Source organism: Gastrolobium bilobum, unplaced genomic scaffold (genome assembly GCF_033153095.1).
Source record: "Gastrolobium bilobum isolate Gb01-03AN ecotype WA unplaced genomic scaffold, APGP_CSIRO_Gbil_v1 utg11543, whole genome shotgun sequence".
NCBI classification, from domain to species: domain Eukaryota; kingdom Viridiplantae; phylum Streptophyta; class Magnoliopsida; order Fabales; family Fabaceae; genus Gastrolobium; species Gastrolobium bilobum.
In genome coordinates, this window is record NW_026896187.1 from 491 (window position 1) to 72,579 (window position 72,089).

At 33.9% G+C, this 72,089-nt stretch overlaps 3 protein-coding genes and 1 long non-coding RNA gene across 5 annotated transcripts in view; 3 read left to right on the forward strand and 1 right to left on the reverse strand.

Moving 5' to 3' along the window:
• Positions 1–1,853: 1,853 nt before the first annotated feature.
• LOC133298176 (uncharacterized) lies at positions 1,854–22,237 on the forward strand. Of its 2 annotated transcripts, XR_009749749.1 has the most exons (4): positions 1,854–2,426; positions 2,507–2,547; positions 2,970–3,082; positions 21,997–22,237. It is a non-coding gene; the product is annotated as an uncharacterized LOC133298176 (long non-coding RNA). The 2 variants fall into 2 exon arrangements; XR_009749748.1 differs by lacking the exon at positions 21,997–22,237 and having other exon boundaries at positions 2,970–3,279.
• Positions 22,238–39,488: 17,251 nt separating this feature from the next.
• On the reverse strand, positions 39,489–48,520 carry LOC133298175 (probable U3 small nucleolar RNA-associated protein 7). The gene is made up of 8 exons (XM_061497439.1): positions 48,333–48,520; positions 48,051–48,116; positions 47,874–47,963; positions 45,842–45,974; positions 42,071–42,189; positions 41,723–41,790; positions 41,294–41,342; positions 39,489–40,766 (listed from the first exon to the last, which is right to left on the reverse strand). Exons 1-8 carry the CDS (start codon positions 48,387–48,389, stop codon positions 39,735–39,737), a joined length of 1,614 nt encoding a protein of 537 aa, XP_061353423.1. The 5' UTR covers positions 48,390–48,520; the 3' UTR covers positions 39,489–39,734.
• A 6,426-nt stretch (positions 48,521–54,946) lies between these two features.
• On the forward strand, positions 54,947–60,798 carry LOC133298174 (SEC12-like protein 1). The gene is made up of 10 exons (XM_061497438.1): positions 54,947–55,371; positions 55,756–55,856; positions 56,238–56,370; positions 56,484–56,575; positions 56,872–56,971; positions 57,063–57,135; positions 57,246–57,366; positions 58,900–59,019; positions 60,121–60,191; positions 60,324–60,798. Exons 1-10 carry the CDS (start codon positions 55,195–55,197, stop codon positions 60,506–60,508), a joined length of 1,173 nt encoding a protein of 390 aa, XP_061353422.1. The 5' UTR covers positions 54,947–55,194; the 3' UTR covers positions 60,509–60,798.
• A 4,210-nt stretch (positions 60,799–65,008) lies between these two features.
• The window catches only part of LOC133298173 (phosphoglucan phosphatase DSP4, amyloplastic), a 10,188-nt gene continuing 3,107 nt past the window's right edge, over positions 65,009–72,089 (forward strand). Inside the window, exons 1-10 of the mRNA XM_061497437.1 lie at positions 65,009–65,141; positions 65,245–65,317; positions 65,427–65,471; positions 66,066–66,168; positions 66,727–66,803; positions 66,895–66,971; positions 67,076–67,156; positions 68,979–69,111; positions 70,015–70,074; positions 70,725–70,781. Of these exons, the coding sequence (XP_061353421.1) occupies positions 65,116–65,141; positions 65,245–65,317; positions 65,427–65,471; positions 66,066–66,168; positions 66,727–66,803; positions 66,895–66,971; positions 67,076–67,156; positions 68,979–69,111; positions 70,015–70,074; positions 70,725–70,781 (732 nt within the window). The 5' untranslated portion in view covers positions 65,009–65,115. The remainder of the gene's footprint in view (positions 65,142–65,244; positions 65,318–65,426; positions 65,472–66,065; positions 66,169–66,726; positions 66,804–66,894; positions 66,972–67,075; positions 67,157–68,978; positions 69,112–70,014; positions 70,075–70,724; positions 70,782–72,089) is intronic.

Here is a 72,089-nt window from a genome sequence, read left to right on the forward strand (position 1 = left end):
TTTTTTAGGACAAATGTGCCCTTCCTCTCCAGAAACGTGTCTGCATTTTGGTGCTCCCCCTTCACTCTACTTTTGGGAGATCTATAGATGAAAAAGTGTAAAAATTCACACAGGTAAAAGAGAAAATCCATGAGCAGACCGGCAACGAAGGCAAGAGCATCGACAGCGGCAAGACAACCAGAAACGAAGGAGCGATGAGGGCGGCAAGACAAACCGCCATGTATGGTTCTCTCTCTCTTGGGAGATCCATTGTTTCTCTGTGAAAAAAAAACTTTCATTATATTTTTTCAAAAATAAAGTGAAGCTAGAGCCAATTAGCAGAGCAAGAGGATCGATAAAAAAAGTCGTAGCTTGCCTTCAAGGTTGGCGCAAACAAAACGTGATTCTCTGTATATTAAAAAAAATAAAAAAATAAGTGAAAGTGAGGTGATTTTTGTAAAATAACCTCACATTTCCATTAATATTTCACAATCAACCAAACAAAAACTCAGTAAAATTTACAAAAAATCCCAGTAATATTTTTGCATACCAAACAAATTTTTTATAATATTCCTGGGTAATTCACTTTCCTATCATATTCCTGGTAGTTATGATTCCCAGACACCAAAAAATTTCTCCTGTACCAAACGCCCCCTAATAATCTCCAACATTTTCCCGATAGTTATCGAACAACGTTCCCGACGAAATGAAAATTGGCGTCACCGATGGAGACAACCTATGATGCACGGACACAGACACGAGACACGGGACACGAGACACGACACGACACGACGACACGTTAATTCTAAAAAATGTCATATTTGGACACGTTGGGACACGTTTTGATATTAAATAAAAATTTTAATATAAATAATATGATTTATATTTAATACATATAAGAGTCCATAATAAGTCATATAACCAATTAAATATTTAAATTTCATAACATAAATATAAATATAAATAATTTTTCGTAGTTTGTTAATTTTCAATGTCAAATTTTATAACAAAAAAAATTAATTTATGAATTATTTCTTTTATATTTAGTTAACAAAATAAAATTAAGATTTAAAAAAAATAAAAAAAATAAAAAAACGTGTCCGAGCGTATCCCCAAATGTTGACCGCGTGTCCCCAAATATTAACCGCGAGTCAGAATGTGTTGGAGAGTCGACCGCGTGTCCGAGCGTGTCGGACGCGTGTCCGTGTCGGACACGTGTCCGACACGTAGAATTGCCCGTGATTATTAGGCCCGTCTCAAATTGGCCCAGGGAAATTTTCAACTGAGTCTTCATTTCTGCTAGGAATTCGGCACTCACCAAGAATCCCAAAAGATGGATATTTTTGCCATCTGGCATTTGGTACACGTCATTTTTTCGGATTTCCGGGGAATTGAATTTTTCTAAATTTTTAATTTTTGAATATTATCGTAAACTGAATATTTTCATCATATTTATGAAAATCGAGATTCTCGGATAATTTTTTTTTTCCTCTACCAAACCCTGGTCCACGTTTGGTACTGGAGATTTTTAAGTTACCGAAATTCACGATTATCAGAAATATGATAGATATAAAAAGTATCCGGAAATATTACAAAAATGATGTTTGGTAGGCAAAAATATTGCTGAAAATATTGGTTAAATTTTCTGAAAGGCTGTATGGATGATGACAAAATATTGTTGAAAATATGATGAAATTTTACGAACCACGTAAAACATAACTTTAAACACGATTTAGATAAATAAAATAAAACAACAGGCTAAGAAGTGGTCATTGATCTTGTGAACCACACAAAACTTTTTCAACAAATGATAAGGTAAGCTCGTGAGGGTAATTTAGTCTCAGAAATTTGTAAATGATTTGCCAAGAAGTGGGAATTCTGAATTAGACCAGCCAGCTAGCCAGCTAGCTAGCTTACTTACGACGCAGTGTGCGATACTGAAACCCTAACCACTCTTTATCTCTCTGATTTCAATTTTTTGTTCTTTTCTATCTGATTTTCTCCTTCTCACACACACTTGATCCCCATTCTCAAATCCAATTTTTCCCTAGTTCCATTCATTAAACCTCTCTTTTCATTTTCTTCTCTCTGTCTTTTGGTCTTTTAGTTTTTCTGTTTGTTTTCGATTGGTGAAATTTTCTTTGTAGAATTTATTCGGTATTGTGTTTTCTTTTATTTGTTCGTGTTGATGGATCGATACCAGAAGATGGAGAAGCCAAGAGCAGAAATTTCAATCGATGAAAACGAAATCTTGAGTTCGAGGGTTTGAGGCTCTAAAATTGTTTGAAATGTCTCACACTACGAAATTGATGCCGAATCTGGATCAGCAGACCACGAAGGTGCTCAATCTCACAATGCTTCAGCGAATGGGTCCATTCATCGACGAGATTCTCTACACCGCCGCGCATGTCTCTTTCTACGACTTCAACATCGAAAGCAACCAATGGGTTCGTTCTTTCTCATTCTACTCTTTTTTTTTTTTTACTTCGTTGCACATTCATATCTCATTTTCTGAATTGTTTTATAGAGTCACAAGGATGTTGAAGGATCTCTCTTTGTTGTCAAGAGGTAATCAACAATACTGTCTCTTCCCCTCTCTCTCTCTCTCTGTCTCTCTTGTTTATTTTCTCTATGTTGTCGCTTGTATTCATATAGACTTAGATTGTTAATCAATTTTCCTACTTTAAATTATACTATGCCTCTAGAACTTGGGATATTTGGGGTTGTTGTTGTGTACTGATATTTACCGATTTGTTGTTGGATAAGAAATTGGATTATATTCTCCATATTTTAGTCATCTCTGTTTCGCTGTGCAGGTCCAGGACACTTGCTTGTTAAAATATTATGCACATAATATAGAAAAAAATTCATATAAGTAGTTCCTATTTTAGTTTGATTGTTCGTATTTCTTGCGAGATCAAGGTTTCTATCCTGCTACACGGATAATTTATAAAGTTGCATTAATTGAACTGATTTGTATAAAATTTCAGACGGTGACATGAACACATAAGCTAATAGCAACATTGAGGAGGATAGGTCAATACACCAGATCAGTTGTGAGTAAGATTGCAGAAAGGCAGACATTGTCGTCTCTTTTAAACAGGTGATTTTCACTGAAATAGGAATCTCCCATATTTGGTTCTTGTGAGTTTTTGGTATTTCTTTTCTCTTCTGGGTTGCTTTTGGGGATGTTGTGTGCTTGCTTGCTTATCTGAAATGTCCTTAAAGAGAGAATACCTGATGCAATCTATACATCGCTATTGGAAATTAAAATAATATACTATTTACTAAATGTTTAAATCTGTTCGCTATTGAGTTATTTTTTTTTTATAAATTAATTTGAATGATTAAAATAAATATTGTCTATAAATACATTTGTGGACATACATGTGATCCATAAATTCATGTTTATTTCATGTTACGTGTGACTAATTAATATAAAAAACATTTAAAATACTAATTTCCTTATTTAAAAAAAATAGAAAGTATAAAAAAAAAACAATTAACTGAATAAAGAATTTCAAACTTTTTTTAAAGATATTATACGAACAAATCAAACATTATCACGGATTAACAAATAAGTGTAAATTAAAATTATATGATTTCCATTTAGCTTGTCAACAGAAGGATATGTTTACTAGTTTGTTCGTGTTAAAATTAAAATATAATTATGGCAACTAGTTGAAAGAGTTTTTGATTTACCCTTATTAATTATTATTATATTAGATCACTTGTAGCTAGACTTATATATATATATATATGTTCTTTTAAGGAGGAGATAGGACGCAAACCTATTATATACAAGTTCAACTTGCAGAAAACTATAAACAGCTCCATTTTAATTTAACTATTATTTTTTTTTTCTTTTTTAAGTTGCTTTTGAATAAAGGGATAACTGTAACATGTCTTGAGCAATATTTTTGGCATGTCTGTCTACATGTGGCAGCAATAGCAAGGTCTTGCACGATTCCCTGAAATTTGAAACTCGTCACCTACTTATATCATCCTTTCTTCAAAAGATGCAGTATGTACTCCTACGAACTCCTCTATCAAATATTATCTATTGATTTTGTGAAGAAAGCTGGCAATTAAGATTTCAAGAATTGAAGCAATTGGGTTGCAACAAAACTTGATGCAATGAATACGTAAAGCACGTAAAGGGATCATGTTTTTTCAATGGGTTGAGGCAATATGAGTGTTGCATTTCTTTTTTCTCAAACATTGAAACCTTTATTGCAAGCTTTATTCACAGTATTGGTGTTGGTAAATAATATCGTCAAACTCCATACCACGCGCTTATTATTGATCGAACCACTTCTAAACTTGTATAATCGAATACCGGTAAAAGATGAAGAAGTGTAAAAATTCACACAGGTAAAAGAGAAAATCCATGAGCATACCGGCAACGAAGGCAAGAGCATCGACAGCGGCAAGACAACCAGAAACGAAGGAGCGGCGAGGGCGGCAAGACAGACCGCCATGTATGGTTCTCTCTCTTGGGAGATCCATTGTTTCTCTGTGAAAAAAAAAACTTTCATTATATTTTTTCAAAAATAAAGTGAAGCTAAAGCCAATTAGCAGAGCAAGAGGATCGATAAAAAAAGTCACAGCTTGCCTTCAAGGTTGGCGAAAACAAAACGATGATTCTCTGTATATTAAAAAAATAAAAAAAATAGGTGAAAGTGAGGTTATTTTTGTAAAATAACCTCACATTCCCCTTAATATTTCACAATCAACCAAACAAAGACTCAGTAAAATTTACAAAAAATCCCAGTAATATTTTTGTATACCAAACAGCTTTTTTATAACATTCCTGGGTAATTCACTTTCCTATCATATTCCTGGTAGTCATGATTCTCATACACCAAAAAAATTTTCCTGTACCAAACGCCCCCTAATAATCTCCAACATTTGCCCGATAGTTACCGAACAACGTTCCTGATGAAATGAAAATTGGCATCACCAATGGAGACAACATCAAAAGAAGTAGAATTGCCCGTGATTATTAGGCCTGTCTCATTTTCTGAATTGTTTTATAAAGTCACAAGGATGTTGAAGGATCTCTCTTTGTTGTCCAGAGGTAATCAACAATACTTGGATGCAATGAATACGTCCTGAAGGGATTATTTTTTTTAGTGGGTTGAGGCAATATAAGTGTTGCATCCCTTTTTCTTCAGACTTTGAAACCCTTATTGCAAGCTTTATTCACAGTATTGGTAAATAATGTCGTCAAACCCCATACCACGCGCCTATTATTCATCGAACCACTTCTCGACTTGTATAATCGAATACCTCCTTCAATAGTGAACGTAAATGAATTATTTGACCCATTTCCCATCTATCGACACATCGCCTTATGTTGCATTGCTATATATGTATTGGAAGTTTGCAATTCCTTCTCAGTTAGTGAAAGTGTCATAGCCCAATACTATTAGTCCTTTCACGAGTTAAATTTGGAATCCCTATCCCCAACCTTCCAAATTTTTTCTCCAATACTTGTTTATTTGAAAGCGGTGGACTCTATGCCACCAACCCTTTCAAATACTTCTACGAACTTATCTACCAAACATTATCTACTGATTCTGTAAAGAAAGCTGGCAATTAGGGTTTCAAGAATTGAAGTAATAGGGTCGCAACCCTAGTTTGATGCAATTAATACGTAAAGAACCTGAAGGGATCATGTTTTTTTTCAGTGGGTTGAGGCAATACGAGTGTTGCAACCCTTTATCTTCCAACATTGAAACTCTTATTGCAAGGTTTATTCACAGTACTGGTAAATATTGTTGTCAAACCCCATACCATGTGCCTATTATTTATGGAACCACTTCTCAACTTGTCTAATCATATACCTACAATAGGGATCATACATGAATTAATTGACCTATTTCCCATCGATCGTGACATTGCCTTACGCTGCCCTGCTATGTAGGTATTGGGAGTTTGCAATCCCTCTTTGTTATTGCAAGTGTCGTAGCCCGAATATTATTAGTCAGTCCATGATTTTAATTTAGAATATCTAACCCATATTACTCCAATACCTGTTCATTTGAAAGTGGTGGAATCTGTTCCATCAACCCTTCAAATACTCCGACAAACTCATCAACTAAAAACTATCTACTGATTTTGTGAAGAAAGCTGGCAATTAAGGTTTCAAGAATTGATGCAATATGGTTGCAACACAACATGGATGCAATGGATACGTAAAACACATGAAGGGATCATGTTTTTTAATGGGTTGAGGCAATATGAGTGTTGCATCCCTTTTTCTTTAAACCTTGAAACCCTTATTGCAAGCTTTATTCACAGTACTGGTAAATAATGTCGTCAAACCCCATACCACGCGCCTATTATTCATTGAACCACTTCTGGACATGTATAATCGAATACTTCATTCAATAGTGAACATACATGAATTATTCGACCCATTTTCCATCTATTGACACACCGCCTTATGCTGCACTGCTATATATGTATTGAGAGTTTGGAATCCCCCTCCGTTACTACAATTGTCATAGCCCGAATATTATTAGTCGGCCAATGAGTTAAATTGTGAATCTCTAACCCCAATCTTCCCAAAAATTACTGCAATACTTGTTCAATTGAAAGTGGTCGAATCTCTGCCACCAACCTTTCAAATACTTGGTCGAACTCATCAACCAAACATTATTTACTGGTTCTGTGAAGAAAACTGGCAATTAGGATTTAAAGAATTGAAGCAATAGGGGTGCAACACTATTGGATGCAATGAATACGTAAAGCACCTGTAGGGATCATGGTTTTTAGTGGGTTGAGGCAATATAAGTGTTGCATCCCTTTTTCTTCAAACTTTGAAACCCTTATTGCAAGCTTTATTCACAGTACTGGTAAATAATGTCGTCAAACCCCGTAGCATGTGCCTATTATTCATCGAACCATTTCTCAACTTGTCTGCCTTACGCTGCCCCGCTATGTAGGTATTGGGAGTTTGCAATCCCTCTTTGTTATTGCAAGTGTCATAGCCCGAATATTATTAGTCAGTCCATGATTTTAATTTAGAATATCTACCCCTAACCTTCCGAAATATTACTCCAATACTTGTTCATTTGAGAGTGGTGGAATCTGTTCCATTAACCCTTCAAATACTCTGACGAACTCATCAACTAAAAACTATCTACTGATTTTGTGAAGAAATGTGGCAATTAAGGTTTCAAGAATTGATGCAATATGGTTGCAACACAACATGGATGCAATGGATACGTAAAATACTTGAAGGGATCATGTTTTTTAATGGGTTGAGGCAATATGAGTGTTGCATCCCTTTTTCTTTAAACCTTGAAACCCTTATTGCAAGCTTTACTTATAGTACTGGTAAATAATGTCGTGAAACCCCATATCCCGCGCCTATTATTTATTGAACCACTTCTGGACATGTATAATCAAATACCTCACTCATTCAATAGTGAACATACATAAATTATTCAACCCATTTTCCATCTATTGACACACCACCGCCTTATTCTGCGCTGCTATATATGTATTGAGAGTTTGGAATACCCCTCCGTTACTACAATTGTCATAGCCTGAATATTATTAGTTGGCCAATGAGTTAAATTGCGAATCTCTAACTCTAATCTTCCTAAAAATTACTGCAATACTTTTTCAATTGAAAGTGGTCGAATCTCTGCCACCAACCTTTGAAATACTTGGACGAACTCATCAACCAAACATTATTTACTGGTTCTGTGAAGAAAACTGGCAATTAGGATTAAAGAATTGAAGCAATAGGGGTGCAACACTATTGGATGCAATGAATACGTAAAGCACCTGTAGGGATCATGGTTTTTTAGTGGGTTGAGGCAATATAAGTGTTGCATCCCTTTTTCTTCAAACTTTGAAACCCTTATTGCAAGCTTTATTCACAGTGCTGGTAAATAATGTCGTCAAACCCCGTAGCATGTGCCTATTATTCATCGAACCACTTCTCGACTTGTATGCCTTACGCTGCCCCGCTATGTAGGTATTGGGAGTTTGCAATCCCTCTTTGTTATTGCAAGTGTCATAGCCCGAATATTATTAGTCAGTCCATGATTTTAATTTAGAATATCTACCCCAACCTTCCGAAATATTACTCCAATACTTGTTCATTTGAAAGTGGTGGAATCTGTTCCATTAACCCTTCAAATACTCTGACGAACTCATCAACTAAAAACTATCTACTGATTTTGTGAAGAAATGTGGCAATTAAGATTTCAAGAATTGATGCAATATGGTTGCAACACAACATGGATGCAATGGATACGTAAAACACTTGAAGGGATCATGTTTTTTAATGGGTTGAGGCAATATGAGTGTTGCATCCCTTTTTCTTTAAACCTTGAAACCCTTATTGCAAGCTTTATTCACAGTACTGGTAAATAATGTCGTCAAACCCCATACCACGCGCCTATTATTCATTGAACCACTTCTGGACATGTATAATCAAATACCTCATTCAATAGTGAACATACATGAATTATTCGACCCATTTTCCATCTATTGACACACCGCCTTATGCTGCACTGCTATATTTGTATTGAGAGTTTGGAATCCCCCTCCGTTACTACAATTGTCATAGCCAGAATATTATTAGTCGGCCAATGAGTTAAATTGCGAATCTCTAACTCTAATCTTCCTAAAAATTACTGCAATACTTTTTCAATTGAAAGTGGTCGAATCTCTGCCACCAACCTTTGAAATACTTGGACGAACTCATCAACCAAACATTATTTACTGGTTCTGTGAAGAAAACTGGCAATTAGGATTAAAGAATTGAAGCAATAGGGGTGCAACACTATTGGATGCAATGAATACGTAAAGCACCTGTAGGGATCATGGTTTTTTAGTGGGTTGAGGCAATATAAGTGTTGCATCCCTTTTTCTTCAAACTTTGAAACCCTTATTGCAAGCTTTATTCACAGTGCTGGTAAATAATGTCGTCAAACCCCGTAGCATGTGCCTATTATTCATCGAACCACTTCTCGACTTGTCTGCCTTACGCTACCCCGCTATGTAGGTATTGGGAGTTTGCAATCCCTCTTTGTTATTGCAAGTGTCATAGCCCGAATATTATTAGTCAGTCCATGATTTTAATTTAGAATATCTACCCCAACCTTCCGAAATATTACTCCAATACTTGTTCATTTGAAAGTGGTGGAATCTGTTCCATTAACCCTTCAAATACTCTGACGAACTCATCAACTAAAAACTATCTACTGATTTTGTGAAGAAATGTGGCAATTAAGATTTCAAGAATTGATGCAATATGGTTGCAACACAACATGGATGCAATGGATACGTAAAACACTTGAAGGGATCATGTTTTTTAATGGGTTGAGGCAATATGAGTGTTGCATCCCTTTTTCTTTAAACCTTGAAACCCTTATTGCAAGCTTTATTCACAGTACTGGTAAATAATGTCGTCAAACCCCATACCACGCGCCTATTATTCATTGAACCACTTCTAGACATGTATAATCAAATACCTCATTCAATAGTGAACATACATGAATTATTCGACCCATTTTCCATCTATTGACACACCGCATTATGCTGCACTGCTATATATGTATTGAGAGTTTGGAATCCCCCTCCGTTACTACAATTGTCATAGCTAGAATATTATTAGTCGGCCAATGAGTTAAATTGCGAATCACTAACCCCAATCTTCCCAAAAATTACTGCAATACTTGTTCAATTGAAAGTGGTCGAATCTCTGCCACCAACCTTTCAAATACTTGGACGAACTCATCAACCAAACATTGTTTACTGGTTCTGTGAAGAAAACTGGCAATTAGGATTTAAAGAATTGAAGCAATAGGGGTGCAACACTATTGGATGCAATGAATACGTAAAGCACCTGTAGGGATCATGGTTTTTTAGTGGGTTGAGGCAATATAAGTGTTGCATGCCTTTTTCTTCAAACTTTGAAACCCTTATTGCAAGCTTTATTCACAGTACTGGTAAATAATGCCGTCAAACCTCGTAGCATGTGCCTATTATTCATCGAACCACTTCTCGAATTGTCTGCCTTACGCTGCCCCGATATGTAGGTATTGGGAGTTTGCAATCCCTCTTTGTTATTGCAAGTGTCATAGCCCGAATATTATTAGTCAGTCCACGATTTTAAATTAGAATATCTATCCCCAACCTTCCGAAATATTACTCCAATACTTGTTCATTTGAAAGTGGTGGAATCTGTTCCATCAACCCTTCAAATACTCTGGCGAACTCATCAACTAAAAACTATCTACTGATTTTGTGAAGAAATGTGGAAATTAAGGTTTCAAGAATTGATGCAATATGGTATCAACACAACATGGATGCAATGGATACGTAAAACACATGAAGGGATCATGTTTTTTAATGGGTTGAGGCAATATGAGTGTTGCATCCCTTTTTCTTTAAACCTTGAAACCCTTATTGCAAGCTTTATTCACAGTACTGGTAAATAATGTCGTCAAACCCCATACCACGCGCCTATTATTCATTGAACCACTTCTGGACATGTATAATCAAATACCTCATTCAATAGTGAACATACATGAATTATTCGACCCATTTTCCATCTATTGACACACCGCCTTATGCTGCACTGCTATATATGTATTGAGAGTTTGGAATCCCCCTCCGTTACTACAATTGTCATAGCCAAAATATTATTAGTCGGCCAATGAGTTAAATTGCGAATCACTAACCCCAATCTTCCCAAAAATTACTGCAATACTTGTTCAATTGAAAGTGGTCGAATCTCTGCCACCAACCTTTCAAATACTTGGACGAACTCATCAACCAAACATTGTTTACCGGTTCTGTGAAGAAAACTGGCAATTAGGATTTAAAGAATTGAAGCAATAGGGGTGCAACACTATTGGATGCAATGAATACGTAAAGCACCTGTAGGGATCATGGTTTTTTAGTGGGTTGAGGCAATATAAGTGTTGCATCCCTTTTTCTTCAAACTTTGAAACCCTTATTGCAAGCTTTATTCACAGTACTGGTAAATAATGCCGTCAAACCCTGTAGCATGTGCCTATTATTCATCGAACCACTTCTCGAATATTCTGCCTTACGCTGCCCCGATATGTAGGTATTGGGAGTTTGCAATCCCTCTTTGTTATTGCAAGTGTCATAGCCCGAATATTATTAGTCAGTCCACGATTTTAAATTAGAATATCTAACCCCAACCTTCCGAAATATTACTCCAATACTTGTTCATTTGAAAGTGGTGGAATCTGTTCCATCAACCCTTCAAATACTCTGACGAACTCATCAACTAAAAACTATCTACTGATTTTGTGAAGAAATGTGGAAATTAAGGTTTCAAGAATTGATGCAATATGGTTGCAACACAACATGGATGCAATGGATACGTAAAACACCTGAAGGGATCATGTTTTTTAATGGGTTGAGGCAATATGAGTGTTGCATCCCTTTTTCTTTAAACCTTGAAACCCTTATTGCAAGCTTTATTCACAGTACTGGTAAATAATGTCGTCAAACCCCATACCACGCGCCTATTATTCATTGAACCACTTCTGGACATGTATAATCAAATACCTCATTCAATAGTGAACATACATGAATTATTCGACCCATTTTCCATCTATTGACACACCGCCTTATGCTGCACTGCTATATATGTATTGAGAGTTTGGAATCCCCCTCCGTTACTACAATTGTCATAGCCAGAATATTATTAGTCGGCCAATGAGTTAAATTGCGAATCACTAACCCCAATCTTCCCAAAAATTACTGCAATACTTGTTCAATTGAAAGTGGTCGAATCTCTGCCACCAACCTTTCAAATACTTGGACGAACTCATCAACCAAACATTGTTTACTGGTTCTGTGAAGAAAACTGGCAATTAGGATTTAAAGAATTGAAGCAATAGGGGTGCAACACTATTGGATGCAATGAATACGTAAAGCACCTGTAGGGATTATGGTTTTTTAGTGGGTTGAGGCAATATAAGTGTTGCATCCCTTTTTCTTCAAACTTTGAAACCCTTATTGCAAGCTTTATTCACAGTACTGGTAAATAATGCCGTCAAACCCCGTAGCATGTGCCTATTATTCCTCGAACCACTTCTCGAATTGTCTGCCTTACGCTTCCCCGATATGTAGGTATTGGGAGTTTGCAATCCCTCTTTGTTATTGCAAGTGTCATAGCCCGAATATTATTAGTCAGTCCACGATTTTAAATTAGAATATCTAACCCCAACCTTCCGAAATATTACTCCAATACTTGTTCATTTGAAAGTGGTGGAATCTGTTCCATCAACCCTTCAAATACTCTGACGAACTCATCAACTAAAAACTATCTACTGATTTTGTGAAGAAATGTGGAAATTAAGGTTTCAAGAATTGATGCAATATGGTTGCAACACAACATGGATGCAATGGATACGTAAAACACCTGAAGGGATCATGTTTTTTAATGGGTTGAGGCAATATGAGTGTTGCATCCCTTTTTCTTTAAACCTTGAAACCCTTATTGCAAGCTTTATTCACAGTACTGGTAAATAATGTCGTCAAACCCCATACCACGGGACTATTATTCATTGAACCACTTCTGGACATGTATAATCGAATACCTCATTCAATAGTGAACATACATGAATTATTCGACCCGTTTTCCATCTATTGACACACCGCCTTATGCTGCACTTCTATATATGTATTGAGAGTTTGGAATCCCCCTCCGTTACTATAATTGTCATAGCCCGAATATTATTAGTCGGCCAATGAGTTAAATTGCGAATTTCTAACCCTAATCTTCCCAAAAATTACTGCAATACTTGTTCAATTGAAAGTGGTCGAATCTTGTTGCTACTCACGGCAAGTGCACCGATCGTACAAGTAATATACTGATTAAGTAAGAGATCGTTCCCACGAGGATTACGGTTCAAGCACCAATTCACTATCGCAACTTAAGTTGGACAATCAAAGTTGTATTCGGAAACAGGATTTGGATTGTAAAATTGAAGTTATTAAATATCAAAGCTAACTACTCGCAAGAATTAATAACGTGAAATTAAAGATGTGATTTAAGAATGTAAAAGAACGTAGCTAGGGGTTCGATTTCATTTAATCTCCTTATTGTGATTCGAAGTCCTTCTTTACGTTAACCGTCCTTAATATCAATCTAACCAATTCTTTCGCGTGTTATCAGGGCTCAATCCCTTGTTACCCTAAAACCTTTACAAACTTGAAAGAACCCTAGTTCCCCGGTTATTCCCCAAGAATGCAAGCATTAAGTTCAAGAATCTTAAGGTTACGCAAATTCTATGTCTATCCCTAGAATCATAGCGTTTACGATGAAGTTATCAGATATGGATCACACACCAGCATCCCTATTGTCATGCATTTACCGATGATCATTATATAAGATTCAAGCCTATATAAAGCATTAAAAACAGATAACTTCATTCATGATAAAAAGGAAAATTAACGTACGAATTGTTCAAAGCATAATAAATCGACTAAAATCCATCTAACCCTAACTACTTAAAGAACTAGCCGGACATGGCAAAATCAAGAACAAAAGAAAATAGAAAAGCTCCCCCAAACTCCATAACTGATTGGTGGATCTTCAATATCTCCAGTGAACACTTGACGTTGATCCGTCTCCGCCGCTCACGAACATGAATCTGATGTCCTCCGCGTTCCTTCAGCCTCCGAGCACCCAAGAGTTGTTTAGCAATGTAAAAGTTATTCTTCTGGTTCCCAATGGTGTTTTTTTATAGGTCAAGAGTTCGTATCTTGATGAAACACCTTGAATGGGCCTAAGTTGGGTTTCTGGGGCGCTTAAGCTTGCTTCATCGCGCTTAAGCCCCCTAGAACGGTGATTGAAGAATTCGCGTTGCGCGCTTAAGCGCGCTGTAGGGCGCTTAAGCGCGATCTTCCAGTCAGAATTTTCTTCTTCCAGCGCGCTTAAGCCCTGAGTTAGGGGCTTAAGCGCCCATAGGCCGAGACTTTTTGCGTATTTTGGAGGCTTAAGCTTCCTTATTGGGGCTTAAGCTTCCATTGGCAGAGGCTATTTGCTTGTTTAGGAGGCTTAAGCTTCATGATGGAGGCTTAAGCTTCCTCTCTAACAACTTGATAAGATCTCAAATCTATCTTGTTTTTGATCTTCCTCTATCATCTCTTGATCTCATCTTTTCTAGTTGTGATCTCTATCTATCCAATCTTCATCTTTTGACTCTTTTTGTCAACAAATCCCTAAAAAATAGCAAGGATGATTCAATTAAACAAAAATTCAGATAATGTTCATGATTATCCTATTAAAACCCTAGTTTTTGACTTGTTTAATTAGATAATTCATATTATTTTAGTCCATAAAACAAGATAAACTAAAGGTTTATCAAATCTCTGCCACCAACCTTTCAAATACTTGGACGAACTCATCAACCAAACATTATTTACTGATTCTGTGAAGAAAACTTGCAATTAGGATTTCAAGAATTGAAGCAATAGCTGTGCAACACTATTGGATGCAATGAATACGTAAAGCACCTGAAGGGATCATGGTTTTTTAGTGGGTGGAGGCAATATAAGTGTTGCATCCTTTTTTCTTCAAACTTTGAAACCCTTATTGCAAGCTTTATTTACAGTACTGGTAAATAATGTCGTCAAACCCTATACTACGCGCATGTTATTCAATGAACCACTTCTCGACTTGTATAATCGAATACCTTCTTCAATAGTGAACATACATGAATTATTCGACCGATTTCCCTTCTATCGACACATTGCCTTATCCTTCTTTGCTATATATGTATTGGAAGTTTGCAATTCTCCCTCTGTTATTGCAAGTGTTATAGCCCGAATATTATTAGTCAGTCCACGAGTTAAATTGGGAATCGTTATCCCCAATCTTTCGAAAAATTTCTCTAATACTTTTTCATGTTAAAGCGGTCGAATCTTTGCCACCAACCCTTTAATTTAGAATCTCTAACCCCAACCTTCCGAAATATTACTCCAATACTTGTTCATTTGAAAGTGGTGGAATCTGTTCCATCAACCCTTCAAATACTCTGACGAACTCATCAACTAAAAACTATCTACTGATTTTGTGAAGAAATGTGGCAATTAAGGTTTCAAGAATTGATGCAATATGGTTGCAACACAACATGGATGCAATGGATACGTAAAACACCTGAAGGGATCATGTTTTTTAATGGGTTGAGGCAATATGAGTGTTGCATCCCTTTTTCTTTAAACCTTGAAACCCTTATTGCAAGCTTTATTCACAGTACTGGTAAATAATGTCGTCAAACCCCATACCACGGGACTATTATTCATTGAACCACTTCTGGACATGTATAATCGAATACCTCATTCAATAGTGAACATACATGAATTATTCGACCCGTTTTCCATCTATTGACACACCGCCTTATGCTGCACTTCTATATATGTATTGAGAGTTTGGAATCCCCCTCCGTTACTATAATTGTCATAGCCCGAATATTATTAGTCGGCCAATGAGTTAAATTGCGAATCTCTAACCCTAATCTTCCCAAAAATTACTGCAATACTTGTTCAATTGAAAGTGGTCGAATCTTGTTGCTACTCACGGCAAGTGCACCGATCGTACAAGTAATATACTGATTAAGTAAGAGATCGTTCCCACGAGGATTACGGTTCAAGCCCTAATTCACTATCGCAACTTAAGTTGGACAATCAAAGTTGTATTCGGAAACAGGATTTGGATTGTAAAATTGAAGTTATTAAATATCAAAGCTAACTACTCGCAAGAATTAAAAACGTGAAATTAAAGATGTGATTTAAGAATGTAAAAGAACGTAGCTAGGGGTTCGATTTCATTTAATCTCCTTATTATGATTCGAAGTCCTTCCTTACGTTAACCGTCCTTAATATCAATCTAACCAATTCTTTCGCGTGTTATTAGGGCTCAATCTCTTGTTACCCTAAAACCTTTACAAACTTGAAAGAACCCTAGTTCCCCGGTTATTCCCCAAGAATGCAAGCATTAAGTTCAAGAATCTTAAGGTTACGCAAATTCTATGTCTATCCCTAGAATCATAGCGTTTACGATGAAGTTATCAGATATGGATCACACACCAACATCCCTATTGTCATGCATTTACCGATGATCATTATATAAGATTCAAGCCTATATAAAGCATTAAAAACAGATAACTTCATTCATGATAAAAAGGAAAATTAACGTACAAATTGTTCAATGCATAATAAATCGACTAAAATTCATCTAACCCTAACTACTTAAAGAACTAGCCGGACATGGCAAAATCAAGAACAAAAGAAAATAGAAAAGCTCCCCCAAACTCCATAAGTGATTGGTGGATCTTCAATATCTCCAGTGAACACTTGACGTTGATCCGTCTCCGCCGCTCACGAACATGAATCTGATGTCCTCCGCGTTCCTTCAGCCTCCGAGCACCCAAGAGTTGTTTAGCAATGTAAAAGTTATTCTTCTGGTTCCCAATGGTGTTTTTTTATAGGTCAAGAGTTCGTATCTTGATGAAACACCTTGAATGGGCCTAAGTTGGGTTTCTGGGGCGCTTAAGCTTGCTTCATCGCGCTTAAGCCCCCTAGAACGGTGATTGAAGAATTCGCGTTGCGCGCTTAAGCGCGCTGTAGGGCGCTTAAGCGCGATCTTCCAGTCAGAATTTTCTTCTTCCAGCGCGCTTAAGCCCTGAGTTAGGGGCTTAAGCGCCCATAGGCCGAGACTTTTTGCGTATTTTGGAGGCTTAAGCTTCCTTATTGGGGCTTAAGCTTCCATTGGCAGAGGCTATTTGCTTGTTTAGGAGGCTTAAGCTTCATGATGGAGGCTTAAGCTTCCTCTCTAACAACTTGATAAGATCTCAAATCTATCTTGTTTTTTATCTTCCTCTATCATCTCTTGATCTCATCTTTTCTAGTTGTGATCTCTATCTATCCAATCTTCATCTTTTGACTCTTTTTGTCAACAAATCCCTAAAAAATAGCAAGGATGATTCAATTAAACAAAAATTCAGATAATGTTCATGATTATCCTATTAAAACCCTAGTTTTTGACTTGTTTAATTAGATAATTCATATTATTTTAGTCCATAAAACAAAATAAACTAAAGGTTTATCAAATCTCTGCCACCAACCTTTCAAATACTTGGACGAACTCATCAACCAAACATTATTTACTGATTCTGTGAAGAAAACTTGCAATTAGGATTTCAAGAATTGAAGCAATAGCTGTGCAACACTATTGGATGCAATGAATACGTAAAGCACCTGAAGGGATCATGGGTTTTTAGTGGGTGGAGGCAATATAAGTGTTGCATCCTTTTTTCTTCAAACTTTGAAACCCTTATTGCAAGCTTTATTTACAGTACTGGTAAATAATGTCGTCAAACCCTATACTACGCGCATGTTATTCAATGAACCACTTCTCGACTTGTATAATCGAATACCTTCTTCAATAGTGAACATACATGAATTATTCGACCCATTTCCCTTCTATCGACACATTGCCTTATCCTTCTTTGCTATATATGTATTAGAAGTTTGCAATTCTCCCTCTGTTATTGCAAGTGTTATAGCCCGAATATTATTAGTCAGTCCACGAGTTAAATTGGGAATCGTTATCCCCAATCTTTCGAAAAATTTCTCTAATACTTTTTCATGTTAAAGCGGTCGAATCTGTGCCACCAACCCTTTAATTTAGAATCTCTAACCCCAACCTTCCGAAATATTACTCCAATACTTGTTCATTTGAAAGTGGTGGAATCTGTTCCATCAACCCTTCAAATACTCTGACGAACTCATCAACTAAAAACTATCTACTGATTTTGTGAAGAAAGCTCGCATTTAAGGTTTCAAGAATTGATGCAATATGGTTGCAACACAACATGGATGCAATGGATACGTAAAACACCTGAAGGGATCATGTTTTTTAATGGGTTGAGGCAATATGAGTGTTGCATCCCTTTTTCTTTAAACCTTGAAACCCTTATTGCAAGCTTTATTCACAGTACTGGTAAATAATGTCGTCAAACCCCATACCATGCGCCTATTATTCATTGAACCACTTATGGACATGTATAATCGAATACCTCATTCAATAGTGAACATACCTGAATTATTCGACCCATTTTCCATCTAATGACACACTGCCTTATGCCACACTGCTATATATGTATTGAGAGTTTGGAATCCCCCTCCGTTACTACAATTGTCATAGCCCGAATATTATTAGTCGGCCAATGAGTTAAATTGCGAATCTCTAACCCTAATCTTCCCAAAAATTATTGCAATACTTGTTCAATTGAAAGTGGTCGAATCTCTGCCACCAACCTTTCAAATACTTGGACGAACTCATCAACCAAACATTGCAAAAGGGGTGCAACACTATTGGATGCAATGAATACGTAAAGCACCTGAAGGGATCATGGTTTTTTAGTGGGTTGAGGCAATATAAGTGTTGCATCCTTTTTTCTTCAAACTTTGAAACCCTTATTGCAAGCTTTATTTACAGTACTGGTAAATAATGTCGTCAAACCCTATACTACGCGTATGTTATTCAATGAACCACTTCTTGACTTGTATAATCGAATACCTTCTTCAATAGTGAACATACATGAATTATTCGACCCATTTCCCATCTATCGACACATTGCCTTATCCTTCATTGCTATATATGTATTGGAAGTTTGCAATTCTCCCTCTGTTATTGCAAGTGTTATAGCCCGAATATTATTAGTCAGTCCACGAGTTAAATTGGGAATCGCTATCCCCAATCTTTCGTAAAATTTCTCCAATACTTATTCATTTTAAAGCGGTCGAATCTGTGCCACCAACCCTTTAATTACTCCTACGAACTCATCTAACAAACATTATCTACTGATTCTATGAAGAAAGCTGGCAATTAAGATTTCAAGAATTGAAGCAAAAGGGGTGCAACACTACTTGGATGCAATGAATACGTAAAGCACCTGAATAGATTATTTTCTTTTAGTGGGTTGAGGCAATATAAGTGTTGCATCCCTTTTTCTTCAGACTTTGAAACCCTTATTGCAAGCTTTATGGAACCACTTCAATAGTGGACGTACATGAATTATTTGAACCATTTTCAATCTATCGACACACCGCCTTATGCTGCACTGCTATATATGTATTGGAAGTTTGCAATTCCCCTTTTGTTACTGCAAGTGTCATAGCCTAAATATTATTAGTCGGTCCATGAGTTAAATTGCAAATCCCTAACCACAATCTTTCGAAAAATTGCTCCAATACTTGTTCATTCAAAAGCGATTGAATCCGTGCCATGAACCTTTCAAATACTCCTTTGAACTCATCTACCAAACATTATCTACCGATTCTTTGAAGAAAGCTGGCATTTTAGGGTTTTAAGAATTGAAGTAATAGGGGTGCAACACTAGTTGGATGCAATGAATACGTAAAGCACCTGAAGGGATATTGTTTTTTCAGTGGGTTGTGGCAATACGAGTGTTGCAACCCTTTTTCTCCAAACGTTGAAAACCTCATTGCAAGCTTTATTCAAGTACTAGTAAATAATGTCATCAAACCTCGTACCACGTGCCTATTATTCATCGAACCACTTCTCAACTTTTTATAATCACATACCTCCTACAATAGTGAACAAACATGAATTAATCGACCCATTTCCCATCGATCGAGACACCGCTTTACGCTGCATCTGTATATAGGTATTGGAAGTTTGCAGTTCTCTCTTTTACTGCAAGTGTCATAGCCCGAATATTATTAGTCGATCTATGAGTTAAATTAGGAATCCCTAACCCCAATCTTCCGAAAATCTTCTCCAATGCTTGTTCATTTGAAAGTGGTGGAATCTGTTCCACCAACTCTTCAAATACTCCTACGATCTCATCTACCAGACATTATCTACTGATTATGTGAAGAAAGCTGCCAATTAGGATTTCAAGAATTGAAGCAATAAGGGTGCAACACAACTTGGATGCAATGAATACGTAAAGCACCTGATGGGATCATGTTTTTTCAGTGGGTTGAGGCAATAAGAGTGGTGCAACCCTTTTTCTTCAAACATTAAAACTCGTATTGCAAGCTTTATTCACAGTACTGGTAAATAATGTCGTCAAACCCCCATACCACGCACCTAATATTCATCAAATCTTTTCTTGACATTATAATCGCATTTCTTATACAATAGTGAACATACATGAATTAATCGACCCATTTCCCATCGATCGAGACACTACCTTACGCTAAACCGCTATATAGGTATTGAAAGTTTGCAATTCCCCCTCTATTGCTACAAGTGCCATAGCCTAAATATTATTAGTCGATCCACGAGTTAAATTGCGAATCTCTAACTCCAACTTTCCCAAAAATTATTGAAATACTTGTTGATTTTGAAGACCTCCTAATCATTATGGAATACATATTTTGATAATGACAAAGGGTTTACAAGAAGTCTCAAATTGAAGATAGAATTTGAAGACACAAGTGGTTAGATTTTTAGAATTTTGTTACACACTATATTATATCATAGAATATCTCCCTAAGCTCCAATGCATATTATTGCCTTACATGCATTTAACTCCATCCATTTCATATTAATAGTAATAATTAATTTGATGTTGTTATGGGTTAAGTTTAAATAAATAAATAAGTCAATTAAAAAAATTAGTTTAGTTAAAATAAAAAATATACAACGTTTTATATGTTTTAAAACATTAGTAAGTCATTTACAAATTGGTTTCAACATCAGCATATGAATTCTAAAATATCACGTAGCAAAAATTAAATATAATAATAATAATAAACAATAAACAATAAACAAATATTAAAAAGGTTACTTTACCAATAAAAGAAAAGAAGAAAGCATCACTTTTCACCAATCCTTTTCTTCGTCAGATACACATTTTTGTAGTGCTCATTTTTCTTTCTTCTTCAGATAACTGTTTGCAAACATTCTCTTTCAGAAAGTTCAAGAAAAAAGTTATGTGAGATAATGATAGTAGTGAGTGGCGAGCATTTTCAAGAAAATCTTCTCTCACATTTTTCTTACGATCACTGTGCTCATTGTTTTTATCGGTTGAAAAGCAAAAGAAAGGCAATCTCTCCTTTATAATCTCTGCATCATTTTCTTGGAAAAAAAAATTCGAGTTTCTTTCACAAAAATTTAGGGCTTCATTATGATATTTTCTGACCAACTAAATTCCTTTGTGAATAGCTGATTTGAAGCATTTTATCCGAAATTTCCATATCTATTTGTTTATATGCTTTAGGGATTTTGAGTGGTGTAATGTGTCGTCGGCACAAAGGCCGTGCGATCCGACGAGTTATCATGAATCATCAAAGCGCAACAGGCAGAGCCTGCGTCGACCTTTTATCTAATAAATGCATTCCTTCCGGAAGTCGGGGTTTGTTGCACATATGAAAATTAAGTATCTTCATTTGTTCATCAGTTTAGATATTTTGAAAGAATTTCAAATCTGATTTTTCTGTTTATATTGTGATAAATTCTATTTAAATCAGATTTCTTTGTGTCCATTAATTAGAAATTTAATCTTGATATACCCAAGTTCCAAGTTGCTGAAATTTTAGGGATTTTGATTGATATATCCTTGATGTGATTTTCTGCATATTGCATAAATTTCTTGGAGCTTAGTTTGATATTACTGTGATATATTTGGTGTGATAAGACACTGTATATTTGATTAATTTCACTAGTTACAAATCTGGAAAATTCTGTATTGTGTGTTTAAAGTTAAATGCGTGTGTATGAAAAATATGTCCTAGGTGTGTGGATGCAATCGTGTGGGTTGACGACCTTGTGCTTGGCTTGAGAGTGTGTCTTAAGGCCTAGAGCTTCAAGAATCCACTAGGGAGAGTGGAGGTCTTGTGTGAGAGGAGTTGGTGAACTCCGTAGGTTCGGCTTGTGAGTATTCTTAGAGCTTGGAGTAGTGTAGGTACTAAGAATATTTTTGCTATTTTGTTTGATTGCTTTTATGACGTGTGTTTTTAAAACAGGTACACTTGGGATAAATAAAATATATGCAGCGACTTCAGTTTGGATGTAGCACCCAATTTAGGCTTAGTGGGTGTGAATCAGGATATATCGTATGTCTTTTGTCGCGCTGATTTAATTTTTGAATATTCCGTTTTGAGACTAAAAGTAACATTGTTTCTGGTTTATTATTGTTTCTGCTGTAGCAGTTTTCTGTTATATTTTTAGAATGCTGTAGCACCTTACTGGTTCTGATATAATTATTGTAGCACTTTCTCTATTTTCTAATATTTGGAAGTTAGTCGTTTTCTCGTTTTTGTAAGTAAGCTTATTGTTGCGTTTGCTCTGTAAAATAAAAGGTCAGGTACATTTTCTGTTGATATACTTCATACAGAAATTATTTTGGGCATATAGGGACCTAAGGTAAAATTAGTAAAGTTGTTATAGCTGTGTGACTGTTATCTGAACTAAACTTGCAAAATAAATTGATAACTGTCAATCTTGTTGAGTTGGTGTGGTGATTGAACTTGTTAGTTCAATTTTGTCTAGACTTTACAGATTTAAAAATTTTATTAAGAAAAATTTTTAAAAAAATTTGAAAACACCTATTCACCCCCTTTAGGTGTTCTTCCGCATCCTAGTAAAGAAGCCACTTTCCTAACACATTTGAATGTGGTGGAATCTATGCTACCAACCTTCAAATACTCCGACAAACTCATCGACCAAAACTTATCTACTGATTATGTGAGAAAACTGGCAATTAGGGTTTTAAGAATTGATGCAATGAATACGTAAAGCGCCTGAAGAGTTTTTTTTTTAGTGCCTTGAGGCAATTGGATTGTTGCATCCTTTTTCCTTCAAACATTGAAATCCTTATTGCAAGCTTTATTCACAATACTGGTAAATAATGTCGTCAAACCCCATACCATGCTCTTATTATTCATCGAACCACTTCTCGACTTGTATAATCGCATACCTCCTACAATAGTGAACTTACATGAATTAATCGACCTATTTCCCATCGATGGAGAAACCTCCTTACGTTGCATTGCTATATAGGTAGTGGTAGTTTGCAATACCCACTATGTTACTGCAAATGTTATAGCTCGAATATTATTAGTCGGTCCACGAGTTAAATTATGAATCTCCAACCCCAACTTTCCCAAAGATTACTACAATACTTGTTCATTTGAAAGCGGTGGAATCTTTGCCAACAACCCTTCAAATACTTGATTAACTTATCAACCAAACACTATCTACTAATTTTGTGAAGAAAGCTGACAAATAAGGTTTCAAGAATTGAAGCAATTGGGGTGCAACATAACTCGGATGCAATGAATATGTAAAGCATCTGATGAGATCATGTTTTTTCAGTGGGTTGAGGCAATAGGAGTGTTACAACCCCTTTTCATGAAACATTGAAACCTTTATTCACAATACTGGTAAATATGTCGCCAAACCTCATACCACGCATCTATTATTCATCGAACAACTTCTCAACTTGTATAATTGCATACCTCTTACAATAGTGAACATACATGAATTAATTAACCCATTTCATATCGATCGAGACATCGCCTTACGCTGCACCGCTATACAGGTATTTAGATTTTGCAATGCCCTTCTATTGTTGCAAGTGTCATAGACTAAATTTTATTAGTCGGTCCACGAGTTAAATTCAGAATCTCTAACCCCAACCTTCCAAAAAATTTCTCCAATACTTGTTCATTTGAAAACGGTGGAATTTGTGCCACCAAAATTTCAAATACATCGACAAACTCATCAACGAAACATTATCTATAGATTCTATGAAGAAAGTTGGCAATTAGGGTTTCAAGAATTGGAGCAATACGAGTGCAACACAACTTGGATGTAATGAATACGTAAAGGACCTGAAGGGATCATGTTTTTTCTGTGGGTTGACACAATAAGAGTGTTGCAACCCCTTTTCATGAAAAATTTAAACCCTTAATGCAAGCTTTATTCACAATACTAGTAAATAATATCGTTAAACCCCATACCACGCGCCTATTATTCATCGAACCACTTCTCGTCTTGTATAATCGAATACCTCCAATAGTGAACATACATTAATTATTCGACCCATTTCCCATCTATTGACACACCGCCGGCAAAAAATTTTAATTATTGTATTTTAATTAAATAATTACGCATTTATTGCAATTTCGGGAATAATTACGAATTTATTGCACACTGTGACGCCTTTTTCTTTGGAGTTACCCAACCCTAATTACCTCTTTGAGGCGAGTTAGCTCCCTCCGGTATCCCCACAAGCTTCGACTCTTTGAGCCGGCTATGGGACTAATCCGGAGTGCAGGGGTCAGTGATGGCTAAAGGTTCAGCCCCCTCCCCAAGAATGCATTCAGCGGGAATCAAACACATGTCCAACCCCACTAACTCAGCGCCAAGGAACCAACTGAGCTGCACCCATTGGGTACTGTGACGCCTCAGTGAGGCGTCTCACCCTAAAGGGAAGATGCTCCAATGGGGCGTCTTTCATCAGGTGTTGACACGTGTCATATTTTTTTTCCAAAAAAAAAATTAATTTAATCCTAAAACTTCTGAAAGCCATAACTTTTGACTCGGGTATCCAAATCAGGTAATTCTTTTTTTGATTCCACATAACTTTTCGAGATCTACGCAATGACATCTCATTTGATATATTTTATTTCTCACAAACATAATTTAAAATTGCCTCCCATTGTGTTTGTAGTCCTTTCATAGTAGTCTTTTCATTTGCAAGGATTAGTGAATAAAAAATTCTGATTCGAATTGCATAAATGACAAAAAGGAATTTAAGAAAAAAAAAAGAATAAAACCGAAACCCCAATTCTACGAAATAGTGTAGACTGAGAAATTTGGATTCTTTTTTAATCTTCATTTCATGTAACAATGATTTGGTTTGCAAACCCAAAAAGAGGGAATGGTAAATTCGTAATCGAATTTTTACCGAACTAATCTAGTGTGTCAATGATTGACTCTTATAAATAAAATGAATAGCTCTAAGAAAATGAATAACGCAATATACAAATAATAACGTCATGATTCAAATCTAAACTTAAATGCAAATAGTAACATCATCCTATAATTCAAATGTCGATATGATCCTAGTCAGGTTCTAGTCATCCTATAATTCAAATGTAAATATGATTCTAGTGAGATCTTAGTCATTCTATAATTCAAATTGTGATTCGAATTGCATAAATGACAAAAAGAAATTAAGAAAATAAACAAATGGTTCGTTTTTTTCTAAAGTTACTTTAGACAACTTTATCTAATGTTCACTGAAATGACATCGTCTTGTGGCGAAAATCATGGTGTATTTGTAATTCTAATTCAAGGCAGCTATACAAAAACACCATGAATACAAATGAATAGTTGTATAGAAATGAATAAGGCAGCTATACAAAATTACAAAATACAAATATCAACGTTATGATTCAAATCTAAACTTAAATGTAAATAACCTGATGATTCAAATCTAAACATAAATGCAAATAGTAATGTCATTCTATAATTCAAATGCCGATATGATTCTATTCAGATCTTAGTCAAATGAGAAATAAAATTGTGTTTGTAATAAATAAAATATGTCAAATGAGATGTCATTGCGTAGATCTCGAAAAGTTATGTGGAATCAAAAAAAGAATTACCTGATTTGGATACCCGAGTTAAAAGTTATGGCTTTCAGAAGTTTTATGATTAAATTAATTTTTTTTTTTGGAAAAAAATATGACACGTGTCAACCCCTGATGAAAGACGCCCCATTGGGGCGTCTTCCCCTTAGGGTGAGACGCCCAAAAGGGGCGTCACAATGTGCAATAAATTTGTAATTATTCCCGAAACTGCAATAAATGCGTAATTATTTAATTAAAATGCATTAAATTAATTTTTTTGCCACACACCGCCTTATGCTACACTACTATATATGTGTTGGAAGTTTGCAATTTCCCCTTTGTTACTGCAAGTGTCATAGCCTAAATATTATTAGTCGATCCATGAGTTAAATTGAGAGTCCCTAACCCCAACCTTCTGAAAAATTTATGCAAGACTTGTTTATTTGAAAGCGGTGGAATCTGTGCCACCAACCCTTCAAATACTCTGATGAACTCATCAACCAAACACTATCTACTGATTATGTGAAGAAATATGGCAAATGAAGATTTCAAAAATTAATGGGATAGGGTTGAAACATAACTCGGATGAAATGACTACGTAAAGCGCCTAAAGCGGTCATGTTTTTTCAATTGTTTGAGGCAATAAGAGTGTTGCAACCTTTTTTCTTCAAACATTGAAAGCCTTATTGATAGCTTTTTTCACATACTTGTAAACAATGTCGTCAAACCCCATTCCACGCGCCTATTATTCATCGAACGATTTCTCGACTTGTATAATCGCATACCTCCTACAATAGTGAACATACATGAATTAATCGACCCATCTTCCATCGATCGAGACACTGCTTCACGCTGCACTGCTATATTGGTATTGGGAATTTGCAATTCCCCCTCTGTTACTGCAAGTGTCATAGCCCGAATATTATTCGTCAGTCCACGAGTTAAACCCGATTGTGAATCCCTAACCCTAACCTTTCCAAAAATTACTACAATACTTGTTCATTTGAAAGGGGTGGAATCTTTGCCACCAACTCTTCAAATACTTCGACGAAGTCATCAACCAAACACTATCTACTGATTATGTGAAGAAATATGGCATTGAGTATTTCAAAAATTGATGCAATAGGGGTGCAACACAACTTGGATGAAATGAATATGTAAAGCACCTGAAGGGATCATGTTTTTTCAGTGGGGTTGAGGCAATAGTAGTGTTGTAACCTTTTTTCTTCAAACATTCAAACCCTTATTGCAAGCTTTATTTATAGTACTGGTAAATAGTGATGTTGAACCCCTTACCACACGCCTATTATTGAAAGAACCACTTCTCGACTTGTATAATCACATACCTTCTACAAGAATGAGCATAGATGAATTCATCGACCCTTTTTCGTTGATCTAGACACGACCTTACGCTGCACCACTATATAGGTATTGGGAGTTGCAACCCCTCTGTTGCTGCAAGTGTCATAGCCTGAATATTATTAGTTGGTCCACAAGATAAACCCGATTGCGAATCTCTGAATCCAACCTTCCCAAAAATTACTCCAATACTTCTTTAAAAAGCAGTAGAATCTATGCCACCAACCCTTCAAATATTTTGACGAACTCATCAACTAAACACTATCTATAATTTCTGTAAAGAAAGCTTGCGATGAAGGTTTCAATAATTGAAGCCTTAGGGGTGTAACACAACTTGTATACAATGGATACATAAAGCGCTAGAAGGGATCATGTTTATCAGTGGGTTGAAGTAGGGGTGTTCGCGGTCTGGATTTGATCGGTTTTGGAAGCAAAACTCATCTGATCCAATCCTTTCGGTTTGATCATATAATCATCCATTCAGTTTAGATTTTTTTTCAAATCCGATCTGATCCAATCCAAATTTTTTTAGTTTGGTTTGGATTGGATCGGTTTTCGGTTTTTTGAATATCCTAAAATTAGTTTCATGATTATTGTTCAAATAACATCTTTTGTATATATTGGCTTTGTAAAAAAAAAAATAGAAATACAAAAATATCAATAAACAATACTATAGTTGATGAGACGTGACTAAATTTTTTTTGGGGTTTAGTTGATGAGTTAATGGGTCTTGAGTTTAGAAATTTTTGGGCTATGATGGGAGAAAGGACAAGTAGGTAGAGGATAATTAATATATTGGATCGGTTTGGATTGGATCGGTTTTCTTCAACCCATCCGAAAACCGATCCAATCCAATTAAAATTTGCGGTTTTCTTTCGGTTTCCGATTTTTCGCTTTTCGATTTATTTGGTTGTCAGTTTTTCGGTTCGGTTTTCGCGGTTTGAATCGGTTTGGATCGGTTGATGAACACCCCTAGGTTGAAGCGTTAGGTGTGTTGCAATCTTTTCTCTTGAAACATTGAAACCCTTGTTGCAAACTTTATTCACAATACTGGTAAATGATGTAGTCAAACCCCATGCCACGCGCTTATTATTCATCAAACGCTTTCAATCAATTTTTGAAGTTAATTAACAAGTTTTCAAAGTTGTAATAATTGAGCAAAAAAAATATATGAAACGAGTTAATGATTCGCTAATATAAATTAGGGAAGATTATATTATGATGTAAGTTGTACAAAAAATGATGATATTATTGTGGCATGCATGGGTGTATTATTATCAATGTTATTAAGATCGGCCCGGTCATTGACCCGTTCGAGGTACTGGGTCATTGGGTCACTGGTTTAACAGCATGACCCAGTAATTATATGCAATTTTATAATTTATACTGAAAAATTATAAACATACTCAAATATCTAAGCAAAAATGACAAAAAATTCAAATATTTTAATATAAAAAATAATAAATCACATATTATTATACAATAAAGGATCAAACAAAAATATAATGATCGTGATACGGGGCTTTAGGTTCAGAAAATGACATCTCCAACTATAAATCAAATCAAAATTTTTTGCATAGTGCATAATTGAGATAATATTAGTGTTGTAGGTACATAACTTATGTAAGTCAATAAGAAAAAATATATTTAAATATGTCCATTATGATTTATTTTTTTTAAATAATTTGAATTTTTTTTTTTGGAACCGGGCTGAGTCACCAGTTTTCATGAATACCGGCCGGGTCGGACCGGGTCGCACCGATTTTGATGCATGGCCGGTCTGTTGCTTGAACCGGACCGGTTATATGACCAGTTTACCGGTTCTCGGATCGACCCAGCCGGGTCGGTTCAGTTTTAATAACACTGATTATTACACGATCGATGATGATTCAAAATTTTCTGCTTCATTGTTGGTGGAGTAAGAAATAGGAATAACCATACAAATGAGGAATATTATGATTATGAATACATATCATCGTTGTATGGATTAGGTGATTACTTATTATAAGAAAGGAAATACTAATAGCTAGTTTGGTTGTTTGGGAATTAAGATTCATTTGGTGGCCAAGATAAGAAAAAATAGAATAGGAAAACGGATAATTGTAGGAAATAATGTGAAAATGATAAACTCATATCTTATTTCGTGTTTGATAAAAATACGTAAGTAATTTAGTAGTATAAAGTTAACATATAATGTGTTTGAGGTTAATCAGGAAATGTGATGCAATATAAATAGACCAAAACATCTTTTAGAACATAATTCATATAACTTTTTTTAATTGACTTGTAAACTGATTTTTTTTTTACTTATTTATACATTTATTCATATTTAAAATTACTAAAAATATTCCAACAGTCATAATTTTAAATATAAAATATAAAGTAACTTACAAAAATTTTCAAAATAAAAAATTATATCTTCAAAAAATTAATGTTTAAAAATAAATTTTAAATTTTTTTATTAATTGGTGGTAATAGTGGCCACATTTGTCTTGTGATGGTGGTGACAATTGACAATGGTGGTTGCTGTGATGGTGGCTAGTAGCTGTTAACGGTGGCGGTAGTCCGTGGTGAGGGCATGGTCTCACTTTTACAACAAAGTTAGGAATAAAAAGATATTTATCCCTCTTGTTCAATTATAGTACAAGTTCCCTTTAGGATAATTTATTAGAATGTTGATAGGATAAAATAAGCTCACACCTCATCATATCTCGATTGCTTACCAAATAACATGTAAAAGCAGGATATAATAATCTATCATATATATTCACCTTATATCGTCCACCAAATAGTTCCTTAGAATTTTTCAATAGATTGGGATTTATAAAAAAAAAAGAAAAAAAGATAATGGTCTTTAAAAGTTTAAGTTAATCAAAGTTTTCAATAAATTACTATTTATATTAAATAACATTATTTTACATGTTATGATAAGATTTTCTACCGGGATCATTTCATTGTAGTTTATTGAATCCGACCCAACCGGGAATATATTGAATACTTTCTGTTTTTTATTTTTATTATTATTTTCCTCCATTTATTTATTAACCAACTTAGTATTATTTTATTCTCCTCACGTTGTAAGTATTAATTTCCTTAGTACCATTATTTTCTCCTCGATTATCTCAATTCATTCATTTTTTAATTTTTTTTAAATGTTAATTTGTTTACGAAATTATCAATTACTTAATGAGACATATTATTATAAATTCATATTAAAATTTGAATATTTTCCATTCTTAAATAAGTAATGAAATGAAATTATTATAAAATAAGTAATGTAATATTGTGCAAGAAGGTTATATAAATAAAAGTAAAATAAGGTTATATAAAGAAAAGTAAAATTTGATTTAAGAATTTCCATTCATTAGATAATGAAGTGCATACGGTACAATTTGCTTAAGAACTTAAGAGAATTCATATCCACACAGAAAGACTGCATTCAGAACGGTACAATTTGCTTAACAACTTAAGAGAATTCACACACACATGTATAGGGAAAGATTATATTTATAAATTTTTTGTTTGCAAATTCTTACAAATTATATTATGTCTGACCGGTAAGATATTTTTGAGTAGAGTATTACCGGTCAGACATAGTATAGTTTGTAAGTTTGTAAAAAAAAAGTTTGTCAATATAACCCTACTCAGCAAATGTGGGCAAGTACACACATAAATTTGGTCATACATTTTTGAATAAAGAAGAGATATATTATTTAATTAATTAGGAGTATCACTCATGGAGCAATTTTAGTGGCTGCATTGCCAGGAATACAAACACAGATATTAAGAAAGAAACACGTCTTATTTACTGGTTATGTTTTAGTAGTTTTATATCATTAAGTTGATTAATATTTTTTTATGTTAAGTTCAAGTTTTTTTTTCTTTTGTTGTTTGAGGATTATATCCCTCATATTATATGAACAATTTTTTTTGCCAAGTTATATAAATTAAAAAAAGTGAAATGACACATTATTCAATGAATTGGTCTTGTCCTTTTCTTAACATGACAAAAAATTTGGTTCATGTAACATAAGAGATCTAAATTTCTTTTTGTTTATATTCTTTTATTTTTTATTGCATTTAAAATTTTGTTTAATTTTTTTTTTCTCAGGCACTGTCTCCAAATCCCTTCCACTAAATAATCGGATTAAATATTCACACATAAATAAAATTTTCTGAATCCGCTACTGACCCTACATATATATATATATATATATATATATATATATATATATATATATATATATATTATAGGGATATAAACATTAATATAAGAGTATTTGTCTAGTAAATCCGAAATATAAGACAGTGAATTCAAAAAATTCAGAAACGAAAATGTTCAGGGAGATCTTGTCCACATCCTAGTATTGAGTCTGTTGACCCATTTCTTCTTCCATAAATAGCGTGCTTCATGAAAAGAAAAATACACACCATACATAGAAAAATAGAGTGAAAAAAAAAAAAGATTTTACCATTGTAACCTTTCATGTGATAGTAGATTTTTTTAAGTGCCAATGCTCTCTTTGAATATAGGATGATGTTGATTGCCAATCACGTTAATTTTTTTTTCTCTCCTTATTTTGTTGTTTTGTATGTCTTATGTTTTGATTTTTTTTTTCTGGTTCCATTAATTCCAAGATCCTTAAAATTAGGAAGAACACTTAGGTAGCGTTTGGTTGGGGACAACTCAAGATTTTCCTAGCGAAGTGGATGTGGGCATCATCGTTGTCCACGTTTGGTTCAGGTATTTCATCTTTGTTGCCCATCAATGAGGGTTGCCTAGCATTCCATGAAAACAAGTAAAAGTCAGCAATAATCACTATTGATGAATCCGGCTGGGAAGGTGGTTTTGTTGTGAAAAAGCGGGTAAGTGAAAAATGGGATGAAATGGAAGACAACTTTACCCCTCCGTCGTAGAAGTTGGTCGTTTCCAGATTGTACACTTTTGGTCAGGTACAGACAACGGTGAAACAAGGGTTCTTATTATATTGTGACTGTCTTCGTAACACGCTTCCGGTAAGATGATTCTTTGTCGTTGGGCTCATTCTCTGTTTCTATGTTCTGTTCATTGTTGGAAACACAATTTTTGGATGTGGCCACACACCATCGTTTTGTTCTGCTTGTGGTAGTGATTATGAAATGTAGAATGGAGATGAAATGATGAGATGTTCATCCGATTTGTGACTGTGCTTGATTTGGTCTTAATATTGTAGGAATGTATTGTCTTGATTCATGCATTGAACTATGTTTATTTATAATGCAATCTACTACATATTTACCTGATGGGACACTTGTCCATTTTGTTTTGCAAATGGCGCTATTATAACTAGACTTCTTTCATGATGCAGTTTCGAAAAGCCACCTGTCTAATACTGCAACTACACACGGTTTCTTCAGCGCTTTGTATATCTTGAACCGCTTCTTTGGTAGCATGTTTTTATAAGGATATTTTTGTAATTTTGTTAAGTTTTCTCATCAATATTTTATCTTCAACCAAACACACATTCAGAAATTTTATTCAATTTTCCTGGTAAAATTTTGCCCAACCAAACAACTTTTTTAAAACTTTCCTATCTAACTCACTTTTCCTCCGGATCCCTAGTATTTACATTTCCCTACTATTATAAAATTTCTCCCCAACCAAACGCTACCTTAGGTTTTTCTGTTGGGGCCAAACACAAACACACAAACAATAGCAAAAAAAAAAAAAAGAGGGAAGAAAATGAAGACACAATTTATCCTGGTTCACTCAATGTGGATTGTATTCAGCAATATAATATTCACTATATATTTTTTTCACTGCATTCGTTATAAGTCACTCAATTTATAAGAAAAATATAAATAGACTTACAGATTTTCTATTGACTTTCTTTGTGCTCACCGCCTCTTAATAATAAGAGTTGTCGTCTGAATGTGAAGATTGAGTCATTTCCAACAAAGACATGATCTTTGTATTGTGCAACCAGTGTATGATGAAGTTGGGGAAAACTATCTCTGTGCTTCTTTGATCTCATGAGATTCATCAAGTTTCACGAAGAAGAGTGCGTTGATCTCTATATATTCTTAATTGATTGTCATATATCTCCAACCAACGTTTGAAAGGATGTATGTCTTTACCGCTTCCTTAAGGGAGGGAAAGAAACAATGATCATACAGTATATTCATGCATATCTATTGCAAGAAACTTGGACATGTTCTCTCTGTTGCTAGAATCTTTTCTTCTTATCATTGTTTCTTTCCTTCCCTTTAAGGAAGCTGTAAGGACATATATACATGCTCTCAAAAAGGTGGTTGGAGACTTGGAGATATGGAAATCAACGAAGAACATAAGAGTTCAATGAACTCTTCTTTGTGAAACTTGACCAATCTGATGCAGTCAAAGAAGCACAAAGAAGGGTTTTCCTCAATTTTGTCACACTGGATTCCAGAGTACAAAGAACATGTTATGTGTTGGGGGGGGGGGGGGGGGGGGGGGGGGGGGGGGGGGGGGGGGGGGGGGGGGGGGGGGGGGGGGTAGAGATTTAACGTGGTTTAGTGATCAATATGATCACTACTCCATGAAATGCAAGGCCACTCAAAAAATCCACCATTATTGTGTATGAAAGCTTACAATGGTGAATTTCTTTTTCACTTTGTATTTTGGTGTGTATTTCTCTGTTCAAAAGCAAGTTATTTATATAGCAAGAAATAGATTAAAACTTAGACTAGTCGCGAAGTGACGAACCGATTGGAATATTTCTAAAAAAAAAAAATAGATCAAAGCTTGGACAATGGTGATCCACGTACGTGTGTAGCAAGAATTTTCTTTTCTGACACACAATCTCATGTGCTCAATCTTTTTCATTGAATTAATATTTTTCTTTAAATATGTTTTCCTCTATTGGCTCAATTCATTCCTCTCTTTTTCAATTTTTGGCAATCTATTCATTCATTCTGATATATATAATATTGATTTGTATAAGAATTAAATAATTAATAAATGGATATTATTATTATGGATTCTTATCAAAATCTGAATATTCAGATTTTGATAAGAATCCATAATAATAATATCCATTTAGTAATTATTTAATTCTAATAATATCCATTAATGGAACAGGTAAAGCAATATGTAAAATTGATTTAATGTTTTTCTTTAAAACTATATTGTTAGCAATGAGAAAAAGAATTGCAATAGATAAATACGAATGAAACAAATCAATGATCATGAAACAATAATATGGTATTTTTGTTTTAATTTAGATAAGTAATTCAATAAAATAATTTTATTGAGTGGAGAATTAACATAGTAATTTAATATAATTCAATTATTCATGAAACTAAATGTATAATTTATGCATAGTTAAATTATTAAATTAATAAATTCAATTTCCATAGAAAAAACTATTCTATTGCATTCTTCATTAATCAAGACTGAAACAAAGTATAAAATTATTTTTCATTATATTTTAATTATAAAAAATATCACTAAAAGAGAACCTCTTGTGTTCATTACTAACTCAACGGAAGACAATAGTTTTTACCTATTAAGACTGAGTTTAGTATTTTTAAAATTACAATTAAAAAAATCAGGTGTTTGTTTTTACATATAACTTTACTTAATATTCATCCTTAAATTACTATTGTTTTTTCTCCATAGGTATGTAAGTCTTAATTTCCTATGTCCCATACTATGCATCTTCTCTATTATATCAATTCATTCCACTTTTTATTTTTTTCGACAATCTATTCATTCACTTCCTACTGTTAATTTATATAAGAATTTATCAATTTATACTTTCCCTCTATTATATCAATTCTTTCCCCTCTCCCTCTCCCTCTCCCTCTCCCTCTCCCTCTCTTGACAATAAGATTTGATCATTCCCTAATGTTAATCTGTATAAGATTTGATCAACTTAATGAATAATATCGTTATAGATTCATATCAAAATATGGACGTAATAGACAAAGAAACATATAAAATTGATTTAATGTTTTTCTTTAAATATATCTTTCTCTATTGTCCCGCTTCACTTCTTTTCTTTTTTTCATTTTTGACAATATAATTCCTTCCCTATACTAATTTGTATAAGAATTCATCAACTACTTAATGAGGATTATTATCATAGATTCATATCAAAATCTAGATGGAATAAATATAAATTAATTTTATATTTTCTTTAAATATTTTATTAGCAATGGAAAAAATCACAATATATAAATGCGAATTAAAAATAATAAGATACTTTTTTAATTTAGGTAAATAAGTAATGCAATAAAATAATTTTGCTGAATAGAGATTCAACATATTATTTATTTATTTTTTTGGTAATCTTCAACATAGTAATCCTGGATATTAATTTTATATTTTTTTGGTAATCTTCAAAATATAAAATTAATTTATACTTAATGAGGAATATTATTATAGATTCATATCAAAATCTAGATGGAATAAATATAAATTAATTTTATATTTTCTTTAAATATTTTATTAGCAATGGAAAAAATTACAATATATAAATGCGAATTAAAAATAATAAGATACTTTTTTTAATTTAGGTAAATAAGTAATGCAATAAAATAATTTTGCTGAATAGAGATTCAACGTAATTCAACATAATTTAGTTATGCATGAAATAAATGTGTAATTCATGACCAATTAAATTACTATGTTGAAGATTACCAAAAAAATAAATAAATAATATGTTGAAACTCTACCAAAAACACATTCTATTGAATTATTCAGTTATCTAGATTGAAACAAAAAGTTGAATAACTTGTTATCAAAAATTATTTCGTATGTGCATGTGTAAAAAAGTTTTACAATATTAACCAATAATGCGTTGCCTCGTCATTTAAAAGTATTTATTTATTAATTTTATTGTTTTCATTTTTCAGTTTATATTGTTAAAGTATTTATTTTTTATATGTTGTACTTATTTTATTTCCTATAATTTATATTTATTAAGATATAAATTTTAATTTTTCAAGAATGATTAATACTTATAATTTTCATTATTAAGGTGTTAATTCTAAAATCCAATAAATGAAAGCATGTCAACGGAAACCTGAAGTACGAGGATATTGCTTAATTTAACACACACACACACAAAATTGATTAAACCCCCTATAAAATCCACACGGATCGAAGTGTTTTCGAATTTGTGTTGTATTCGTATTGACAAAAATTAATATAAAAGAATTATATATCATTGTGTCAATCCGTGAATCCAAAATTAATCATTATTAATATTCTTATATGTTATACGTATCAACCTGCATAATAAATAACATATTTTGGAATTCACAAGTTATTTGTATCATATCAACCCAAATAATAAATGATACACTTTGAAATTGTAGATTATCCATGTTGTATCAATGTCAATCTGAAAAATAAAATAAATAATAGTCATACCAAATATTTTAACCCAATTTAAATTTATATCATATTAATATTAAACGTACGTATATTTCTATCGTATGGTGTCAATTCAAATTACCCACCTATGGTAGAAAGCATACGCTAACAGCCCCAAATAAACACGAGGCTTAGATAAGTCTACTTTTTACAAAAGGATCAACGAGTGACAACTTAACTCCATTACAGACGTCCGGACTGTTCAATTTTATTCAGATGAATTATTAACTGATATTCAAAAAGCTTTTCTTTTAATTTTTACTAATGGGTTTAGAAAAAAATTCTGCCATGCTCACATAAAGAAAATAAATCCCATTAATTAATTTTTTCTCATTTCTTTATAATGGAATTCACATATTTTTATATGAATGTAATAAAAAAAAATACTACAACAAAAGCAGAAATATTTTTTCCATTATTATTATATACTTAAAAGAAGATATTTGTTTTAGGAGTGCAACGAACTTTCTTCTTCTTAATTTAATTGTTTTAGGACTTCTGAGGTACCCCTAAGAGATTGATAGCTAATGATGCTAACATGGATTTATATTGCTATGGCACACACACACATGCATACTGATGGAGTTACTATATTCCTTAATCTAGCTAGTTGCAGGTACTTCAATAGATGACATATGGTAAAGGCTATCTATGCTGACAGATTAGAACCTTGTTGTAAAGCCATTCAGTCCATGAAGGTGCTTTGCAAATAGGTGAAACAAGAATCAATCCAAGAACTCGTTCTTTGTATTTCATTTTCCAAATGAGAAAAAGCACGATGATTTATTATACTAGATTGTTATAATCGATAAAGTTAAAAACTCACAGTTGCCAACTTACAGCAAATAGTGTCAGGATATTGGCTTGTTTTTTTAATCCAAAAATGTATTCAATAGTAGACAAATACTCAATTTCCTTTACATAGAGATACTAAATAAATATGTACCCATTTACAAAAAATAAATAAATAAATAAATATGTACCCACTTCCCTTATTAGTTTAATGTATCCAGCAATGCAGAGACAATATATTTAGTGCATGGCATCAATAGTTATCACATGTCGCCACCTTTTTTTGTAACATAAGGATCAGGCAAATGGAGGCTTACCCTGCGGTCTGCCCCTGGCCCCCTGCCACTGGGTGTCCTTTTCCACTCCCATCAGTGTTTATTGATTTCATTTTTGGGTTTTATGTTTATTATGTAACATGATATAACCTCACTTTCCTACACACACATTAAAGAGGTGGAGTCCACATGTTTTTCTTTCTCTTTCATCATTCCACTTTCTCTCTCCCTTTTATTGTGTGTGTTAAAAACAACACTTAAATTATGTTACATAACATTAATAAAACCCTTCATTATGCATTGTACATAAAACATTCAAATAATGTAATTAAACTCAACTTAAGTAATTTTCAAAATATAGCTCCCACCTTGAGTTTGTGCATTTAGTATAACTACTTCCTCTGAACGATATCATCTTGGATTAAGCTATCTTTGAATATGATCTTGGATTTCAAATTATAACTTGAGTAGAAGGAGAAAAAAAATAACGAAACCTTTAAATTAGGTCAAACTATGATTTGAAAAACATAACCCAGTCATATCCTAAATCCAACACCTTAGATTAATTTTAGTGTTTTCCTGATTTACCGTGTTATATCTGTGTTAAACATGGTAAAATATTCAGGCATAGATTGCTATATTAGTTTTTGGGATTAGTGTTTTTTTATGTTGTAAGATATAATTTTATTTTTTACACGCACATAAAAGTGTGAGAAGCTTATGTGAGCTCATATGAAAAGAAAAAAAGAATATGAATTTTACATATTTTTATTTGTGTATAGAAAATAAAAATTATCTACTACAAATATAAGAAACATTAATTCCTTAACTTTTTTAAAAGCCAATTTAAACTTTTAGTCGCAATATAATAAGCGTAACAAAGTTTGAATTGTTGCATGTAAAGTTATGCCTATGAAAACTTGAATTGTGACTCGCCGCTTAAACAATAGCACACAATTTTGTCTGAATTCAATTTGTTTCAACCGAAAAAATGACAGATGTGCCAGCTAAACTGCACTACTCTTGAAATTTGTCAACTTATCAACCCATGATCCTATTATAGTGCATGCAGATTCATTTATAAGGAATACTAATATAAAGAAAGGATTAGTGTTTAAAAAATAATTTTATCTTTTATACATATATAAAAAGGGTTTTCGTTTTATCCTTTAACATAACGCAACAAACTTTTCTACTCTCACAACATTTTGTGGGGCCCACACTTTTTAAAACAAAAAAATAAATAAAAAATTAAGGCACGCAAAACGAATCTCTATAACATTACACAATCACTTTTCCTACAACATAACTCTTATAAGACCCATATAAAAATATACAGAACTATGTAAAATTATGTAAGAAAAAAAATATAAATCTCATGTTTACTTACTTACTTTTCTATTTGAAAGCTTCTCTTAAACATTTAGGTACCAAAAAATTCCATGCATGTTTGCCCTAAGCCTTTATAGAATTAAAATCAAAGTACAAAGGCTCCTTTTCAGTTTTCAGAACAAAAAAAATAAAAAAACTTGTTTGATAAGACCAAGTTTATAAAATAAAATAAAAATTATAACTGTTTCTTTGTTTTTATAATCAAATTTGAAAAATAAGTCTGGGTTAGTTTTTGTTTTATGTTTTGGTATATAACTTTAAAAAAAAAAAAAACTGTTTCTATAACTATTTTACAAAATAATTTTAAGAACAAAAAAATCATTACATAATTAAACAGACCCAAAGTTTTTGACGCGTAGTGTATTCAAATCCTTGATAAAGCAGGATGTGCTACGGTCAAACTGCATGTTCTCTCCAACCAAAATCAGATTCCTTTCTCTTTGTGCACTCCAAAACCAACACCAAAACCTTAACCTTCTCTCTCCACTGAGAATAAAATTATGAGATGGATTATCTAATGATTTCCCCTATGGGGCGTTTGGTACGAGAATTTTTCTAGGATTTCCGAGAAACTGAATTTTTCTAAATTTTAAATTTTCAGATATTATCATAAACTGAATGTAAAAATCATATTTTTGAAAATTGAGATTCCCGGACAAAAAAAAATTTCTCCTCTGCCAATGTCACTTCATGATTGCTACTAGCAGGTCCATGGGTATCTCCAAAGCAAAATTTGGTCATGGCCTATACCTTAAAAGGCAAGAAATATTAATACAAAGACTAAAGGCTACAAATAACAAAGGGGGCGACAAATACAAATTAAGAAGCTTGAAAAACAAAAGAAATAAACGAGAGAGAGATTAGAAAGAAAGAATGAAAAATCCTTGACTGGGCAAAGTTTTTAATCATGATGATGCTTTCTTACGAGCAAACCGCTGTAAAGATTTTGGTAGCTCAACTCCCTCACTAGTGTTCTGCTTCTTTCTCAATATGTTTTCCTCCTCTTGAATTTTATGCTCTAAGTAAGGCCTCTTCACTCTAGCAATTGCGTCTTGCGTTTTCTGTATCTTTTTACCTGGCTTATTTCTTCCTTTTGTTTTGTTCTTCATTTTTGTGCCCTTAACAGCTTCAACAGCAGCTTCCATCTCAGCCTCCCTCTCTTGGTTTGTTGGTTTCTCTTTTCTTGTTGGTTTTACCGTACCAATCTTGCTGGGATCCAGCATGATGGTCTCAGGTGGAAGCTTATCAAGAAGAGACCTTACTTCCTTTTCTCTCCTCTGTTTAGATGTTTCAAATGGGTTTGCAACCCATGAGTCAAAGTTGGGTTCTCCTGCTCCAGGAATAAGAATACTAGACCAGCCCATGGAATGCCCTATGCCTAGAACATCTTCATATGGTCGAAATACTAATTTTCCTATCTGGTAACCTTTCACCATGGAATGAGTCATATACTTAGAATAGTTCTGTGTACTAGACACATCACTCAGAACCTGAATAAATGAACCATTACCACAAGCAAGCAAACCTTTTTGACTAAAATCCAAAGTATTTGCATGGCCTGGTAATATTTGTAGAGCAGCCTCTAATTTCCTCAAGTCCCAAAGCTTAATTTTTTTATCTTTCCCGGCAGTGGCCATTAAGTGGCCATTTGAGTGAAATGCCAGCGCTGAGACAGGCCCATGATGACATAGCATCTTAACAAGAGGAGAAGAACTGGTTGGCTTCCACATAGTAACCGTACCACCTGAGTGACCTAAAGAAACAACCCCATTGAAAGGGTTCACTTGCATCACGTTTGTACGTCCTAAGCCAGTTCGAAAATTACCAGCCATGCTACCCGTTGTAACATCCTGATAATGAAGCTGGCCAAGTTTGTTGATTGAAGCCAAGAGAAAATGGTTTTCCAGAAACTGAAGCCTTAACACTGGACCATGTTCCTGGGAAAAAGGATACACAACTCAACCCCATAAGGATACATCCCATATGTACGGTTTCAGGAGACGGTAAAAAATAACCATTTATAACTATTTTGAGGCTTTTAAGAATCAAAACTCATGTCCAACAGCACACTTTAGGGTATATATGCCCTCATTTATGTTCCACTAGTGGATATGCCCAAGGCAGTATTCAGCATGATTTACGTACTTTATACACTAACCTAGCTCATTGAATAATATGAGGTATGCAAATTGGGATTAATTACAATTTGAAGCAGCACTAGTAGGTATTGGATCCACACATGATAATCAGGATTGTGGATACTAAAAGAATTTTAATGAACCTTCAAATGAATGGCAGATAAGAAAGAAAATATCAACCAGATAATACGAGATATTTAAAAACTCCTGCATATCAAAATGGTTCAACTAAAAAAGAAAAACAATTGGCCATCAGTATGTGCAGAAACATTCCAGAAACTGACAGTAGCTAAAATTTAACAATATTGCAAAAGCAATATACCAACCTTGAGGCAATGAAGCTCTGTGCCTTCACGATTATAGATGTAAGTATACCTGTCAAATTTGAAAATTATAGTCATTTAACATGAACAGGACTATGTCCACAAATAAACCAAACTAAATAATTTTTTTTTATGGAGGAAAAAAATTCTAATCGGCCTTTCCAAATGATAGAAAATAACAAGCCACAAATAACCTCACAAGGTTTAGATGGATTACACCAATGATGTGGCCACAAAATATAATGGAGATAAATAGACACAAGTAAAAATCTTTAAAGATAAACCCCCAAATTCTGTAATTTCACTTTGAACTTAAAATAAGCATTTAACCATCTAGAGGTGCTTTGGTCGTAATAGTAAAGCTTGATTATGCAAAGAATGAAAAACCTAAGGAATGAACAGTTCAATATCAAATCAGGGAAGAGAAATTACTTTTTCTGGGCTGCAGCAAAAAAGAGCTCATTATGCAGGAAGACCACATCGCGCACGGTTTCTCTTACCTGAAAAAACCAAAAATAAAAAACCAACAATACTTTTTTGAGAAACTAAATAATATCCATATAATACACGGTAAATCCTAGCATGAGATTTAAAGTTTTTAACAGTCAAGCAGAAAAAAAAATAGCAGCATTGAATCAAAAGTCAAGATCAGCACTAAATGATACCATATAAAGATGCCATGATGAAAATCACCACACTTAAGAAGATAAGATAAAAATGTTAAGAAATATATTAGTTAGTAAAACAACACAGAGCAAGCTCAACAATGACTGTGAATACCTGAAACTCTTTGATTAGGCTCAGATTTATCATGTCCACGATTCCCAGATGACCCTTACGACCACCAACAGCCATATACCGGCCGCTCGAAGTAAAATCCAGAGTGTATGGACCAAGTGCTGCAATATTGTTAAGAGATACAATAAATGGCAGGTCAAGAAAAGAACAAAATGTTTCCAGTCAAAAAGGGTTCTGTGAATCATTGCTGAGGAGCAAAATATATTAAAATAAGGACATGCAAATCAAACTTGTACAAAAAAACTGTTACAAGGCCAAGGCCAAAAGAAAAGGAATATTATTTTTACAGAAGACTGCAATTCGAATAATTATACAGTACGCCGCTTAAACAAATTGTACGGAAATTAAGTCATCTTAAAGCATAATCGTTAATATAAAATGCAAGACAATTAAGGGAGTAAAAATATCTTAAATGAGGATTTATCATTAAAAAGAGTCATAAGAGTCAACATTTAAGAGCAAAGAAAGAACCCATAGAAAAGATCATATGCTATCTTCAAAAGTATACAAGCAATTACATGCATGTCCGATTAGATTTCAAATTCTTATGAACTTGAACTGGTTGTAGAAGGTCTATCTCACCTCTAGAACAATGGTTTGGCTTTGCAGCCAAATAACTTAGATTTCTCATCATGTGAGAATAGAAATAAATAAATAAATAAATTCCTACATCATGCATCTCATATCATGCCCTAACAATTCATAGCGTTAATGAACGAGTCATATTTACTTTAAAATTCATTGCACTTGAATAGATTGTAAAAGGTCTATTTCACCTCTAGAACAATGGTTTGGCTTTGCAGCCAAATTGCTAGGATTTTCCATAACATGAGAACAGAAAAAAGAAAACAAACTTCATAATTTATGCTTCTCATATCATGCCTAAACAATTCATAAAGTTGTTGAACTATATGTAAATATACTCATGCAATAATCAGTAGGTCAAGAATAAATTATGGGGTATATTGCATGCTTCCTGCAACACAGTAAATGAATGCTTGATGGCTCATAAATAGACAAGATCCCAACAGAACACCAAAAAAACATCAGAGACCAGAAATCCATCCCTTCACGTAGTCAAACACCTTCACAGAGACCAACTCACACACCAATTCAAGCCCAATGCATCACTGCTTTTATACAAACATAGAAACCTAAGGTGATGTTTGGTTGGGAGCTTTTCAGAGGATATCTATGTTTCTCAAGTATTGCTTTTAGAAAAACCATGTTTGTTTTCAACGTTTTTCACCAAAAACCCATCTATCCAATTTGTCTGGATTTATGAGAAAGATAGATATCCGCACTGTTTAGAAACCCAATTTGAAGGTGGGATTTTTCGGAAAACCGGTTATCTGGCTTTTAATGCACTGTTGATTTCATAAAGTTACCTAATTTTTCCAGTAAAGTTTTTCCCAACCAAACAACTTTTTTTTACATTTTTCTACCTATCCCACTTTATCTATCTTTCCAATCATTTCTCTATCTATCTCATTTTCCTACTATTCCAAAAAAAATTCCTGAACCAAAACCCCCCTAAAGATATTAGATCATAAGATTTCAAAGTCTTGACTGCAAACCAGTAAACATAATATTCTTGGCTCAACCACACAGATCAAGAAAAGACCACAATGTGCAATTAATATATGCCACCAACAAGTGATGATGAAAAATAAGGAAATAAACTCTAATTCAATTTCCACTTATCCTTGATACTACACCTCTCCAACGAGCATCAACATCAACATCAACATCAACATCACCTTTATCCCAAATTAATTGGAGTCGGAGGTAGATGAACCCACATGATAGATACAAAACGGTTGAAAAAAATAAAATAAAATAATATATATATATATATATGTATATATAAATAAATAAAAGTAAAAAAGAAAGGGACAAGAAGAAGTGGGGGAGATGAAGGGTAAAAGGACCAAAAAAGGACCATCTGGAACATAGGAATAACAACGGGTCTAACCCTCCACCATACTTATAGCTTTTCTCCATTCCGTTCTAAGAGATACCGTCCGCCAATCTATATCCCACTCCATTAAATCTTGTTTTACCACCTTCCCCCAAGTAAGTTTCGGCCTACCTCTGCCTCTTTTTGTGTTGAGCTCTTGGTAATAAACTTTTGTTCTTACAGGAGCATCCAGGGACCTTCTCATCACGTGCCCAAACCACCTCAATCTATGTTCTCTCATCTTCTCAGCTACTGGTACTACTCCGACCTTTCGTCGAATATCTTCATTTCTTATCTTATCCATCCTTGTGTAACCACACATCCACCTTAACATCCTCATCTCTGCTACTCCCATCTTATGCTCATGTTGCCTACGTGCTGGCCAGCATTCCGCGACATATAGCATTGCCGGTCTTACTGCCGTTTTATAGAATTTTCCTTTTAACTTAACTTAAGAGGGATTTTGTGGTCACACAAAAACCCAGATGCACTGCGCCATTTCATCCACCCTGCTCTAATTCCGTGATTTACATCCTCATCAATCTCTTCACCTTTTTGTAAAATGGAGCCCAAGTATTTAAAAGCATCTTTTTTGGTACCCCTTGACCACTTAAATGCATGGGCTCTTGGTCCCCATCTCGTACCAGAGAAAACTCACACTTCAGATACTCAGTCTTGCTTCGACTTAATGTGAATCCTTTGGATTCCAATGTGCTTCTCCACAATTCAAGTTTTCTATTAACACCCTCCTTGCTCTCATCAATAAGCACAATATCGTCTGCAAAAAGCATACACCATGGCACTTCCTCTTGAATATCTTTTGTTAGTTCATCCATAACTAAGGCAAAGAGATAAGGACTTAGAGCCGACCCTTGGTGTACACCTACCGTGATAGGAAAATAACTTGATGTTCCGTTACAAGCTTTTACACATGTAGTAGCCCCATCATACATATCCTTGATTGCCTTTACATACTTTGATGGAACCTTTTTCTTCTCCAGAACCCACCATAAAACTTTCCTTGGAACCCTATCGTATGCTTTCTCAAGGTCTATGAACACCATATGCAAGTCCTTCTTCTTTTCTCGGTATCTTTCCATTAGTTGTCGCATCAAGAAAATGGCTTCCATGGTACATCTTCCTGGCATAAATCCAAATTGATTTACAGAAACCTTGGTATCTCTCATCAAGCGATGTTCAATAACCCTCTCCCACAACTTTATAGTATGGCTCATTAGCTTAATGCCTCTATAGTTTGAACAATTCTGTATATCTCCCTTGTTTTTGTAGATAGGCACAATCATACTTTTCCTCCATGCATCAGGCATCTTATTTGTCTGGAGAATCTTATTGAAAAGATTGGTCAACCATTTTATTGCCACATCCCCCAGGTCTCTCCACACTTCAATAGGGACACCATCAGGCCCCAAGGCTTTATTAGTCTTCATCCTTTTTAAAGCCTCCTTAACTTCATGTGTATTAATTCTGCGAACAAATCTTCTATTCATATCATCATACGTGTCCTCCAAGTCCACCTCGCTTGTATCTCCAAGTCCTCCAAATCTTCTATTCATCCTCTTTAAACCTCTCCAACAAGCATATTAAGCAATTTTTATTTGCATGATCTAATGATCCATGAGTAGGTGCATCGTGCATCACAACCAAAAAAAAAATGATAAACCAAAACCAAAAAGATTTAAATGGAAAATTCATTATTAACATTACAAGTTACAACAGAGACATAAATCCAACCTAACCTAGGATACTAATAACAAGCAATCAATTAACAGTACCTGGTAAGATAATATCATATTGATTCCTTGAGCTTAAGATATCTACTTCACGAGCTATTGCCTCTTGTTTGATTCTCCATGTCTTCTCTATGCCTTCAGCCTCCAGATAACCTCCCTCGCTAGGCATAAGCCACTGCAAAATCAAGATTATAAAGGCGGGAACATAGGAAGTTCAAAACATGTAATTGTACCATTATAACTAACATCAATGACTACAAATCACACAGGATGAAACTTACTTCTTTATGGCATTTTACCTATGTCACTACCATACCTCAAATTTGGAAATCCAACGGACCAAATATTTCTTGATTCTCAACACACATTTATCCTAAAATGAAATTAAACCCAATATAGAATAGGGTAGTTATGGTATCATCAATATCATCTGATTAAATCCCAATCAATTCAACAGTATATTTCTCTCAAATCAATGTTTGGGTTGGTGTGTGTGTGTGTGTGTGTGTGTGTGTGTGTGTGTGTGTGTGTGTGGGGGGGGGGGGGGGGGGGGGGTTCACAGTCCCTTACAAACCCAACTCTTGATACTGCAATAGTAAAATTGGTTGTTAACAGCCAAGCAACTGCCTACTCTAGAACCAGAAAATACACAGAGGGCTTCCTGCAACACCTCCAAACCCTAATCCCCCAAGATTCACTCAATACACGCATGCCTCACTCCACATATTCCCCTTCCATTTATCAGCTTCCCATTCGCAAAGAATCCCATAACTAACTCTCTTCCTTTTCTCTCTCCTTAACCACCCTCAATTCTGTTATTACCTTAATCAACATACTTCTGATGCCCACCAATACTCCCCCTCCAAAATCACCTTGTCCTCAAGATGAAAGAAGAGGGCAGAATCCATGAAACTCACAGAAGGGTATACTAGTCCCAATCTAATTCTAAACCATAATTAAAATTAGAGTAAGTTACTCCCCCTTCCCCGTTTACTACACATACATCCCCTCCTCTCTATTATGAAAGCATGCACAATACCCTCTTGTATTTATAAAAAGAGCCACAACTAACTCTAAAGTGTTGTCAAGCCTAACATCTTCATTAATTAAGCTGTTATCTCACAAATGTTTGTGCTCATATGTTATTACTTATTCCTATCCTTTGTTGGGTTCCATTTGCAAGGTATGGGACTTGGAGTCTCACATTGGTTGTATGGACAACCAATGTGGGGTTTATAAGGTCTTGGGCACTCCCACCCTTTGAGCTAGCTTTTGGGGTGATGCATCCCAAGGTTTCATCAAATGGTATCAGAGAATCCATCACGTGGAGTTGTGCATAGGGGCACGCACTAGGGAAGCGTGGTGAAATGTTGGGTTCCATTTGCAAGGTATGGGACTTGGAGTCCCATATTGGTTGTATTGTATGGGCAACTAATATGGGGTTTATAAGGCCTTAGGCACTACCACCCTTTCAGCTAGCTTTTGGGGTGGTGCATCCCATGGTCTCATCATCCTTCTTCAGCATTACATATTTTTATGTTGAGAAAGGGGAAGACCAAACCAAATCGTTTTTCTACTTTTCTTAACATATAAGGCTGAATAAGGGGAGGGATGATACTTTGACTACAAAAACATCCATGTTAACCACAACCTAACAGCTTAATTAGCGAATTTGTTTTAACTTGCAATTGAGTCAGGTTTAACAAACTTCATTTCATGCTAATTTTGAGCTTTAGTTTCAACTCATTTATTAATCAAGCATAGCCTATGCCAGCAAATAGTTGACTAGGCTAGGCTTGAGAATAACCATACGTGAAGTAAAACATTCCAACATTGAAGGGCTTATGCATCAAATTAATTGTGTCGCCTCAACCAATTAAAACCATAGCTCTGATTCAAATATGCAATCAAACATACCACATGAATTATTTTGCACAGGGCTTAGATAGTCAGCCACACCCATGAAATAACTTTGGAATAATTTACGTACGTATGATGTGTAAAAAACAAAAGAAAATAAAAGATTAATTCAATTAAGTAAACAGAAAAGCCAACCACATTAACAAAAACTAACCTTCTCTGCCTTAGCAGCAGCTTTTGCAGATTTTCCATATAATTCTTCTCTAACAGCAAGTTGACCCTTCAGCTTTTTATCCTTCAAAGCCTGCAAATTATAGTTTAAAAATTAAGAACAAAATATAACATTATAAAGTACTAAAGCCTCGATTCCAGTAAGCTCAATGCTTCATACCTCCAAATTAGCAACTTCTCCTCTGAGATACTTCTTTATTTTCAGATCTAGCTCATCAGAAATGTCCTGAAAAACAATGTCGCGAATTGAGAATCAAAAAATCGAAACACCGAGCAGAGATACCACACAAGAAGCATGCATTCAGCAAGCTCCATCTTTAACAGAGTGAAATAAACTTATGCTAGAGAATATTAAAATAATATAAAATTCATGAGAATCGTAAAAATTGAAGGAAACAAGGATAATCCCTAATTGTGAATTGAGAGTTCAAAAGTGCAGTACATGTTCAGTGGAAGGCTTGTTATTCGGAAGAGCGTCCTTCTCTTGCCCCTCACCCATCTTGTCTCGACACACGGCTTCAATCTCTTTCTCACGCGACAATCTCTACCTTCAACTTTCCACGACGGAGCTGGCGGTAGAGCGCCGGGGAGAGAGAGAGATGATGCGAAACGGCGCCGTAGGATCGGAGGGTTTATTTCAGGGTTTTGAACGAGTTCTGTCTGAGCCTGTACCTAATTTTTATTTGTTTTTGGTTTTTGGTTTTTTTCTTCTTTTTTTTTTTTTAAAACTACTATGTCGTCGGTGTCATTTTTGCTTTGGCATAGTTATTATTTATTATATATTTTTTATTCACTCTAACTATTTATTATTATTATTTATTTTAACGGTATATGTCACGTATAAAAAAATAATTTTAATGACAAGTTTTTTAATATTTTAAAAACAAATATTTATAATACAATAAAGGGAAAGCTTCAAAAAAAAAAGGGAAGAGGTGAGAAACTTTGATATTCCTTCTTATAATTTGTAGCATTTAATCCTAATGTTTAGGAACATTCCTTCCACTCACATCAAAGTGACAAATTTTTTTATACCGACCATAATTCTTTCTGTGAGATTAGTTAGTGACATGATATTTTATCAAGCTTCAACTCTTTATATATAGAAAATATATTTCACATTTTATGTTATTTTTTTCATTTGGTAAACTTCGGCCACCAACCACAATAACTTCTCATTCTCCATTTTCAATTTTTCATCTTCTTCCAAGTAGCAACATAAATTAGAAAGAATAAGGAATTGGGGGAAAAGGAGAAGATTTAAAAAGAGGAAAAGAGAAGTTAGATATGAAAGAAAATAAGAGAGAAGAGATAATTGGAAAGATCACTATGATTGGTTAATTCATTGATAAATCTTGTAAGCCGTGGGCTATTTATTTTATAGCCACTTACACTTTCTAATAGTAAACAAAATAAATTACCTAGTAACATAATTTGAAATAAAATAACTAATATTACTAATAAGATACGATAAATCAAAGTTATTAAGATAAACAAAACTAATTAAAATAACGTATTTTGAATTCCAAGGTATTGTGATTCAACTACAATTGATCATGTTATCAACTCACTTTTTAAAAAGGACTTCGGTTCGAATTCCTCCAACATCATCTGGGGAGTAGCATAAGTACCGTAATTCTTGGACTCGCACCCGAACTCTGGATTAGTTCCATAAACTGCTCAAAGAGTCAAATCTGTAGAGATACCAGGAATTCTGATTTGCCTCAAATAAGTAATTAGGATCGGTTTCTAAACAAATCATCTTGGAAACGACAAATCCCTATTGTGTGCGGCAGTTTGCCTAATAATACAGTCTTGCTCGTTTACACTTTGATTTATTTGTCATAAATAGTGAGCTGATATTATCCTTCGGGTGTGATGGTTGGAAACTCGGGACGATAGTCATCAATTATAAAGAATTCACTATGCCCTTTCACGACAATAACTCAAGGTGTAACTGCAACCAGATTAAGTACTCGACCCATCTCTCATACTCTCAACGATAGCTATATTAATTGTCTGAATCGCATCATTAGATCCAAATTTTTTGATTTGATTATTTAATCATCCATTTAATTTAAATTTTTTTAAAATTCTATCAAATTCAATTCATTTTAATTCAATTTGGATTAAATTGATTTTCAATTTTTTGAAAAATTTAAAATTCTAGCCGTACAAATTACTAGCTATATCAAAATAAAATTATTTAAACTTATAAATTATTAAAAAATTAAAGTCTTCAAATTAAAACAACTATTCAAACTCTTCAAGAGTTACAATAGATTAACATATAATAAAAAACTAAAACAAGATAGTTTATTATCAACAACATTCAAGATTCTAATTTTACAAAACAACAAGATTCCAAGTCTCTATCTTTCAAAAATAATAAATACATAATACATTGGATCGTTTTGGATTGTATCAATTGTCACCAACCGAACCAAGAATCGATTCAATCCAATTAAAATATGCGATTTTTTTTTTCAATTTTCGGTTAATTGGTTATGGATTTTTCGATTCGATCACCACGGTTTGAATGATTTGAATCGGTTAATGAATAATCCTACTCAAAGAGAGCTGATAAGTGTCTAAGACACTATGTTTTATGGCTAAAAAGAGTTCAAATAATGACTAAAATAGTTAAAAATATAGTGTTAAAACAATAAAATAGTAAAACAGAATGAATTGTCAACAAATAAACAAATTCTAAATATTTGTTGTTGTTTCAGGTTGTTGAGACTGGAATACTGGAATAACAAAGTAACAAAACAAGACAACGAATTCGCGCAGCAATGAAAAATCAGAAATGAAATAATAAATAATAAAAATTGTAACGCTAGCAAAGTTGCTAGCTAGAGCGAGCAAAATGGCCAGCAGCTCGCTAAGGTCTTAGCATAGGCGACTGATGGAGCGAGCGGATCAGCAAATTAAAGCCCATATTTTCCCTTTAAATACAACGCGAAGGAAGCCGTAAAAATCATTCTGGAACGCGGAAAAAGAAGGCACTTAGAGACGAAGCGAAGGAAGGAGCATAAGCGTAGCACTGGATCGTGGCAGAGGAGAAGGAATGAGTCAACTCTGCACCATTGATCATCACTTTTAGACAAGTTTACCATGAACTCAGTTTCTTTTACAGTAGATTTTAATTCTGTCGTTATGAGTATGTTAGGCTAAATTACTTTCAGTAGTTAGGAAGATACAGAACCAATGGGTTCTTAGTTGATGTTTGTTTATTCTTATGAATTACATTCTTGTTTCTAAATTATGTAATCAATCTGATATTTATGCTTAGTATTATTTATGACTTGATCACTCGTAGATAAACACATGAGTCATATATGACAACAGGGATGTTGGTATATGATTCTGATTGGTTGATTGCTAGAATTCGCATGATCTAGGGATAGACTTGTGAATTTTATAACTGTGAGTTTTGGCGTTAATGCTTGTTTTATGAAAAAGTACTAAGGGATTAGGCTTTGGATTAGAATAAAGAATTAAATTACCAAGGGATTGGGATTTAGTTAATTATAGAAAGAGCTGTTAATAATTTAATCTTGAATGTAATCGTAAGAGTAAGCAAACTCGTTAAGAAACCATTGGGGAAGTTGAATCCTAACTACGCCTTTTTATTGAAAACTTAAATCAATTCCTTTTAGCTTTAATTAATTCTGAATTAAATTTCTAAAATATAAAAAAACCAAAAATAAGTTTATAAATTCTGTTTTTACTTTAATCACAATATTCTCAAGAAAACCTTTAATGATCGATCCAACTTTAATTAAATAAACAGATTATTGCTTGGTCATCAGTCCTCGTGGGATCGACAACTCTACTTTATCACTTTATTACTTATACGACCGGTGCACTTGCCGAGTTCGTCAACAAGAGCATCATGATATGTTACACTGACGTCGATACGGGACACGAGACACGTCACTCCGACACCTTAATTCTAAAAAATATTAGATATTAACACCTTATAATACGTTTTGATATTAAATAATATTTTTAAAATATGTAGTGCATATTATATTTAATATTCAAGAAATTTTTTTTTTGATAACAATATTAAAGAATTTAACAAAAAAAGAATAAAACTAAACTTATAATACCCATCAATTTCGTAAAGAAATATAAGATATTACAAATATTTATATTACACTCAATAAAATGACAATTGTAATCCATCGAATATAATAATTGGAACTGTAAGTGCAAGATAACACAACCTTTGAATCCTTGTTTGAGTCTCTATAATACGTGTTGGAAAGTGTCAGACATGGTACATCAAAATTTTTAAGATATCGTCACAAATAACATAAATTAGAAGGAAGGGAGAATTAGGAGAAATAAGAATATTTGAAATGAACACGGGAAGAGGGAAATTAGATAAACAATAAGAGAGAGGGTAGGAAAAAGAAGAGATAATTGGAATAAAGCCGGTAATTGCTTAACTCATTGATAAATCTTATAATTGATGGATTATTTATTTTATAGCCACTTATATTTTTTAATAGATCGCATAAAGGGTTTATAGTTTCTAAAGTTATTTTAAATAACTTTATCTAATGTTCTTCAAATTATACACATAAAAGTGTATGATGTCCATATTTTTTTTATTTTTTTCTCTTTATATGAGTTCATATGGACTCACATACTATTGTATGTGCATTTTAGTAAACATTAAATAAAATTATATAAAATATTTTTAGAAACTTTAAACCCTAAAATAAATTATCCAATAATATAATTTGAAATAAGATAATTAATACTACTGATAAAATAAGATAAGCCAGACTTATTAATTAAATTAAACCAATTAAGATAAAGATAAAAAAACCAAGATAAAATAAATAAATATAATTTAAACTCTACTAACTTGATCACAACAGTTGTTATAGTTTTTTTTTTTAAATAAACCACATATATTTTTCACATGAGACAATTCTATTCAAGCCGAGTATAAGATTAAAATTTTAAATTTTTTCCAAAAATATTACTGAAGATAATCAAATATATGTTCTCAACCTCACATGCTTCCATGAGCTACCAACAATTATTACAGTTTTAACTCTTCACAATTTAGGGTAAATGGAAAGTGTTGTTCACATATCCATTTAATTAGGTTTTGGTGAAAATAAATAAATAATATAAAACACAACTCTGATCGGATTGGATAATTCTGAATTAGATTTAAATCCATCAGAACAAATTCAAATTGGACGAGTCATTGGATTTTTATTTTTATTTTCAAAGCTGTCGACGATATTCAACAAGCTGATAAAAAGAAAGTATGAAACCAGAGCAAAAATCAAGCAATAGACAACGAATAGAAATCTGAAACACCCATGTGATTACGGAAGTGTTGCAAGTTCCAAGTTGTAGCTAATCTCAATTCTCAGCAACTTGGTCGTAGTTCAAATCCTCAAAAGTCAAAACACAGCACAACATATGTTTGGACAAAATAAGTTCCAAGTCTACGGGCCAGGTTCATAAATTATAAATCCCATAACATTAAAAGTCGAATTATAAATAATTTGATCATAAACTCTAATATCAAGTAAAAAGTTCGAATCCAACGTCTTATTTTTTTTAATAAAAAGTTAAATTTAAGAATAAAGTAAGCAATAAAATAAAATTATAGAACCATGCATTATTCTCACTTCAAAACTCAAATGATTCCATTTTATCAGGCAAAGGCACATATAATATTTTATATTACATTTTTTTTTTGTAAGTTCTTTTATATTATATTATTTCTTAACAGTTATATATCTATTTTAAAAATAAATCAATATAATTGGAATTTTCTTTTTAATTATGATAATGTAAAGAACCTTGAGATACACCACCCAAAAGTTAGCTCAAAGGGTGGGAGTGCCCAAGGCCTTATAAACTCCACATTAGTTGCACATACAACCAATGGGGACTATATATCTCAACACGCCCCTTCACACAAGAGCCCATTGAGCTTGAAGAGTGGACAATGCTACAGGCCCAGCCTACATGTGCTAAGAAACGCCACAAGAGAAAATGAGGAGTGGCGGCGAAAGGCTCTGATACCATGTAAAGAACTTTGAGATCACCACCCCAAAAGCTAGCTCAAGGGGTGGGAGTGTCCAAGGCCTTATAAACTCCACATTAGTTCCACATTAATTACATCAAATATTTACCAAAAAAAAATAATTACATTAAATCATACTATTTTAATGATGTAGAAAAAAGGAGATGCTTCCCGAGATAAATTGTTCAATATTTATTAATAGTTAGTTTCACAGTAAATGTAAGCAACATCCCGCAAGTGTTCAGTAATTTACCATGATTACCGGTGACAATGAAAATAAGATGAAATATTTTGATGATAATGAAAAAGAAATCTCTAAGCAAATAAAAAATCAAAATATTATATGGATAAAATGCAAGCAACATTTTCTTCAAAATACAGGTCAAGTTCCTTACCTTTCAAACCAACTTACTATCTTCGGTTAACCCTCCATTATAAAGCATTAAAGGATAAAGCAAAAGCAATTTTTTTTCCATTTCATCTCTCCTCAAATATGATATATTAATCCCTAGCATTAGGGTTTGAGTGTGTGTGAGAAAAATTAGACTCAAATTTGATCCTAATCATAACATTGTATCAATAAACAATAATCTGTTAGAATTTTTTTATCACCAAACGGCACACGGCAACTATGCCGCGGAATCTTTAACGAATATCCCCACAGTTGACAATGTTTCTTTCGTCATTGGATTGCTCGACCCATATCATCAAAAGCACTTTATTTTTTTCAACCAAAAAAAAAAAAAGAATACATCGTTATTTTTTTTTCTTTCTATTTTATCTATTTTTTGGTATAATTAGATCACAATATTAATCAAAACAGAGAGAGAAAATAAAAAAATAAAGGTCGGCAGATTTAAAAAATAAAGATAAAGATAATAAATATCCTATCCCAATAAAAAAAAAAATACTCGATATATATATATATATATATATTTTTATAAATATATCTGTTCTTCATCATAAAACACCTTAATCATAATCAGCAATCATAAAAAGGAGAAACATGTCTACTTCGGATTTGTGCCATTGAATAAGGCCGTAGGTTGTTTCATTAATTGAAGAAACAAGGCAAAGCCTCTTTCTGTCCTGTTTCATCTGTCTTTTTCAGGGGTTTTGCTTTCCTTTCCTTTGGGATATTTATATAAAAAAATTGCTGAAGAATCCAATTAAGCGATCTCAGAAGAGCTTTCTGGTACCCCGATTGGAAAAAGAATCGAACTTTAACATAGAGATGGAGAACGGTAGTGGGTCGCCGCAGGGTCCGGTTGCATGCGGGTCGTGGATTCGGAGGCCCGAGAAGCTCAACCTGGTGGTGTTGGGAAGGTGCAGGCGTGGGAGTTCTTGTCCTTCTCTGCTCCAGCTTTTCTCCTTTGACCCCAAGACCACTTCTTTGTCTACCTCCCCTCTGGTATTCCTCTGAATATTCATGCGTGTATATATATATATATGTGTGTGTGTACAGAATAATCATTTGAAAATTGAAATATTAATCTGTTTTGTGCATACCCTTTTTTATTTTCAGATGAAAAACTGTGGTTTTCTATATATGTGTGTGTTGACTTTGTAGAGTGAGCAATTTGAAACATGAATCGTTTTGTGCATACCCTTTCTGTTTTTAGCTGAAAAGCTTTTTCCCCCCCTTCAATCAGATGGTTGGGGGAAGTAGATATTATGCTCAAATTCTGTTATTGAAAAGTATTTTTTTAGTGTTGAGTTTCCGGGTTGCTGAATGGAAGCGAAGTTTGGATGGGGATTTGGTTTTAATGAGCGCTTTGTTGGATTGATCTTTCAGGCCACTTTTGTGTTAGAAGCAGAGGATGGAGATCCTGTTGCTATTGCAGTGCACCCTAGTGGGGATGATCTTGTATGCTCTTTAAGCAATGGTAGCTGCAAGTAAGCTTATTTTCTAAGAGTTTGGGGTTTAAACTTTGTTCTTCTATCTGAATCCATCCATTGAAATGTACTTCCATAATTTGTCTCAATGTTGCATTTCTTTAATTACCAGTTACTGCCACTTTCAATAAATATCAGAATCAGAAGTCCAACATTTTGTATTCGTTTAGCTATTTAAAGGACAATGGAAAACCTTAGGCTTAATTCTACTGAATTTCTTCCTGACAGTTTCTTGTTCATGTTTCTGGGAGCCAGGGGAATGTATGACATAATAGTTATAATTGTTTCTTACACGTAGTTAGCTGATATTTTATCATTGTGGCCTCCTGTGGACACTGAATTGAACATATAAATATTGAAGTATTTCTTCACGACTTGCAGATTGTTTGAGCTGCATGGTAGTGAAGCAAACATGAAACTGTTGGCCAAGGAATTGGCTCCTCTACAGGGTATTGCTCCTCAGAAATGCATAAGTTTTAGTGTTGATGGATCTAAATTTGCTGCTGGTGGGTTGGTAAGCATCACTCTACAATCTAACCAATTGCTTTTATTTTCTGTATGGCACTTTGAGTTATCCTTTTTGGAGTTCAATCCTGTATGTTTGACTTCTGTCCTTAACAAGTATAGGATGGACATCTCAGAATTATGGAGTGGCCTAGCATGCACATGATTTTGGATGAAGCAAGAGCACACAAATCTGTCCAGGATATGGATTTTAGGTACGAATACTAAAAAGGCCTCTGTGGATCCTGCTAAAAGATGCATTAATCCATGCAGCCAGTAGAATTGCAATAAATACTTGATGAAGTTGGTAACTAGAATAATCTTATTTGAAGTTCTTAACAACCAGATATGGATAATTTTGTTTTGCATGTTCATGCCTGCAATAATTTGAACTGTGTAGAGATGATTTTTAAGACAATAAAAGTATGGTTAAATAATAAATATCTTAATCCTAAAGCTGCAATGACATTAATACTTTCTATGTTGTCCTTCATTATGTTTCATAATTCAGTCTAGACTCAGAATTTCTAGCTTCAACTTCTATTGATGGTTCAGCAAGAATCTGGAAGGTTGCAGATGGTGCTCCTGTGACTACTTTATCTCGTAACTCGGTATAGTGTATTTAATTTAAAAACCCATGGCAAGATCTGTGTGCAGTCACTTGTACCACTTGATTCGAAGTTTTCTTTTTTGTCTCTTTAGGATGAAAAGATTGAATTATGTCGATTTTCCAAGGACGGAACCAAACCATTTTTGTTTTGCTCTGTTCAAAAAGGTATCAGAGATCTTATTTCAAGTATATTCTATTAATTTGTGCATAGTCTTTAAATCTCTTTTGAACAAGAATTCATGTCCTTCATCAGAGATACTTCTATCCTTGAGCAGGTGATAAGTCTCTCACTGCAGTTTATGACATGAGCAATTGGAACAAAATCGGCCATAAGAAGATGCTTAAAAAGTCTGCTTCAGTAATGTCCATTAGCCATGATGGGAAATACCTTTCTCTGTAAGAACTTACTGTTACCTTCTGACTTTTCCTGCTTATGCATGCTCACCACTCTTCCTTTATCTTTTGTCAGTTTCAATTTCCAATCAAGGTTGTTGAATCGCAATACGTATCGTATATCGTTTGTCTCTTTTTTGTTTAGTGTATCATGAATCGTATTGAATCTTAAAATTCAGAAATATAATAAAAATAATTTAAAAATATAAATTATATTCTAAGCCTTTAATTTCTCTCCTTTTGTTTGTATTGTAGCTCTTTGAAAACCCCTCTTAAGAGATTCTGTTTTCTTGTGCTTATGCCTCTTTTTTTAGATTTGTATCTGTTTTTTTTTTTTTTTTTTTTAAAGACTGAAGAGATGTGTACCAATATGAATATTTTTTTGATTTTTTCCCCTAATTAATAGTTTGTTTCCATATTCATTTTTGAATCACAAATTATTTCTGTTTCATTTCCCTAATTAATAGTGACTTTTCAGATTTATTTTGAATTGAAAATCGGAAATCCTGATTTGATTTTTGAATCGTAAATTATAATACGAGACACGATTCGATACTGAATCGTATGATACATCGATTCACGGTCACCAATTCCAATATAGGCAACCGATTCATATCGCTCAGCTTCTGTATCATATCATACGTACCGTGTATCGTGTGATACTAACAATTATGTTTTCAATATTTATCCAGATAGTTTCTACGACTGTTGCAAGTGAATGATTTGGAATTTCTATTTCTTTTGTTTTGGCGAATAGAATTTCTGTTCAATTGTGTTCTGTTTTGCTCAGAGTTGGCATGGTAAAGGGAATGCTTGTTGGTTCCCTCCCCCCATCCATGCATTATCTGACATGGGAAGGCGAATATCCCAATCTAAAATTGTTGGAGAGTTGATTGCAGTCTGATTAACTTGTTAAAATTTATTATTTCATTTTTTTAAAAGTATTGTTTGTCAGCTTGATCATATTTCTTTTCAGAATCGTGATAACCTTTTTATAACTCATCAACATAGGTTTTGGATATTCACAATGCAACAACATTAGATGTTCAACTGATGCAGGGGAGAATGATGATTTCTCTAGAAGAGTTGTGATCTACTTGTTTAAATATCATTTTGGCACATTAGGGTAGAGGATGGAGCAATGACTGTAATTTTTTCCCCACAAAACAGCATTACCTAAACTTACATATCTTATTTTTATTTTTTATTCTAAGTTATTTAGTTTTTGCTTTCAGTTCAAGTAGTAGCTTGTTACTTTTTTTTTGGGTGGTGTGAGTGGGGAAGTTTAACTGTTGAGATAAGAGCAAATGATCGTTTGTCTTAAAACTGTTATAAAAAGTTTAAATATGTTGTGGCGAAATATATATAATGGTGTCTGTGGCACATCAGCTACAAAATTACTATAATATTATGATTAAAAATATTTTAAGGCCTGTAAACTTGTGAAGTGATTGGCACTTTACTTGTATGCCACATTACTGCCTGTAATATATGTCTCCAGCATTTCTTCAGCTCATGAGACTTCTATAATTTCAGGGCCAGTAAAGATGGAGACATCTGTGTAGTTGAAGTAAAGAAAATGCAGATACACCATTATAGCAAGAGACTACACCTGGGTACACCTATTGCATCGCTTGAGTTCTGTCCCACTGAAAGGTAAATTCTCCATGCACTATTTGTTTAATTTGGCACCTTTGTGATAGATATTAATCATAATGAAGGCAAAGAGGGAAACCCGAGAATTGAAGGCAAGCCACAGCTAGCGTGGGTGGAAGATTTGACCATTGTGTGTCAATCCTCATTGGCTGCATAGGGCAGTTTTAGCGAAAACGTAAATATTAGAAAGAAAACTTCCCCTAGCCTTATGATACTTGCAAAACAAAAATTTGGAAGCTAAGGATAATCTGTTAACTAACAAAAAGACAAATGGTTTCATAAAGAAGTAAGTGATTTGCAATAATATAAGTATGCTCTATCAACTGTTACAAAATCAGTTATGTACCCTGTGTCTCTACACTTGTTTCTTGTTTTTAGCTCCGCATTTTTCTTTTGAATTGCTGAAATGAGTTTCTGTCTCTCTCAAATTTCTTGTGCTTAATGTAAAACAGAGTCCTTTTATTTTCGTCAGTGATTTTGGAATTCCTGGATCCTATATTTAGAAGCTATGCATTTAGGGAACATTGGGCGGATGGAAGACGTAGCTATGCATGATAAGTGGCACCGAAAATAAGTCATTTTTTGACTTCAGCTGTAGTTTGAGAAATTAAGGTAAATCAAACAAAAGCCAAGAATCACATAAATCATATATGCTAAGAAAGGAATGCAAAAGACTTGATGGAAATCATGACTGTAGATAAATATTTAATGTCACAATCCTGATTACTTTTGAACAAGGTACAGTCTAACTTACACATTACAGCTGAGATGGATCAAATATAAGTTACGCTTCCCCTATGACCATGATTAATATATTAGCAATGAGTATTTTTTTTTTCCCTTCAGATCATTAGCCTGAGTAAATTTGCTTTTTTGAAATTGAACCATGGTCGTGTCAAAAGCTTAAGCCGTTGATGAAGGCATAAGAATGATATTTTATTTATAAATCATATCTAGCACACCTTTGCCTTTTGGACTTGAAGTCTGATTGGATGGTCAGAGGCAGTAATATCATTCCCCACAGATATTCATGTTATTAGCCTAATAAATACTTTCTTTTGGTCTTGACTATTCACCTGTGCTTTCATTGTTTCTATGCAGGGTTGTACTTACAACCTCAGTAGAATGGGGAGCTCTGGTCACTAAACTGACTGTCCCTAAAGATTGGAAAGGTTCTCTCTCTTTCTCTCTCTCTCTCTCTTACTCACATGCACGCGCGCTCACACGCACACACCCTTCGCTTGTGAGGCCATGCAGTAATGATTACTCAATTTGACATTTTGAATATCCTGTCAAACATGCAGAGTGGCAGATCTACTTGGTGCTTTTAGGACTATTTTTAGCATCAGCTGTTGTATTTTACATATTCTTTGAGAACTCTGATTCGTTCTGGAACTTTCCCTCTGCAAGACCAAAGTTTATTAAACCAATGATCAAAGATCCTCAGTCTTATGATGATCAAAATAGTTGGGGACCAGTTGATATGTGACAACGTTGACATTCTTGATTTGGTCTTCAATGCTGTTGGAAGCAGTATCAACATTCATCTCAGGACTTGTAGATTTAGGATGTTGACTGGTATTAAGAGCAATTACTCTCTTTTTTTTTTTTTTTATTGGGTGAAAATTTTGAACCTTAAAGATCATTATTTAAATGTAATTTCAGTAGAAAACTTTAGGAATAATCAAATTGCTTCCTGAAATTTACAAGTTACACTTTAGGCTTCGTTGTGCGATGTGATGGGATTTTGGCACATCTTTGGATATCTTTCCATATTCCTTATTTTTATTTCTTGTTTTTAATTGATAGTCTCTTGCATTTGTTGTATGCTTTTGATTGGAGAGAAAAGGAGGGTAAGCCTCTGAATCAAATTATAATGTTAAGAAAATGTGTTGTTTTCATCGTCTATGGCTTTACATTCAATAAGAAACGCCGGGAACACAACATGGACCAAATTAATTAATCAAAATTTTGTCACCCAATCATTTAAGCCAAGCCAAGTAATGAAGATCGTAGAGAGAAAGATTCAATTTTAAGGTTCTGCGAGGGCATACGATTAAAATTGGAATAATTCCAAAAGTTCAATTTTTCAATGCGGATTCAGGATTTTTTTATAGTAGGAGTGAAAATAAAATATTAAAATTATATTATTAAGATTAATAAGAGATATTATTAATAATTCCAGCCACCTCCACTGGGAAGAGCATACTACACAACCTTGTTAACCACATCCTCGTGATCAGGAGGGGAAATAGCTAAAGTAAGAAGGTTTTGGTAATCTCCAATCCAGTTATCATTTTACAGAGTTGCCATCCCCAATCTGCCAAACCAGGGAGTTCATAGCAGTCGGCCAGATTTTGCAAATACTTCTCCAGAGGTGGGAGTCATAAGGTTTGCAGCAAATCTCTTTTGTGAGGTCCATCTTCCTACCATATTTAGCTATTAGAACACATGCCCACAGTTGAGAGGGAGACAGAAGCAGATTCCACATTAATTTATGGAAAAAGCTTAATTATGATTCCTTATGTTAATTATACCCAACCCACCATATTCTTTAGGGAGGCTTAATTGATCTCAGGAGATTAAATGGTGTCTTCTATGATTTTCAGAATCTCCCCAAATGAATTCTCAATTTCATCACACATACCAACATGAATGAGACTATTCTGCGTATGGAACATTGGTATAGGCGTATAGCTGAGATAACAGACTTAGAGAAAATAACTCTCCCAGCCATGGGCAAGTACTATCTTTTCCAGCCTTGAAGCCTATTATGGACCCTATCCATAATGTCACTATAGTGGCTTTTAAGGGTTCTGTCATGTTTCATCATATAACCAAGATATCTACCAATGTTCCTTGTATGAGCAAAACCACACTGTTTGACAATATCACCAGCAAGGGTCTCCGAAACATTTTTAGAGAAAAAAATGTTAGACTTCAAAGAGCTAACCTTTTGCCTAGAGATGTCACCAAACAAGGAGAGAATAGACATAATGGCGGTGATTTGCTCAATATTTGCTTTTGCAAAGAGCATGAGATCATCTGCGAACAAGAGATGAGAGATTTTGGGCCCTCCTTTACCCATTGTCATAGGCTTCCAATCTTTTTTACCACTGCATCAGCAATTAAGTGGGACAATTTCTCCAAAAAAATATGTAAGGGGAAATGGGGCTCCTTGCCGAAGGCCTCTACTAGGAGAAATAGAACCAGCCTTAGATCTATTCCACAAAATTTCAAGCTTAGTGGAAGTAATGCAGTGCATGGTGATATTTATCAAGTAGGCTGGAGATTTATTTCTAATAGAACATTGTGAATAAAGCTCCAAGAAATGCGATCATAAGCTTCTCCAGATCAATTTTAATAGCAAAAAAGCCTCTTTCCACTCGCATTGTACTCATAGAGTGAACCATCTCTTGGGCAATGACTATGTTGTCTTGGATTTGTCTATTGGGAATAAAACTCACTTCATGAGGGGAAATAAGCTTTTGCAGAAGAGGCTTTAGCTTGCGGACTATAATTTTGTTTATTCCCTTGTAGAGGACAGAACATAAAGCAATTGGTCTGAACTGAGAAATTCTCTCCGATTTTTTTCAGCTTAGGGATTAGAACAAGCAGGGTCTAATTAATGTCTTTAGTATTAGTGGGGTTGTTTTACAAAAAGTTGACAAAATCACAAGTTTGTTGCCCGACCAGATTCCAATTCCTTTGAAAAAAGAGCGTCGGGTAACCATCAGGGCCAAGAGCCTTCAAAGCACCCATATCGAAATAAGCAGCCTTAATATCCTTGTTAGAAATGCTCTGATTCAATAAAACAAGCTCAGAGTTCTCAATAGAAGGTCAATTGGAGCTGGTGACATGCCAAAGTCTTTCAGGGACTTCTTCTGTGAACAAGGCAACATAAAAAGAGTGAATTAATTTTATCAGATTAGCCCCATCTCTTACAAAGTGCCCCTTATCATTCTCAAGCTCCACAATTTTGTTCTTAGCCCTTCTAATGATAGTGGCAGTGTGATAGAATCTTGTATTTCTATAACTATAAGCAATCCACTTACATATGACTTTTTGGAACCACAAAGCCTCTTCTTGGTGAAGAACAAGATTCAGCTTCTCTTGAATTCTAATTTCACGGCTGGACAGATCATCATCAAAGAGGTTTGAAAGATTGAGTTGAGTGACTGAAAGCTTTTTCAGAAGTTAATCTTTCTTAACATGGATGATGCCAAAGACTTCTTTATTCTAGGATTGGATGGGCTTAATTAAATTAGTGAGGGAAGTACTAATTTTGGAGTTCAGGCACCGAGCATTGTTGAGAAAGTGGGGGAAAGTTTCATGGTATTGCCAAGTAGCCACGAATCTGAAAGGTCTTTCTCATCAAGCTTTATCAAAAGGGAGAAGAGAGATCAAAAAAGGGTTATGGTCAGAGTTGAGTCTAGGCAACACTCTCACAGAGGCTTCATCAAAGGTGGTTCTCCAATCAGCATTAGCACAAACACGACCCAGTCTCTTGTAGACTCTATCCAAGTGCAGCCATTTGGACCCTCTCCAAGTGAAATTAGGCCCCAAGCAGCCAAGGTCCATCACCTTGCAATCATTAAGAATAGTAGCAAACTTGTTGCATCTATTAAGGTTAACAGAAACACCCCCTTTTTCCTCTTTGGCAGAAGCTATCTCGTTGAAGTCACCTATTATCACCCAAGGACCAGTCATATTATTACTAATTCTAATCACACCTGGCTAAAGGTTATCACAAGCATCTTCTTTGGGATTGGCTTAAATAACAATTAGGAAGAAGGTTTCTCTGGAGGAGCAAGAGCAAGAACAATGGATAAATTGAGTGCTCTTTTCAATTACAGAGATATTGCACTACTCCTCTTTCCAAAGAATCCAAATACCCCCAGCAAAACTAATAGCATCTTCGACTATGGAGTTCTTAAAACCAAGTTATTTTATTTTCTTCAAGGCCATACTACCAGTAATTCTAGGTTCAAGAATGACAACAAGGCCAATCTTGTGATTCTTGACAAAATTGCAAAGGGTGGTTTTAAAAGATTTTTTGGTAGCACCCGTAGAATTTCAGACAAAACAATTCATTAGATACTAGTAGTTTGTCCAGGATTACTAAGTTCTTGATTACTTTCATCCATAGGTTCATCGATTGTCCCACTGCAGGGTTGTTCTGTTTCTATCTTCTTAATTTCATTTGTAAAAATGGGATCAGCATCCAAGACAAAAAATTATAATAAAAAATAAAATCACTTGAAATTTAAATAAAAATATTTTGAATTTTTTTTCATAAAAACGTAAAAACATTAGTTTTTAACTTCCTGGTGTACAGACAAATGAATTTTGATGTGTATGTCAATTATATTTGTTTTGTGTATTTTTTCATGTGAAGATATTTTTTTAGTACTTTTTGGCGTAGGAATCTCCAAGCAATGATGCAACCTTTATTTTCCTGGAAAAGTTTGCCCTACTGTTCACAACTAATTAAAAGCAGTTAATAAGTCATGAATGGGCCAGCGGTAAGTAATTTAAATACTTGCAAAAAGGTTATATATTCAAATTTTCATGTCAACATTATAAAGAAAAAAAAAAGTCCTTAGGAATATAACTGTATTAAAATTTGATAGCAAAATTTTTGCCATAAATATGATCTTATTGGCTTGAATAACCAATAGATAATAATAAAAAAAAAAAATACTTGCAAAGTGTTAGTATCCTCATCGTATAATTTTTCTCATCCAATAATTTATTTTATTATATAGACAAATTAATTATTAAAACTACACAGTTACAAGAATCATTCAAATTTGATTAAGAAAAAAAAACTCTACACGTACGATCTAATAGATGAATTAGTAAAAATAAATTAACCGGCCCCTGCAAATGTAAAAAGGGAGCATAGAGTGTGAAAAAAGGGTGTTGTCTTTTTGTTGACACAAAAAGAAAAAAAGTGAGAGTAAAAGAAGAGAAGAAAAGAAAATATCAAGGCATCTTAGATCACAACCACAACAGTTGACAACAAAATAACAACAACACAACACAAACTGAACTGAAGTTGCTCAACACACTGCTCAGAATTTTCTTCCAATCATGAACTGTCTTCAGAATCTTCCTCGGTTCGTTTTTTTTTTTTTTTTTTTTTTGTTTTCGAATGTTGTCCTAAACGAATCGGATTCCTGATTACCCTCTCTCTCTCTCTCTCTCTCTCTCTCTCTCCAGATCCTCTGCTTTGGCCTTACAAACAGTTGTTACGCGCCATCACAAGAACCCTCCTTTTTCTGCTCTTTCTTTGGTACCTCTCTTTCTCTGCACGCTTAGAGCGCATTTTCCATGTTAATGCGTTAATGGGTATGTAAAATTCTCCATTTTTTTATAATTTTTTTTTTAAATGGTGTATACAGGGAATCATCAACAATTCTCGTCGAAATCGAAGTATGACACTTAAGGTAACTTTAAGGTTTACTTTTCCATTCCTTTTTTTTTATATTATATTTTTATTTATTTTTTATCTTGATGACGGTTTTGTTAATTCTATGATATTGGTTGTCCTTTGGAGTTCATTATCAATAATGGGTTGGTGGTGCCAATCTATTAAAACTTCATAAGCTTTTAGAAAATTGATAATGTCGGTGCAACTTAAATATGATTATAGGATTGGTTTTTGGTTGCTTAATAGGATAGTCTTAAAGCTTATGAGCTGGAATAGTGAGACGACCTGTGAGTGTTCATGGCATATTCTGAAATCTGCCACAATCAATGATGGTGATGGAATTTCAAAGTTAAACAATTTTTTCTGTTTGGTGCATGCACTGGGTGATCAAAAATAAATATAAAGAAAACCAGGAGATATCACTATAGAAGTAATTAAAAGCTAAAAAGAGGAATGTCATTTGTTACTTTTGTGTCTAGTCCCTGCCAAATATTTGTGCTCATTTAGGTTTGATTATGTAAGTAGGAATATCAGTATCCGCTATTTGTGTCCTTTCTGCTTCATATTTCTTGTGTTTTCTAGAAAACATGATTGGTATTTTCTTTTGCAGTCTGCTTCTGGTTCTATACCTAGTGCAGAGACGAGTAGTGCCGATATGGAGGAGGAAAAGTCTGAGACATATAGTAGTAACATGACAGAAGCCATGGGTGCTGGTATGTTTAATCACTTTTTGGTTCTAGTCCAACAACAACCAAGCCTTATCCCGCTAGGTGGGATTGGCTACATTGAACAAACAATGTCATTGTGCTCGAACAAAAACCATAATTTCGATATAAATCCATTTAGTGTAAGGTCTTTTATAATGGTTTCTCCTTAAGTTTTCTCCGGCATTCCTTTGCCTCTTTGAATTAGACTATCTTCCATTTGATATACTTTTCTCAATTCTGTTGGTTTTTTCCTGCTTTCTGGTTATAGGTTGAATAAGAAAAAACTTGGAAGACAATTCGGAGGAAAAAGATTGTCTTTTGCTTGAAGCTTCATGTTTAATTGCAATTCCTCTTTTTTGGTATACGGTGATAAAATATTTCAAATTATTGGAATAAACCTTCATTTTGTTTGCCAAGATTAATTCTATTAGCCTTAGGTTTGTAATTTTTGTATTCAGCCAATAGTTTGGATTAACCAAAGGATCACTCCTGTCATGCTCATCCTATTCTTTTGCTCTTTAAACATTTATTGTTGTTAACCCTTTCTAACAAAGTGCTATACAGTTTTGACTTATAGGCATGAATTAGGAATGAACTACAACTTTATCCGTCCAGACTTGATTGTGGGATCATGCCTACAGGTATTTTTGTTTCAGTAATGAATACATGATCCAATACTGTCAAATCTAGTTTGGTCCTCTGACTTCTTTTATTTTTATCGTAAATTATCAGACTCCTAAAGATGTTGACAAGCTGCGTAGAATCGGAGTGAAAACTATATTTTGCTTGCAGCAAAATTCAGACCTAGAGTATCCTAAACAATTTGTTTAATAAGGTTCGCTTTCAGCATTTGAGACAAATACCTCTATTTGATCTAACAAACAAAACCGTTATGTTCTTTACAACTACTTAGATATTTCGGAGTTGATATCAATGCCATACGAGAATATGCCGAGACTTGCAATGACATTCAACACTTGCGTGCTGAGATAAGGTTAGTTATGGCATGACATTTTTGTATTATAACTGTTGAAGAAATTATTGGGTTTAAATTTGGAAGGAGTAAAAGAGACAAAGTAGGCTCTGAATAATATTAGATTGATATGGTGTGTTGATAATTTGATGCAAAATACTAACTCAATGGTCCTATCTATACTAATAACAAGGTCAAGTTATAGTATAGTATTACTAGTACAAGCCCAAGAAGACCAATAATGCAGAAATACTACTATCCCCAACCAAGATGGCTTCCTCAATTAGATGACTAATAGATTCCACAATATATTCTAAAGATGTTTTAAGATATTCTAAAATATTTCAAAATGTTCTAAGATATAATAAAGATGTTATAAGATCTTAAAGATATTTTAGCAATAAGATCACGAGGAAATCGGTTGTGAACTCAAATTGACATGAATTATTGATATTAAATGTTAATGTTAAGTTGTATGCTATGGAATCCTTCTTTAAAAATGTAGCTAGAATAATTCCTGCACAAAAATCTGTTACTTTGTTGTATTTTCTAAATTTATTTTACTTCTTACAGTTCATGGATATACCAAAGAATCAATTTGGATGAAGTTATCGTGTTGCTATATTTTTTTATGTGATTCAGTAGGACTGAGGTGCAATTACTATGTTAGCTTTCTCACAATTATGTATTGTTCGGTATCTTCAGTTATGGTTTAAGTCATATTCTACCTACTCGTTATTTTTATGGTAGTGAGCTGTATCTATTTTTTTTCCAGTAATCTTGAACTGTATCTATTTGATTTAGGAACTACTTTGTAGCAAAACTACCTCGAATATGGTAATGGTATGTTGTTTTTGTATGGGTAAGGCCATTGATGCATGATCCTGCTTGCAATGTGTAGCTTGTTGGAGATAAGGTCCTGGTTTTTCATCTGGGTTTTGAGTTAGTTTGTTATTAATACTAGTCCTAATTCTGTATTGTAAATACTCAATGAAATATGAAGTTGTCAGAGGAGCATTTGTTGTTGATTATATAAACCTACAAATAGTTATAAATTTTTATGATGCATTTCTTTGAATGTCCTATCATATGAAAACTAAATTCTTCATTTCTCTTTTTCCCCCTCAAACAGATACTAGTTTTATGTTTTTGTAGCTTCCTCCCAAATACTCTTAATCTTACAGACAAAACTGAGAACGTTCTTTAAATTGATTATCAAAAGGGGATTTGTCAGTTTTGAAGATTTGGGCTGTGAATGAGCCAAAATGTCATGCAAATAGGATGGTTCTTTGTGGTTTTTTGGGTAAGACTAGTTGGTAATGTCACCTTGCATATATAGTTCCTAATTTCCTAATAGTCTAAGGGCTCGTTTGGATGAGCTTTTTTTTTTTTAAAAGCTGCTTTTTTTCTTGAAAAAAAGCACTTCTCAGTTTTAGTTCATTTGGATGTTTGCTTTTAAAAAAAGTAGAAGTCACAAAAAAAGTCAAAAACCTACTTTTTCCAGAAGCTAAAAATTTTAACTTCTAAAAAAAGCAGAAGTCAAAAGCCAAATATTTTTTTTCAAAAACTAAATATTTTTATAAAAATATAAATAACTCTAACTTTTATAAAAAGAACTTCTGAAATAAGGAAGAGATAAAAGTTACTTTTTTCAGAAGTGTAAACAAACAAGCTCTAATACCTATGGGTAAATGAACATTTGTACATTCTGTGTAATTACTAGTATTTCTGTTTACTCATGATATATGTAACTAAACAGTGATATCTTCTGCATTATACATTCTGGTGCCTTTGTATGTTATGCTTCTTCATATTATATGATGATCTAACATAGATTTAGCAGGGACTTTGATGCATATGATTTACGGATGCGGCTTCCAGCTGTAGTTAGAAAATTATACAAGGCAATAAATTCCAATGGAGGTGTGACATATGTTCATTGCACTGCTGGACTTGGAAGAGCTCCAGCTGTTGCGGTATGTCTCTTGGTTCCATTTCTGATATACATGTTACTCCCATAAATATTCAACCTGAAATGTTTTGGATTGATTTTGGGTATACTAAGAAATAATTAAAGGACTGGTGCTGAATGTATTCAGTGACCTCTCACACAATGAATGGTTTCAGTGGCCTTTCACTTAAATATGTTGATACAAAGGAAACTCCCCTAAATCATTTTCAATGCTGAAACTTTTCATTATCATCACTCAAGAGTTTTCAAACAGGCCTATAGATCAAACTTAATTTAGCGCAACAGTAAGGTTGTTGTTGCCTTGTGATGTGGTGGTCACAAGTTCTAGTCATTGAAACAGACTCTCCACTCATGGTTAAGGTTACTTGCATCTGACCCTCCCCATACGCCACAGTACTGGGAGCCTCATGCAATTGAGTTTAGTTGATATGGCTTGGGTGCATGCCATTCGGTTGTATTCACTCCGAATTTCATCTACAGTGTTCCCGAAGCTAGCCTTGTTTATATAGAGAGAAATGGTAGAAAAGAAATCCTAAAATTGATATTTTCTTATTTTCTCAATAGATAAGTCTAAACATAGAATGCGAGCTTTGTGGACTGTATATTCATTATTACTTTACGTCGTAGAAGTTTATAATTATGTTGATCAATAGAAAGAAAACCTTAGATAAGGGAAAATTGATTATCCTAATCCATTAAAACTACCATGAAGATAGAGATGAACAAGTTAGTGGGGTCTAATTTTCCTTTCTCAAATACGTTGGCATGTCATGCATTGTGATATATCTGTTTTGTAACTCAGCTACATTTCAAATGATATATATATATATATATATATATATATATATATATATATATATATCGTTTGATCTCCATGGTCATTTACTAACTGTTTGTTTTGTCTCAGTTGGCATATATGTTTTGGGTTCTGGGTTATAAACTTAATGATGGTCATACACTACTTCAGGTAACTTTACTCAATACTTCTTTTTTATTGTTTTGCATATTAAGTGGGTTGGGGTTCTTGGTAGATAATATACTGCATGGTTTTTGTACTCCTAATTGCTTGGATTAAAACTTAAAAGTGATTCTTTCATTGTTGTTTTTTTCTTAAGGGTTTTTGACTCAAGTTTATTTTAGGCTTGGTAAACCTATTTGTTCCATTAATTTCCCTAACTCAAAAGCAACTCAAATTGAGTTTACAGCATTTGTAATTTTTATGCATCATGATTGTGGAGCAATTGCCAATTCTACAACAGTTATAGTTGAATCACTATTACATTGGAACGTGATAAGTTTCCAACCTTAGTTATTTGTCAATTATGGTGCTGGGCAGTGTACGTATGATAGATTGATCTCCTCACATCCAGTTTACCAGCATTCTTATTCAATATTTTATTTTCATGGGTTCTTACTCAAAATTGTGGTGTATTTTCTGATTATTTATACATTAAGAAATTAATTTAATATCATTTCCTTTTTCTGTATGTCTTAGAATTGTCATTCCAGCAGTTTGATGGTTATAATTCTTGTGAATCAGTTTCAAATGCAATTGGTCTAAAGAGGGAAATGAGATTGAAGTATTGTTTGGTTTTCTTGAATTTTTTGTTCTTGTAGAGCAAAAGGTCGTGCTTTCCAAAACTTGATGCCATAAAAAGTGCAACGGCTGATATTGTGAGTCAATTCGTTTTTCTACATTTATGTCTATGCTTTACAATTTTTATGTGATAGCTTTTTTTATTATTCCATTACAGGTGTGAAAAGTTCAAGGTGATAATTTAATTTATTCTGTTCTTCATTTTGTTTTTGATCTTTTTATTGGACAAGCATGCTTTTAGTTCATCTTTTTTTTTTCTTTTTCTTTTTTCTTTTTTTAAATCTAACCTTGGAAGTGCTTTTCTCTATCAACTATTGTAATCATCCCATTGTCCTGCATATGACTCAGCTTTCCCATTAAGATCATGTATTCAAAACTCACCTTGTTTCTATCATCTTTTGTTTCACACAATTTTTAAGTAGGGATTAGGCAGACTTATTACCTGCTGTTAATGATTTAAACAGAGAAAATATCTACAACAATGAGTTGTTGCGGAGACATGAAAATATGAGATTTGGGGAGGGGGTATTGTTGCGACTCGGCAAGTGCACCGGTCGTTAAGTAATAAAAGTGTACTGAAGTACGAGATCGTTCCCACGAAGATCGGATTTTCAAACACTAGTTCGCTAATCGCTATTTAGTTGGACAATCAAGAATTGGATTTAAGAGAATTTAAATTGAAAAGAAAACAGTCAATAACATGCAAATTAAAATTCAGAATTAAAAAGACAATTGAAAAAGATGATGATTGATTAAGAATTTAAAACAAGCGTAGTTAAGGTTTCGACTTCCCCCATTCTCCTCGATATGCAATGAATTAAATTGTCAAGAATCAGTTCTTAATATAATGTCAATCAATTCTTTCTAAGTTAATTAGGGCTCAATTCCTTGTTACCCTAAATCTATGTGATCTTGAAAGAACTCTAGTTCCCCGATCATTCCTCAAGAAAACATGCATTAAGATCAAGAATTTAAAGATTGCACAATTACCCTATGTCTATCCCTAGATCACAAGGATTATGATAAATTTATCAAGTCAGGGTTCATGCACCAACATCCCTATTGTCATATAATTCTCCTAAATCAATCTATAAGGAGCAAACTCATAGAAAGCATTAAAGACAGATAAATTATTCAATTATAAAAAGAAAAGAATTCAAGAACAATTTAATTCAAGACATACGATTCAATTGGGTTCCATCTACCCTTAACTACATAAAAGTTTAGCCTAGCATACTGAATTGAAAAACAGTAGTAAAGAAAAGAGGACCTCAAGCCTCCATTGGTGTGATGTTGACTTGGTTCCTCAGTGTTCCAACGCTCCGCAACAGGATTCCTCCCTCAAGTCTCTGTGTAATTCTCTGGTGTGCCTGTGAAGTGGTGTA

Excerpts from the sequence above, each read along its gene's own strand:
- LOC133298175 (XM_061497439.1), bottom strand. The coding sequence starts at position 48,389 with ATGGGTGAGGGGCAAGAGAAGGACGCTCTTCCGAATAACAAGCCTTCC. Across the intron at positions 47,964-48,050 it reads GAGAAGTTGCTAATTTGGAG|GCTTTGAAGGATAAAAAGCT; the intron begins GTATGAAGCATT and ends TATAATTTGCAG. Across the intron at positions 40,767-41,293 it reads CAGAGCTTCATTGCCTCAAG|GAACATGGTCCAGTGTTAAG; the intron begins GTTGGTATATTG and ends CCTTTTTCCCAG.
- LOC133298174 (XM_061497438.1), top strand. The coding sequence starts at position 55,195 with ATGGAGAACGGTAGTGGGTCGCCGCAGGGTCCGGTTGCATGCGGGTCG. Across the intron at positions 56,972-57,062 it reads CTACTTTATCTCGTAACTCG|GATGAAAAGATTGAATTATG; the intron begins GTATAGTGTATT and ends TTGTCTCTTTAG. Across the intron at positions 60,192-60,323 it reads TGTCCCTAAAGATTGGAAAG|AGTGGCAGATCTACTTGGTG; the intron begins GTTCTCTCTCTT and ends TCAAACATGCAG.